This window comes from Oryctolagus cuniculus, chromosome 7 (assembly GCF_051225735.1).
Source record: "Oryctolagus cuniculus isolate XC-2025 breed Fujian yellow rabbit chromosome 7, ASM5122573v1, whole genome shotgun sequence".
NCBI lineage: Eukaryota > Metazoa > Chordata > Mammalia > Lagomorpha > Leporidae > Oryctolagus > Oryctolagus cuniculus.
This window is the reverse complement of record NC_142873.1, coordinates 146,262,652-146,313,148: the sequence shown is the minus strand read 5'-3', so window position 1 is coordinate 146,313,148 and position 50,497 is coordinate 146,262,652. Positions and strand designations below refer to the sequence as shown.

The 50,497-nt window shown below is 53.8% G+C and overlaps 1 protein-coding gene and 1 pseudogene across 5 annotated transcripts; one reads left to right on the top strand and one right to left on the bottom strand.

Moving 5' to 3' along the window:
* Positions 1–17,650: 17,650 nt before the first annotated feature.
* On the top strand, positions 17,651–18,844 carry LOC149125789 (large ribosomal subunit protein uL18 pseudogene; annotated as a pseudogene).
* Positions 18,845–22,874: 4,030 nt separating this feature from the next.
* On the bottom strand, positions 22,875–49,949 carry STMN1 (stathmin 1). Of its 5 annotated transcripts, none has more exons than XM_002716107.6 (5): positions 49,685–49,949; positions 26,604–26,675; positions 25,970–26,142; positions 23,753–23,944; positions 22,875–23,385 (listed from the first exon to the last, which is right to left on the bottom strand). In XM_002716107.6, exons 1-5 carry the CDS (start codon positions 49,887–49,889, stop codon positions 23,314–23,316), a joined length of 714 nt encoding a protein of 237 aa, XP_002716153.4. In that variant the 5' UTR covers positions 49,890–49,949; the 3' UTR covers positions 22,875–23,313. The 5 variants fall into 5 exon arrangements, with proteins under 5 accessions (XP_002716153.4, XP_051712832.1, XP_051712833.1 ...); XM_051856872.3 differs by lacking the exon at positions 49,685–49,949 and adding an exon at positions 28,321–28,351; XM_051856873.3 differs by lacking the exon at positions 49,685–49,949 and adding an exon at positions 27,336–27,406.
* Between the last annotated feature and the right edge of the window lie 548 nt (positions 49,950–50,497).

Here is a 50,497-nt window from a genome sequence, read left to right as displayed (position 1 = left end):
AAGCCTCGTGAGTCTGGCTGCAGACCACAGCCTCAGCCATGTGGCCGGGGCACCATGCAGAGGGCCCTGGGAGAGATTCATGTCCTTATGGCCTCCCGGGATGGTCTCCCAGGAAGAAGAGGAGTCCATGGAGCCACCAGGAGAGGCGAGAACTTGTGCAGGCAGTGGGGACAGCACATGAAAAGTGCACAGATGTGGGGGTGGGGGAACGAGCCTCCACGTTGTGGGGCAGGAGCACAAGGGACCAGGTGGTAGCAATATTAGCAAGGGAGGGGTGGGGCTGTATCCTGGAGGCACCTAGGGACTCGAGTCTGAGATCAGACAGGGGTACCCATTGGAAGGAGGGAGCTGGGTGGGATGGGGTGGCTTCCTGCTTATTCAAGCCCAGTGAGGGGCTTCAGGGAGACCAGGTCTGTCTGGGCCTGGTGTCTGCCTCTCGCTCCAGAATCCCAAGGAGGATGGACAGGCTGCAGCAGCCCAAGAAAGCAGGGGAGGGGCTGTGGGAAGGAGGGAGCAGCATCCCCAGCCTCCCAGGGAGGGGGAAGGGTACACAGAGGGCATGCTGCCTGGAGGCTAGAACTGGGGTACAAAAGAGTCAGAGAGAGTCCTGGGATGGGGGAATCCTCAGCAACTGGTGGTGGAAACACATCCGCCCCTAAGGGGTGTGCGGCAGACTCAAAGAGTGCCCCAGGTCATACCTCCTGGTCCAGCTCAGACGCAGCCCGAGCCTCAGCACCCCGGGCACCCCTCCACCTTCCTACCACGGGGCTATCTCCAGAGCTCAGAGCTTGGGGAGCTGTTGGGCCTGCTGGCTCAGGTACTGGCTACGAGTGCAGGCAGCCAGCAGCCAGCAGCCATCCAATAGTGTGCAGCTGTGGGAGAAGCCCCTGCTTCAGGCCTTGAAGTCGCCAGGTCCTGTCTGCATGTCAGGCTTCCTGAAACCCAGGAGCCATCACCCTAAGTGCACCAGGAAAATACCTCCAGACCTTGCCTGGCCCTGGACTCTGCCCACTCCCTCCTGGGCCAGTCGAGGAGGAGCCGGAGCCACAGTGGGCAGCTCTGGGAGGAGAGAAGAAGCACAGAGGGCAGAAGTGGAGAAGCCGCCAGCCCTGGCCTCCCGTCCCGCTCCAGACCTACCCACCTCCTGACCTTGGCACTTGAAGTTCCTTCTGCCTGGAACGCACTTTGGCCCAGACAGGACCAGCTATCTAATTTGTGGGTCTCTGTACCAAATGAAGAACCAAGCCCTGGTTCAGGATTTCAGAATTTTGAGGGGCTGGCGCTATGGCGTAGTGGGTAAAGCCGCCGCCTGCAATGCCAGCATCCCATATGGGAGCCGGTTCAAGTCTCGCCTGCTCCACTTTCAATCCCGCTCTCTGCTGTGGCCTGGGAAAGCAGTAGAAGATGGCCCAAACCCTTGAGCCCCTGCACCCATGTGGGAGGCCTGGAAGAAGCTCCTGGCTCCTGGCTTCAGATCAGCACAGCTCCAACTGTTGCAGCCAACTGGGGAGTGAACCAGCGGATGAAAGGCCTCTCTCTCTCTTTGCCTCTATCTTTCCTTCTCAACTCCGACTTTCAAATAAATAAATACGTCTTTTTAAAAAAGCATTTTTGAGATAGCAGCAGCAGAGCATTAAACCAAACCTGGGCGCTTCTAAAGCACAGGGCCTGGGCAACCGCCCTGTTCACCCGACCATGACCATGCAGCTGGCCTCCTGCCGGCCTCCTCTCCACCCTCAGACCTCTGCCTAAATGCCCCGAGGGGTTGGCGTTTGGTGCAGCAGATAAGATGCTGCACACCCCACATCCGAGTGTCTGGGTTGAAGTCCCAGCTCCGCTTTCCATTGCAGCTTCCTGGGAGGCAGCAGGTGACGGCTCAAGTATTTGGGTCTCTGTCATCCAGGTGGAGACCTGCATTGAATTCTTGGCTCCTGGCTTTGGCCTGGCTCAGCCCTGGCTGCTGCAGGCATTTTGGGGGAGTGAACCAGCAGAAGGAAGAGGTCTCTCTGTTTTCTTCTCTCTGCCTTTCAAATAAATACACACAAAACTAAAAAAACAAATAAGAAAGGTCACCTTATCAGAGATGCTTTCCCTGACCATCTATATGATAGCTCCAAGCCCCCTCCCCTGACCTGTTACCCACTAGGCACACTTCTCACCCTCCCCTCTGCCAGGGTATTCAGCACCCATGGCAGACCTGCTAATCCTTCCCAGAGACCATCAATTTTGGTGCCCTGTTGCTGCTGGACACTGGGTCTTCAAAACATCCACAGAAAAACTATGTGTGGATTTCAAAGTGGTTTTGCACCAAAATAAACTTGTATTACTTTGTTATACAACATGTCTGAACAGGATCTAGTTTGAAGCACTAACAAAGATAAGGGTTTGACAAGGTCCTTATCAGAGCAACATGAATTCTGCTAAAATTGATGTAAGAACGAACGTTAAATTGATGGTGAAGCTTGGCTGGAAGAATGTTGAAATGACTGATGCTTTATAAAAAGTCAGTGAGGGCGGCTGGTGCTGTGGCATAGCAGGTAAAGCCTGCTATGGGGGCTAGGGGGATCTGCACCACCAGCATCCTATATGGGTGCCGGTTCTTGTCCTGGCTGCTCCTCTTTCAATCCAGCTCCCTGCTAATGTGCCCGGGGAAAGCAGTATAAGATGACCCAAGTCCTTGGGCCCCTGCACCCACATGAGAGACCTGGAAGAAGCTCCTGGCTCCTGGCTTTAGATTGGCCCAGCTCCTGAAGTTGCAGCCATTTGGGGAGTGAGCCAGCAGATGCAAGACCTCTCTCTCTGAAACTCTCTCTCTGTGTCTGTAACTCTGCCTCTCAAATAAATAAATAAATCTTTAAAAAAAAAAGTTTACAAGGACAATGACCCAAAGAAACCAGCAGTTGACAAATGGATAACCCATCTTAAGAAGGGCGCAGATGAAGCCATGGTGGCAGACCATTCACATCAATTTGTGAAGAAAAAACTCATCTTGGGGCTGGCGTTGTGGTGTTACAGGCTAAGCCACCGCTTGTGACTCCCGCATCCTATATGGGCACTGATTTGTGTCTTGGTTACTCCACTTCTGATCCAGCTCCCTGCTAATGTTAGGTAGGAAGTCAGAGATGAGCGTATGTGTGTGTGACAAAGGCCCAAGGAACTGACATCCAGGTCCAGCATCCGCATCTCAAAGTCATCCTGATAACCTTCCAGGTGCAGCCAGTATCTGCACTTCGAACATCCTGCCCCTTCTACCCGATAACCATCCTGCCCCTTCTACCCGATAACCATCCTTGCTCTAAGGCGGGGCGACGCCAGCCAGGCTTCTCCTGTCTGATAACTTCAGGGGAAAATTCAGAAAGGAATTTTTCGTATTACATCCAAAAAGTCCTTTGTTCTGGAGGAGAAGAAGGAGAGGGGGAGGGAAGGCAAGACCCATCCCCTTAAAAGCCCCAGCCTAGATGTGCACTGCGCACTCTCTCTCAGGTCCTGTCTGGAGAGGTGCCCGCCCGTTCTTGCGGATGTCCCTACCCTAATAAACCTTGCTATTCTGCTTTCCACTGCTCTCTGTCTCACGCCTGAATGCTTTCTTGCACGAAGACAAGGACTTTGCTTCTCCTGTAACACTAATACTCCTGAGAAAGCAGTGGAAGATGACCCAAGTGTTTGGGTCCCTGCACCTGCGTGGGAGGCCTGGCGGAAGCTCCTAGCTTCCCGCTTCAGCCCGGCCTGACCCTGGTCATTGGGGCCATTTGAGGAGTGAACCAGTGGATGGAATATTTTCTCTCTATTACTCTGCCTTTCAAATAAATAAAATAAATCTCAAAAAAAAAAGAAAAAGAAAAAATCATCTTGCTTGTGCCCTAACTCAAACAGATTAATGACTAACAGTAAAAACAATAGCCAGCACCATAGGCATCTCATCCAGCTCAGCTTACGCCATCGTGAGTGAAAAATTCCGTCAGAACTGCTGTGCTGAGATCAGCTGCAGGCCCGGGCGGAGCCTCCCATGGAAATGTGAAACAAGTGCCTACAAGATCCGAGGCGCCGCTTTGAAGATCCATAACAGCAGATGAAACTCGGCTGTTCCGAGAGATCCCGAGGGCACAGTAGGATCAGGGCAGTGGCTACCAAGAGGTGGACGTGGGCGAGCCAGACCAGTCCAGAGCGAAGGCCGTGGCAGTGGGTGTGGGGGACGCCCAGGCATTTTGCCTGTAGGCTTTGTGGAGGGCCAAAGAATGATAGCAACAGCTCATTGTGAGAGTGTTCCGAGTGAGACAAGCTTTAGCAGCAAAGCTCCTGGGAAGCTGTGCCATTGCCCTTCTCCACAGCAACGTTTCTGGGCTGGGCCAAGTGGGAGCCGGGAGCCAGAAACTCCACCCATGTCTCCTGCAGGGGTGACAAGGACCCAACTCCCTGAGCCATCGCCAGGGTGTGCGTGAGCAGGAAGCTGGCATGAGAAGCAGAGCCAGGACTCGAACCCAGGCTCTCCATATGCGTGCTGGTGTCCCAGGGAGCATCACTTGCCCCTGGAGATGGTGACGTCATGGGAACTGCTCATGCTTTCAGTCAAGGGCCCGGAAGAACCAGCCCTGCGAAAGGCAGCCGGCGCCAAACACAGAACTGTTTTCTTTGGTTCTACACAAGCCCTGCCTTGTTCAGTGTGCTGGCTCCTGGTGCACACGTACACGCACACACACACCCTCACCAAATAGCGCTGCACCAGTTAAAGTGTGTGCTGCTGTGCCTTGCTGCTCAACGCTCCTGGAGATCAGTTCTCGCGTGTTCGCCGAGGCTTCCTCCTTTGCTCGCCCCACCTCCTGATGGACATTTAGAGGGTTTCCAGTCATTTGCTGATGAGCACCCTTTCACCACCTCGTTTCACTAGTGGGCAAAGACACGGGCCTGGAAGCAGAATGAGTGGGTGAAGGGGATTTAGTAGGCATGGCCAAGCTCCTGGAGCGGTGGACCGAAGTGCCTCCTCCTCTCGCCTGTGGAGCGTGGGCCAAGCCTTGTGTTCTCTGCCCACCTGTGGGTGAAGATGGACTCTCGGTTCCCTTTCAGCTCACGTTTCTCTTGAGAGGCTGAACAGCTGTTAAAGTACATTTGAAGAAGAAATCCAGCCCAGAGCCCTCCTCCAACACACGAGCCCCTTTAAGTGCCTTATTCCCTGAGGTTTCCTGTCCAGATTCCGGGAGTTTCTGCTTTAGACAGAAGACAGAAGGCAGTGCTGTGCTCTTGTGTTTCCTCCACGTTTCGCACACACGTGTACCCCGGTGCTGGTCAGGATGACCTCGGGCAGGGCGCAGTGACTTCAGTCGGCCTGCGTTTGTTGCCCAGGCCGCACGTGTTGGCTGAATCGCTCCTCCAGGTCGTCCCCACGCTGGGCCCGGGCTGACGCTGCAGCCGCCTCTGCAGAGGTTAAGGGAGTATGGCACAGCGGCGAAGGGAAATTTCCCTCCACCCTCCCAAGTCTCCCTGGAATACAGTGACAGAGATGAAGCAGGAGAAAAGGCACACAAACACATTAGTGTGCAAAGGGGGTGGGGGAACCCCAGGAATGTGATTGTGTTGTGCCTGAGCGAGTGCGAACAGAGGAGCACCACACAATCTGACCAAGGTCATTTATTGCCAGAGTGGAGAGCAGGCTCATGCCCTAAAGAACTCTCTACCCCGAAGCTCAAAGCAGCAGAGTTTATAAAAGCAAAAAGCACAAGGAGAGGAGGGGTTGCTAGGCTGAGGGGATCCATGGTTACTAGGGTCAAGCTGACCTAAGGCCTATGAGAAACTAATATCAATTACAGTCTTGACAGTAGACGAATTACAATGTTAACATGAATCCAGGTGCAGCCTATCTGTTTTAAGCTTGAGCAATCGTGATGGGGAGTGTCTGTGCTCTGCCAAGTGGGAAGCAGTGTGCTGTTACCGTAGGAGTACTGTTCATGTCTGAGTTTTAGATCATAGTTTCAGGCCAGAGTCTTGGGGTGGGGGTGCTTTCTCAAGACAGAGTCTCTTGGGGCCGGCACCGTGGCTCATTTGGTTAATCCTCCTCCTGCAGCACTGGCATCCCATGTAGGCACTGGGTTCTAGACCCGGTCGCTCCTCTTCCAGTCCAGCTCTCTGCTGTTGCCCGGGAAGGCAGTGGAGGATGGCCCAAGTGCTTGGGCCCTGCACCCACATGGGAGACTGGGGGTGGAGGGCACCTGACTCCTGGCTTCGGATCGGATCGTCATGGCACGCAGGCCACAGCACACCAGCCTTTTTCTCTCTGTCTCTCAAAAAAAAAAAAAAAAAAAAAAAAAAAAAAGAAAAGAAAAGAAAAGAAAAATAGATGTAGTCTCAGGTGCTCTAAAATGGAGTCCCTACTGTCAAGGTGTCACTTCAAAGGGGGGGGGAGAGAGAGAGAGAGAGAGAGAGAGACCTTCCATTTGCTCGCTCACTCCTCAGTTGCCTGCAACAGCCAGGGCGGGGCCAGGCAAAGCCAGGAGCAGGGGAGCTCCATCCAGTTTCCCATGTGGTGGCAGGGACCTAAGAACTCGGATCATCATCAGTCGCCTTCCCCAGGTGCATCAGCAGGAAGCTGGGTGGAAAGCGGCAGAGCCAGGACAGGAACCGGCACTCCCATACGGAGGGGCTAGCGTTGCATTCCAAGTGGTGGCTTTACCCGTCGAACCATAACACCTACCCCAAGAGGTGGAATTTTATATGTCAATTATGCCTCAATAAAGCTGTTATAACATGCTGATTGATATCTTTTTTGGAATTAGCATCTTTAAACAATGCGTTTTGAAATCTTTATCTCCTCACTGTCACAGGGTATCATTTTTCAGACTCACTCTGTGGCCTTCTGGGACCTACACGTGTGTTTGAGCTCTGGGCTTGGGATACGCTCACTTTGCCTGCTTTCCTGAGAGCCGTTTCCTCTTGAAGCCTGGCTGAGCCTGGCAGGGCCCCTTGGGCACAGGTATTTCCCAGCCAGAGAAAACTGGGGCTGAGAGAAACAAAAGGCCTTGCCAAGCTGCACAGGCCTTAGGCAGCGATTTTGCTGTTGTCCAGTGCAGACCGGCTTCCTGACACAAGCACCGGGAAGCAGTCCCGAGCAAGCTGCACTTGGTACGCCACAGGCAGCCCCTCCCTTCTTTCTTGCCCAAGCCACTCCAACTCCTCTGCACACTGCTTGCAGCCTGGTGCTCTTCCCGTTCACGTGTGCAGACACAATCTCCTCTTTAGAAAGAGATTTAGAAAGTCCAGTACCATTAGCTAACAAAATTCTCATCTCCTGGGGCCAGCACTGTGGCGCAGAGGGTCAGGCTGCTGCTCACGACACCAGCATCCCATTCTGGAGCGCTGGTTCGAGTCCTGGCTGCTCCATTTCTGATGCAGCTCCCTGCTAAGGGCCTGGGAAGGCAGCGGAAGATGGCCCACGTGCTTGGGCCCCTGCCACCCACATGGGGGACCTGGATGAGGCTCCTGGCCCCTGGCTCTGTCTAGACCTGCTCAGAGCCACGGCAGCCATTCGAGTAGCACAGCAGTAGATGACGTCTCTTTCTCTCTGTGTGTGATTGTACCTGTCCAACAGATGAACAAGTAAGCCTTTAAAACACTTCTTTTGTCTCTTGTTTGATCAGAAGCTTCACTGTGTGCTCTGGAAGAACAGAGCCGGGCGGGGGAGAGAGAAGCTTGGAGGGGGCTTCTTCGTCCCTTCTTGCCTGTGGTCATAGCTGGGCTTTGCTGCCTTTGGGAATAGCAGGTACCCTGGGTCCTTCTGTGGATTTCCAGGCAAACCACCATGCCCTCCCCCCCGCCCCGCATTCTCGGGCACGGGCAGCACCCTGGCTCAGCCTGCGGCTTCACCCCTTAGCTTCTGCACTTCCCCTTCTCCCGCCCTGGGAACAAAGCCCCTTGGGCAGGGTCCTTTTCACAAGGCTCCCACACCACCTTTCTTCCTAAGGTTCCATTTACCCCCTACGGAAGCCACCAGCCCCCACCCCCGGGACAGGACAAGAGCTGCCTGCTCCCAGAACTACTGCTTATGGCTGTTGGCCCTTCATGTACATTCCGGAGACTGTCAGAGTCCTGGGGCGGAAGGTGAGCTTGGCTTTCACGTTTCCAGCACTCACATTTCCTTCACAGATGAACAGACTTAGGCCCAAACACAGCGAGCAGAACTGGTGGTATTAGAACCCCAGGTTGCCTGACCCCAAAACCCTTTTTGTTCTTCCACGTCAAAGGAGTCCCTTGGCATGCCTGTTCATCAGTTTCAAGGTCATTGCCATCATCCAGAGCAAATATTTAGTAAGCAGCAAGTGATGATAGACAGGTCAAACAATCTGGGCAGACTGGAGGCCCAGGGCTGGGCAAAGGGCAGCAGTAGAAGGGAGACAGAACTGCTTAGCTAAGGTCTGTCCTGCGGTCCAGGCCCAGGAATCCAGAAAGTAAGGGGGAAAACACCGGGTTATCTGCAGCTCAGGGGTCAAGGAAAAGGAGGTCACCACCGCTGTCCAGGGCTAACAGAGTGGTTTCCAAACCTTGCTGCAAATGGGGTCACAGAGCCTTTAACGATCCTGATGCCTGGCCCAACCCCTGACCCCGGGGTCTGAGCGGGATGGGGACAGCAAGCACTTTGGCGATTCTAAGTGTGTGGCAGAGTTTAGAGCAGGGACAGGGTGTGGGGTCTGTGTCTACCTCTTAGCAACCTCCCTGGAGCTCAGATAGGAGGAGGTGGCAGTGGCATAGCCTCCGCGAGCCCACGGTTCTGGGGCAGAGAGCTCAGGGGGCTGGGCTGGCCCAGGCGGTGGAGTGAGCCTATTCTGTGTCATTGACTGCGTGTGACCTTGAACAAGCTGCTTGCCCACTCTGGCCTCAGGCCATCTGTCCGGAGAAGAAGGAGATTAAACTTGTTGAGCGTTAAAGAACCCTCTGGCTCGTCCCCCTGTTCTGGAACACGCTAGGCCCACACAGGCTGCACCCCTAGTGTGAGATAAGCCTGGATGGAGCCGGATGGAGCCGGATCTCAGGTTTGTAAACAACGCTGTGCTCTCCGTCAGTCTGGGCAGGGGGCAGGCGCAGATGTTCCCCGGGGCAGCCGTGGCCCCTCCCTGGACGGCCCGGCCGCTCCGCTCACACGGCCAGGCCGGGTGTATGGCCGTGGAAATGTCCTCTCTGCCCTCTCGCCCAGCCCAGGAAACGTGGCTGTGCTTCAGCTTCCAAGTGGAAACTTCCACTCTGCCCTGACAGCTGGTGGGAGATGCAGCCCCGGGGAGCTGGAGACAGACAGAGACCATGGCCGTGGGGAGGAGGACAACTCATGGCTACGGGCCTCACGGGGTCAGCCAGGGGTCCAGGGAGCTGCCTCAACCGATGCTCACTGAGCACGTCGCCTCCAGGGACACAGTCACCAATAAGTGGACAGATGCCCCCTCCGGCAGCCAATCACGGAGAGGGGCAGGGAGTCTTCACAAATCCTGTGAATAAAAACGCAGCAGCCGGAGAGGCTGGGCGCAGGGAGCTGCTGTGACCAAGGGGACACTTGTGTGACCACTAGGGGGAACAGGGCATGGCAGGGGCACGAGGAGAAGGTGACCAGAACACCGAGAAGAGAGAGCCTGGGGACTCTGGATTTTGTGTGGTACTAAGCAGAGCCACAGGAGGGTTTTAGCAAGGGGTGCTAACGTCGGACTCACATTTTACTTACGTAATTACTTATTTTACAGCCCAGTGTGAGTAGCGCCTTCTCAGGCTTTTTCTCAAAGGCTAGATCCAGGTTCATGCGGCTGGCATGGGTGTGCATCTCTCACCCGGAACCCCTGCGCAGCTGTGTCACTTGGAGGGACGGGGTGTGTGTGTGTGTGTGTGTGTGTGTGTGCCTGACTCCGCCCCTCCTGCTGCAGAGCCACGTGCACCTGCTGCAAGGGGAGAGCGCAGACTCAGGAGCCGCCAGCCTGGAGGCCTGAGCCCCAGCGAGCAGCCCTCTTGGTTTTCTCTGCACTGTGATTTTTGCTCTGTGCTGTTGGCAACTCCAGATTGCATGCGGGGACCCTCATGCAGCCTCACTTGTCAGGACCATGCTGACGTGGTTTCGTGACATGCCACTGGATTCCAAGCCCAGGAAAGGTGGCTAGAGGAGGTGCCTGAATCATCACCATGAGCCCTTCTTGGACTGGTTCCCTCTCTGCTGTGAGCTCCTCTTGTCTGAATCTTCATGGGTGGTCCCTCAGGTCACAGTCCCAGTGCCGGAGCAGCACCCTGGGGGTCTAAAACAATCCTGGGGATGTGAACAGAGGCCTGTGGGGAGGGCAGCCCCCCTCCCCCCTGCGCCCCCCCCCTTTCAGCACACACAGCAGGTCCTGAGGGTCAGACCTGACCGGGTTCCTCTGTCCTGTCTGCTGGGCTGGGCATGCACAGGGCTTGGGGAAAGGAGACACGTATTGCTGGGGGCAACGGGAAGCCTGGCTAGAGTGGGTGGGTGAGCCTGGGCTTTTCTTCACATCGGCCCAGTTCAGTGGGGGTACTTTAGGGTCATTACAGTGCTCTGGCTCTAAGTTTGTCGCCTTCAGCTCTGTCCCACGTGACACTGACCTCTGGGGGCATCATTTGCCCAAGGCCAGCAGGGCACATGCTGGAGCCCTTGTGGGGGACAAGCAGAGCGACTTCTTCCATCTGCAGGCGGCTGATGCACTGATGCACTGGTTGGAGGCTCTGGCTCTGGCTGCCTGCGGGAGCAGTTGCAGGGGACCAGGACAGAAGCCGCAGGGCCTGGGATGCACAGGGCAGTCCCGGAGGAGGCCATGGGGCTGGCTGGCGTCCATCTGCCTGGCCTGTCCTCCCACTGCTCCTCCGTGCAGGGTGTGCGCATGGACTCCCCGCACCCTGTCCCCCGGGGGAAATGGTTGCTCTTCTCAAATATCCACTGCACCGACAAGCATTCACGGAGCGCTGGGTGAACCTGACCTGGACCCACCCCGCTCTCACCCACCATCGGCTCCCCAGTAACTACCCAATCACGTTCAAACTCCAATCTCCCTGACCTATGCTCTTTCCAGCCCCACGTCCCCTACCACAGTCCAGCCACAGCCCAGCCACGCCCCCCGCCCCCATGCTGCCACCTCACCTCTCAGCCCTCCACCTGCTGCTCCCAGGGTCTGAAACACACACTGCTGCTTTTTACTTTTTTAAACCTCCTTAACTCCTGCTTCTCCTTTTACGCTCAGCTCACGTCAGGTGTCAACTCCTCCAGGAAGCCCTCCCACTGCTCTGACTTGGTTGCCCTTTTCTGTACTTGTCTTCATCTCTCTGACGACCCTGCCAGCCCCTACCGCACTGTGACACCTGACAATCGCCTGTCTCCCTGCTGGGCGATGTGTCTCCCTCTGTGTCCAAAGCAGGGAGAGAAAGGTAGTCAGGACACAGCTTCTCAAGCCCCAACATGAGGGGGCCGGAGCTGGCCGGCGCGTGAGCAGCGCAGAGGAGTCCTGGAGTCAGGCAGCCTCGGTTCTGACCCGGCACAGCCACTTAGCTGTGGGGTGGAGCTTGCTCAGCCTTCCTGCGGGCTGCAGAAGGGAAGAACCCTTCCCTCGCTGGACAGACGCACGCAGCCCGGCGTCGCCCTGGGGAGACACGCTGACCATTTCGATTTGCCAACACGATGGGTGGGTGAGGAGGGCTGGGGGTACAGACATGCCACGTCAGCGCCGCCACCTGCTCATGCTTCAGGGTCAAACCTAGGCGTCAGCTCCGGCTGCCAGATGCCCCCAGAGCGCACGCTCCCAGAGGACGGGCGGTTTTGTCTCTGATTCCCTGCTACTTTTTTAGCACCTAGCACAGCGCCTGCTGCATAGTAGGTCCTCCATAAATATTTCCTGAGTGAAAGACGACTGAATTCCGGCGTGGCTGCCCTGGCGCGGGCGGGCAAGCCCCTTCCCCCTCGTCAGTCTCAAGCTCAACGTGACCCTGTCGGCTGTGGGCTCCGTCAGCAGCGAGCAGCAGAAAGCCACAGAGCAGTGGCTGAACAAGTAAAGGGATGAATTCGCCTCCTACGCCAAGAGGCTGGGGCGTGGGTGGCCAAGCCAGCTTCTGTCAGCTCAGTGACACCATCAGGGGCCCGGGCTGTACCCACCCGCTGCTCCAGCCGTCCTGTGACTTTCAGCCTCACAGTCACAAGGTGGCTGCTGCACTCCTAGGCATCATGTCTCTGTCTCAGGCAGGGAGAAGGGGATGGGGAAAGAGATGAGACAGGTCGGTTTAAAAAAAAAAAAAAAAAAACAAAACTTTCAGGCCCCTAAGGGAGGAGGAGAGAATGGGTACATGGTAGGGAGGGGGCAGCCAGCACGGCCTGCCACACAGGCTAAACGGGGCCATCCCTTCTCTCCACTCTCCCCCACACCCGCTCCTGCCCCAGGCTTCTTCAGGTGAGCAGACAGCACCTCGGGTCACTCAGTTTCCCCGGGAGTCACCCTGGGCAGCCCGAGTCTGAGCAGGACCATTCTTCTCCACCCCGTGGTCCAAGCCGCTCTCACTCCTCCCTCATGCACTCCCACCTCGCCTACTCCCCATTTCCCTTCACACACTGCTCCCCGCTTCCGTCCCCCAGGGGCCCCAGTCCTGCACAGGCTCTAATCCCAGCCCCTCGCCCTGGCCCACAGGCCGCGTGGACCCCGGCTGCCCTCCAAGTTGCACGCTTTCCCCCTTGCTCTCCCTGTCCAGCCAGGCTCCAGGTTCCTTCCTCACACCTGCTGCCCCCTGCCCGCCTCCTCTGTGCAGGACCCTCACCCAGACCCTGTTTGTTACATTCCACCTTTGCACTTTCTCCATGGTGCTCATCATCATCTGTGGTTTTTTTTTTTTTTTTTTTTTTAAGATTTATTTATTTATTTGAAAGAGTTACAGAGAGGCAGAGGCAGAGGGGGAGAGAGAGGTCTTCAGTCTGCTGGTTCACTCCCCAAATGGCTGCAAAGGCCAGAGCTAGGCCAATCCGAAGCCAGGAGCCACGACCTTCCTCCGGGTCTCCCACATGGGTACAGGGGCCCAAGGACTTGGGCCATCTTCCACTGCTTTCCCAGGCCATAGTAGAGAGCTGGATCAGAAGTGGAGCAGCCCAGACTTGAACTGGCGCCCACTGCAAGTGGCGGCTTTACCTACTACATCACAGCACCGGCCACCATCATCCTTTGTTTTCAAAACAAACAAACAAACAATAACAAGGGCCGGCACTGCGGCACAGTGGATTAAGCCTCCACCTGCAGCACTGGCATCCCATATTGGCACTAGTTTGAGTCCTGGCTGCTCCACTTCCAATCCAGCTCCCTGCTGATGGCCTGGAAAAACAGTGGAAGATGGCCCAAGTGGTTAGGACCCTGTACTCATGTGGGAGACTAGATGAAGTTCCTGGCTTCGGGGCTTTGGCCTGGCCCAGCTCTGGCTGTTGTAGCCATTTGGGGAGTGAACCAGTGGATGGAAGATCTGTCTCTCCCTCTCTCTCTGTAAATGCCTTTATTTATTTATTTATTTATTTATTTTTAAGATTTTATGTATTTATTTGAGAGGTAGAATTACAGACAGTGAGAGGGAGAGACAGAGAGAGAGGTCCTCCCTCCATCGGTTCACTCCCCATTGGCCGCAACGGCTGGAGCTACGCCAATCCAAAGCCAGGAGCCAGGTGCCTCTTCCTGGTCTCCCACATGGATGCAGGGGCCCAAGGACTTGGGCCATCTCCTACTGCTTTCTCAAGCCACAGCAGAGAGCTGGATTGGAAGAGGAGCAGCCAGGACCAGAACCGGCCCCCATATGGGATGCTGGCGCCACAGGCAGAGGATTAACCTACTGTGCCACAGCGCCGGCCCCTGTAAATGCCTTTCAAATAAATAAATAAAGCTTAAAAATATTGAGCTCTTTCTTCTTATTTATTCTTATTTTATTCTATTTTAAAGGCAGAGAGACAGAAGGAGAGCTCATCTGTGCTGGTTCACGTCCCCAGATCTACAACAGCCAGGGCTGGGCCAAGCTGAAGCTGGGAACTTGAACCTTCACGAGCCTCTCACGTGGCTGGCAGGGACACAGTTCCTTCCGCCATCAGCTGTTGCCTCCCCGGGTGTGTAATAGCAGGAAGCCCGGAATGGAGAGTGGAGCTGGGACTCCGAGACGGGACGCAGGCGTCCCCGGTGGTAGCTTTGCTGTGCCAAGTGCCCTGCCCGCCTTCAGCTTTCCTGTGGCCTGTCAACCCCCCAAGAATGAACTCAGAGAGCAGCAACCACGTCAGCCCTGCTCCCAGCTGTGTCCCTGCAGCCCAGTGCTGTGCCCGGCACGCAGCGCTCTCCTGCGTTTGCTCAGTGAGCAGAGAGGCTCCCTTGGGGAGTCTTCCAGCGTGTGGCCTTCCAAAGAGAAAGGCAAGGCAGGAGATCGAGATCGGGGGGAGGACAGGGTACGTGAGGTGTGTTCCCCCCAGAGCCTGCCATGCGGAGGCAGAGACAGAGACTGTGTGGGAACAACAGGAAGGAGGCGAGCACAGGCGCCCACCGCACTGGACCTGCAGGATTTGGGGCAGAACGGGCCCTGGGAAATGGGGTTGGGAGAGCACCTGCGGGCTTTGCCCCCCCAAGCTGTGGTCCACCTCCCAGCCTCTCTGAACCTGTTTCCTCATCTGGAAAATGGGATTAGAATAGTGTCTACTTCTCAGGGCTGTCCTAAGGATTTAATAGGATGCAATACGTAGAACATTTTATGATATGTGGCAAATAGCAAGAGCCCAGAAAACCACAGCTGTAGGAGAAAGAAGAGACAGAAGGGAGTGAGAGAGCAGAGCGAGGCAGCCTCAGAGCAGACGGCCTCGCAGCCGGGGCAGGGCACTCAGACGCTGCAGGTGTGCCCCCCGGAGACCAGTGACACTGAAACCTTGAACTCTCCAACTTCAGCATCCCCTCCCCGGAATGAACCTCTGGGTGCGGCTGGCCCACCCGTGCATTTGTTGATGTGTTCTGAGCCCAGGAAGACAGACACCCAGAGAGTTGGTGGAAGGATCAAGTGCAAGGAGAAGGACAGCTGGGGGGGAGGGAGAGGCTCTGGTGGGCGGGGCATAGGGCTGGGGCGGGGCCTGCTTTCCCCTGGGTCGCACACACTCCTGCCTGCGGGGGAACATCCCTGGTTTACAGATGAGGCTAAGGACGCTCAGGCCCCTGGAGAGCTACTAGAGGGAGGAAAACTTGAATCCATTCTGCATGACTGCAAAATCTCTGCTCTGCTTCAGCCGGGGCACTGAAAGGCCCGGATCTGAGACCATCAGCAGTCACCTGAGACCTGAGCAAATCCTTGCTTTTGGGCCTCAGGCGCCTCCTCTCAACCAGCAAGGAGACACCAGAGTTGCTGGGGCCCTTCCAGCTGCTGCTGACATTCTAAACACCCACCTCCAGGCTCCCAGGCCGAGTCAGGAGGAGGCCTGCTGGGCGTGGCACAGCCTGGCTGTCCAGCCCCAGCCCCAGGCCCAGGCTGCGCCGTGCCTGCTGGCCTCCTTCTGCTTAGCCCGGCCTCAGCAGGCTGCAGTCTCTGAGGCCCATTTCCAGGCAATGACGGGGAAGTGAAGCGAAGCTCAGTGTTGCCATCAGCTCCTTCCGTTGCGTGTTTGTCTCCCCCAAACCTTCAAGGCTTTGGGAAGCCCCTGGGGATACATTTAGGCCAGTGCTTCTCAAACTAAATTAAAAAAAAAATCTTTTTAAGGAATCTGATGATATTTTGATAAAATTTTTTAAAAAATTATTAGATAGTGGGGGGCTGGCATTGAGGCGCAGGTTAATCCTCCGCATGTGGCACCGGCATCCCATATGGCACAGGTTCGAATCCTGGCTGCTCCTCTTTCAGTCCAGCTCTCTGCTGTGGCCTGGGAAAGCAGTAGAAGATGGCCCAAGCACTTGGGCCCCTGTACCCACGTGGGAGACCCGGATGGAGTCCTAGGCTCCTGGCTTCAGCCTGGCCCAGCCTCAGCTGTTGCAGCCATTTAGGGAGTGAAGCAGTGGATGGAACGCCTTTCTCTCTGCCTCTCCCTCTCTGTAACTCCACCTCTCAAATGAATAAATAAAATCTTAAGAAAATTAGATAATGGTAATGGTTGCTTAACATTGTAGGTGTAAATAATGCCATTGAACCATACACTAAAGAATGGTCAAATAGATAGTACATTTATATTGTTCGTATTTTAGCACAATAACTTTTTTCAAATATAAAGATGAAAAAAGGATGCAAAATACTAGCCTCACCTTTAATAGTATTCAACAGACCTTGTAGAATTCTGGTAAAAGTTTCCAAATGCTTACACGCAGTTTCCGAGCTTATCCCACTGCAGAACAGGGGCGGCTTGTGGACGGCAGTGGCCCCAGCCTACACTTTCTTTCTGATGCAAAAATAGTTTATTCTGATATAGTTTACATACAGTTAGGGAACATTTAAAAAACACTAATGATCAGCTACATCAATGGGAATCTAGCTTGTCACATGAAGGAAGAAATACGTGGACAAAATCACACTTCACTGAAGAGTGGGCAGTTGACCACATTCTGTAGGAATAAAACAAGCCTCAAACAAAACCATCAAGTCTTGAATTCAGATTACATTTAAAAAATATTTTACTTATTTTTATTTGAAAGGCAGAGAGAAGACAGAATCGTCCATCTGCTGGTTTGCTCTCCAAATGCCACCAACAGCCAAGGCTGGGCCAGGCCAAAACTAGGCACGAGGAGCCAGGAACTCACTGTGAGTCCCACAGGGACCCAAGGACTTGAGCCATCATCTGCTGCCTCCAGGACGCACATCAGCAGGAAGCTGGAATGGGCAGTGGAGCCAGGACTCCCGACGAGGGGGACCTGCTGCCCCCAAGGCCCACGCCCTGCGCTGCTCTGTGACGGTACTGAGCCAGGCTGCTGAGAGGTGGCTCTGGCTTTGCAGAACCTCACAGGCTCTCAGGAAGGCATGAGACTCCCACATCCCCAGCCCCCCAGCAGGTACTTCTGGACACTGAGACAGTCAACCCCAAGCAGCCTGAGGAAGGCACAGCAGTCTGCTTATGGTGGTCCCTCCTTCCAATCCAATCTGGCCCTCGGGGTCTTCTTGATGTAGTTATTAAAGCATCCCTGACAGTGTCTAAGAGCGGCCACAGAATAGCGGGGGGGAGGAGGAGGGCTGATAATCACAGAGAGCCAAGGTGTAGAGATAGAGTAGGGTGGGCTGGGAGAGGGAAGTACGGGCTGGCTTCTAATCTCAGCACCGTTCGTGGCCCAAGCATCGTTTCCTGCAGCTGGACTGAGGAATCCCTGTCTGTGCCCCGCTCACAGCACAGGTCTCCCTGCATTTGTACTGGGTATGACAGACCAGAAAGCAGTGCTGCCCCTGGGAGCCTTGGTCCTCAGTACGGCTGGACTTCAGGCTCACAGCCCCTCTGCTGGGTGGCCCTGTGCAGGATACAACCCGCACACGGGGAGCAGTGGCCTCCATGGTTGGAACTCCAGGGCCTGGAGAGTGGCACCGCGCCCGGGATGTCACACGCAGCATGGAACACTCTGCCGGCTGAGCAGCAGAGTCCTGGAGGAGCTGGGGAAATCTAGACCCCGCTCCGGTTGTAGAAACTCAGCCGCCCAGGTCTGCACGGAGCTGCGGCCGTGGTCTCTTCCACAGCATGGGGTTTGTTAGTCGTCAAGAACAAGGCCTCCTTTAAGGGACACCAAGTGACATTTAGAAGACAATGTGAGGGTTCAGAAACGCTTGGGGATCCAGGGTGAAAACAAGTACAACATGCTCAGATCCAGGACGATGGTTGGTGTAACTCAGAGATGTAACTCGTCAGATCGCTTGTACTCATACAGCAGGGGATATGAGTCGCACAGCTGATGCACATAACCAAGATTCGGAGTGGAGGTTCGGCCGACCCATCTCACTGCCGCCTGTGTGCCAGCCTGCTGCTGGCTCCCAGGATTCCCGGGAGGCTAGGCATGGACAAGATCTATGAAGGCCAAGTGGAGGCGACTGGAGGTGAACACCATGTGGAAAGCACCGATGGCCAACCTGGTGTCTTCACCTGCTGTTTGAATGCAGGCCTCGCAGAACTCCTGGCGATCAGGTTTTTGGAGCCCTGAATGGTGTCCAACCCTCACAGTACAAACAATGCCCTGGTTATGATTCTGAAAACAAGGAGTTGGATACAGCAGTGCACCATGGGTCAGAACGTGGCAGGCTGTATGCGTTATCTGATGAAGGAGGATGAAGATGCTTACAAAAAACAACTCAGTACATAAAGGACGACATTAACTCCAGACACAACGGAGATGTACAAACAAGCTCATGCTGCGAGCCAAGGGAATCCAGAGTGAGAAGAAGCCTAAGAGGCGTTACGGGGCCAGTGCTGAACTAGTGTTTCACTGGTGCCCGTATCAGTTTGAGCTCAGGCTGCTCTGCTTCGGAACCAGTTCCCTGCCAATGTGCCTGGGAGGCAGAGGTCTGCCACCCACTCGGGACACCAGAATGGGGTTCCTGGCTTCAGCCCTGGATGTAGCAGGCATTTAGGGACTGAACCGGCAGAAGGAAGATCTCTCTCCACACCACTCTGCTCTTCAAACACAAATGAAAACCTTTGAGAGATAGAGATGGGGGGGGGGGGTTACAGAGAAGAGTGGAACCGTCCCCAGACATCTCTCGCCCACAAGATTGGGTGCTCAGGAGGAAGCAGGCGTCCTCAGAGCTCAGGAATGGGCTGCTGAGCACTGAACCAGTTTTCTGTGAAGATTTCTCTGATAAAGACAATAAACTTATTCACCAAGCAACAAAAGAAAGAAAGAAAAACAGAAGAAATTCTACCTCCCCACATCTGAGGAGGGTCCCGAGGTCCTGAGTCTCCGTATCTTGGGAGGGTCCACTGTGACCCTGAAGCCCAGCCAATGTGCAGCCTGTAGAAAGCACTAGTGAGGCCGGTGCCGTGGCTCACTTGGCTAATCCTCCGCCTGCAGCGCCGGCACCCCGGGTTCTAGTCCCGGTTGCTCCTTTTCCAGGCCAGCTCTCTGCTGTGGCCCAGGAGTGCAGTGGAGGATGGACAAAGTGCTTGGGCCCTGCACTCGCATGGGAGACCAAGAGGAAGCACCTGGCTCCTGGCTTCAGATTGGCGCAGTGCATCGGCCATGGCAGCCATTTAGGAGGTGAACCAATGGAAAAAGGAAGACCTTTCTCTCTCTCTCTCTAATTCTGCCTGTCCAAAAAAAAAAAAAAAAAAAAGTGCTAGTGAACGTTTGCACCTGCAGAGGTCAGCTACCTCTTGGAGGAGGAATTGCTCTTTTTGTCTTTTTGTACTGATTGGACTTTTGACCTAAAGAAATAAGTCTGACCAATGAAATGGTTGATTCGGGGCCTGCAAACCCTGGGTCTCAGGCAGAGGCAGGCTGGTCCTTAGGACAGAGGCTGGTGGGCCAGACCAAGGGAGAGCTGCAGTGCACAAGCCCAGCCTCTAGGGGGCAGCAGCCACCCAAGTCCGCTGATGTGTCTGGATGAGACTGGGCGCCCACGGTTGCCAGATCTTCTTTTTCAAGATAAGCCTGAAATTAGATTTTCATGTGGAATTGTCAAATAATTCAACGATTCAAGACACAGCATGGGACAATCACAACATGCCTTCGGATTGCTGCTGGCTGCAGGCCACCAGCTTGTGCCTTCAGATTTAGGATGCAATCAAGGATTGGGCACCTCGGAGGCCAATCTGCAAAGCTAGGGCAGAGCCATTCTTCACTTCTAAAAAATCATACTGATTCCCCATGGGGTCCACAGAGGACCAGGACAAAGCAAATGCTCCTGCGGGCTTCCGAGTCACTTGCCCACTCATAATTAATTCAATGCCTACTCATTATGAGCCAGGCGGATCCTGACCCAGTGGCAAACATGACAGTTCACCTCTCAGGGACCCACAGGGACTCCCGATCCCAACACATAACCGCATAACAGACTGTTTGTGATACATGAGGAACTGTGGTATGGCACGGGGGGTTAAAACTGGGGCTTGCAGGGCTGGTGTTGTGGCGCAGCAGGTTAAGCTGCTGCTTGCGGCACCAGCATCTCCTATCAAAGCACCAACCAGGTCAACTCCCAGCTGCTCCACGTCCAATCCAGCTCCCTGCTAATGTGCCTGGGAGAGCTGCAGAAGACGGCACAAGTGCTTAGGCCCTGCCCTGATGGAATTCCAGGCTTCTGGCTTCAGCCATTTGGAAAGTGAACCAGTGGGTGGAAGATCTCTCTCCCTCCCTATCTCCTTCTAACTCTTTTAAACAAATAAATATTAAAAAGAAATTCTTAGCTGCTACTATTAAGCACTAAGAACTGTGACAACACCAAAGAGGGGAAACCAGGGTTAGCACAGGGAGCCCCCCCAATGCCACCCCTACCCCCACCCCAGGAAATACCAGGGATTTTGCAGTGAAGGGAGCAGGAGCCCCGCGGATTGAAGCCCAGGCAGAGGCTCAGTCCTTCTCTCTCCCGTCATTTGGCTGGCTGGCAGCCGTGGAACATCTGGCTCATTCCCCACTTCTTCCTCCCTGGGATCCAGTTTCAGCAGCCCACTTGTCCCGGTAGGATTTGGTGCCCAAGGCCAGGGAAAGGACTGTCCTGGGTCACACTGGGGGAAGCCGGGCCTTTCCGGTCAGGGGCCAGAGCCCCTCCACCGAGGCTGCTGCATGCTGGAGCTTGTCAAGCCCTACATTTTTACAATGTAGGTGCACATACAAAGCAAGCAGAGACCCTCCCTGTGCCCCTGCAGTGCAGAACACCAGCTCCCACTGGCACGGCGCCCAGCCACAGGGTCTGGACTGGCTGCTTCAGCTGAGCAGAGGAGGCGGCAGGTGTCAAGAGACTCCACTAACTCTCTGCAGAAGCTCGGGGAACCCTCCACTCCTCCCTCCCTCCCAAACAAGAAGTCTGGAGTAGAAGCTACTTAACTGACTCAGCCTAGCACCTCATTCCATCCAGGAGAGAACTGGAGCCCAGGACTAAGGACCTTCCGAAGCTCAGAGGTGCAGCAGCAAAGCTGGCGTTTCTATCTCACGGCTGGGATGTGCGCCCTCCTTTCCCGGCAACACTGCTATCTCGAGCTGGGGGCTCGGGTGAGCCTTCGGATAGAAGTCAGGGCAGTGCGGCTGGCTGGAACCAGCTAGGAAATCCTCCTTCAGGCCCATCTCAACTCCTCGGCCTTCCTCTGAGGTCTGCTCTCCTCTCCACAGGCCCTGGGTGAACACAAGCTTACTGCCATCTGCAGGACACCTGGTGTCATTACTCCAAATGTCTACCTTCAGGTCTTAGGATCCCACCCACTCAGAGCTGTTTCCAAGATCCTGTAAGCCCCACCTCACCCCCTGCAAACCTTTAACACCTACTGCGCGGCAGAGACAGGACCTACAGCCAAAGCCGAGCCCTGCACACAAGGCTCCGCTCTCCCTCGTCATTCACGTACTGCTCAGAACTGTGTGTATATTAAACCACCTTCGACCTTGCTCCAGTGGCTCTATGTGCCAGTTCACTCTTCATACTGTTTTTTAGAACTCCTATGATCATCTTAGTCTAAACTTAAGTCAATTCAAGACACATTGAAACTGCATCAGCTCCAACCCAGAGTACAAACCAGATCACTCCTTAGCTGCTGGTCGAAAATGATAGTCAGTAGTTAAGTGCTAATATACCCTAAACACTCCTAAGCGTGCTCTCTCCACACACACTCATTCACTCCTAACACAAGGTACACTGAAGTAGGCTATTATTTTGCTCATAAATAAGTTTAGTAAAACCCAAGGTAAGATAAAGTCAGACTTGGGGCTGGCATTGTGGTACAGTGGGTTAAGCCTCTGCCTGTGTTGCCTGCATCCCATATGAGTGCTGGTGTAACTCCTGGCCGCTCTGCTTCTGATCTAACTACCTGCTAATGCACCTGGGACAACAACAGCAGATGACCCTAGTACTTGGGGCCCTGCTACACACATGGGAGGCCTGGATGAAGTTCTAGGCTCGTGGCTTTGGCCTGGCTCAGCTCTGGCCATTGAGGTAATCTGGGAAAGGAAGCAGTGAATGGAAGATCATCTCTTTCTCTCTGTAACTCTTCTTTTCAAATAAATAAATCCTTTAAAAACACACACTATTAAGAGAGAGCGAGACAAAGCCAGAATGGCAGAAGCACGTGCACCAGCAGCACGTGGGCCCCACTACCAGCAGTCATCCCACACCACTCTCCTGCAAGTGCTCGGCTTCCAGCAGCCTTAGATGTCTGAGAAGCAAATGATCCTGTGCAATTAGGCCGCTTCCCAAGTGGCCTAGGAAAGTCGCCAAAGGCTTTCCCTGAACGGAGGCAATGCTCTGACATGGTGGGTATCACAGCTTCTAGATACAAGCTGAAGCCATCTGCCAACCCTGGCCACCCAAGTCCAATGCTACTCTGGGAAATAAAGTCCCTTTCTATCATTTCACAGAAGTGGGGACACGGCAAAGCATTAGGGGGCACCCCTCCCCCAGCTGCAACAAAGCAAACCAACCAGCTAGTGTCCTAGGAGCTTAAGGTTCCCTCAAGACTGTTCTCCAGAAACACCATTTGTGCCTTTAATCTGCCTCTTTAACAGGGACAGAGGAACAAAAAAATGCTTGTTTGCAAATAAACATCTGAAAGAATATAGTAACAGCTGATCTGGGCCGAGGCACCCACACAAAGTGATGATTGTGGGAGCAGACAATGCCAGCGACTCTGGAGCAGGAAACTCGAGGGCAGGGAACTCGCAGGGATGTGCACACTGGGACTTCACTGGCCCAGAGGCCTCATCTGGAACAAATATGAACTCGGAGGGTCTCTACGGCTTGGTCGTTTATCACCCGAATAAAAACAAGTCCCGGCCACCAACAGCACTGTGCAGCTTTATTAACCATTCAAGTACAGTAGCATCTGGTAAGATGGGGACAGAATTGGGATTGAAGAGTGAACAGATAATCAGCATCTAACGGTTCGGAAGGAGCCACTACATACTCTTTTCACAAACATGTTTTCACAGAGCCAATACAGTACTAGCCATTAACCCAGTACACGAGTGTACTGAAGTAGGAAAGATGCAAGAAAAATAGCTACATTAGAAAGACCAACACTTTAGAAAAAGAGTCAAACACTTTCAGTTTCTCCCCTTAGCCCCTAAAACAACATCTTACGGTCGGGTCTACCTATACAGTCCTACATCAGCTGCTAGGGTATTTGTCAGGAGGGAACAAATGAAACGACACTGGCCAGTACAGTCTTTGGATATTTAGGAAGGGGAAGGGGAGAAAGTCAATTCTCAGAACTTAGTCAGCTTCAGTCTCATCAGCGGGGTCTTTGGATTCTTTGTTCTTCCGCACTTCCTCAATGTGCTTATCCTGAAAAGAAACGGGGTCGTCAATCAAACCACAAAGCCTGTCAGGTCCGGTCACACCCACCGCCCCAGCCCCAGCCCACACTGTACAGGCTGCGGGCATCGCACGGTTGGAGTCCTGACATCATCATCTGTGAACCTCCTGCAGACCTTGTGCAACCTGGAAACTAAGCCTCCGACCGCTCTTCCCGGGGACGTGCAGCTACGCTGGGAGGCACTCAAGACTCCCCCTGAAAATCAGACCCCTCCAGGGGTCAAGCCTTCGACTGATGACAGAGACACCAAGCACCTTTGATCAACGCAGGCAGTCCAGGCGAGCACTGACGCATCGACCTCGGGCTCCTGCGCCCTCTACCAAGCAGGAAACCCACCTTCTCTCGCAAACGCTCCAGCTTGGCAGCCATCTGGGCCTCTCGGTTCTCTTTGTTAGCTTCCATCTTGTGGGTCAGTTTCTCTTCCGCCATTTTGCTGAAGTTGTTGTTCTCTTCTATCGCTTTCTGCAGCACTTCTTTCTCGTGCTCCCGTTTCTCGGCAAGCTGCTTCAAGACCTCGGCTTCATGGGACTGGAAGAAAGTGTAACAGGCTAGGCTCGGCAGTGCATGGAGCAGCACTGGTTAAGTGACAGAGAAACTGCTTATCAGGGAGACTGGAGAGACAGAGCGAGAATACAGTTCCTTTAACTAATGCTGAGGTTAGCACCTGAATTTTCCCTATCATAAATACCGCAAAAATCATTTCTGCTAGTGTTTGTATTTACTTTGGAAAACTGCCCATATTTGTTCAGTGATTTCATGCCCAATTATTAAGACATCCTCCCAAGATCTACTGCTTCATGGAATCCTGATGACTCCAATAACTGTTCCCTTAGGAATGGCAACATCGCTGTGAAGCATTCTGGTTGTTAACTTCAAAGGCTACCCAAAGAAATCACCTCCCTGCAGAAATTTTAGCCAGAACTGATAGATATGTACACATACCCTCCTCCCACTGCCCCACAATGAGTGACAGAAAATTTAAAACTAAGCCCCAAATTACTGTGTAAACCAGGATTTCTACTGTGAGAAGCAAACACCCCAGGCTGGGAAGAGCTTGCTGTCACAGAGTGGGTACGTGGGGCAGCGATGGCTTGAGGGGCAACTACAAAGCACCTGCCCCTGGCTCGGCCAGCCCTGCCCTGCCAAATCCCTGTTCTCAGCCAGTCAGCATGTGACACACCAGCCAGGAACCAGAGGCCATTGTCGGCTTCTGAAGAACCCCCCCCGCGCAGCCTACGATGACATTGCTTCCTCCTACTCCACGAACGCCAGGCACGGAGAAGGGTGGGCAGAGACGACACAGCAGTGCAAACCCTGCCACTCTTCCTGGGGAAAGATTCCCAGTGCTGACAGTGGGTCAGGGCACACACAGGCCAGGTGGCACCGAAAGGGACAGGGCACATGCTACAGCAGCTTAGCAAGGGGACTGCCTGTGTGCGTGCACAGCGCTCTGCAAATCAGACCAGCCGTGCCGATGCGGGGCAGATCGACACTTCACCTTTTTGTGCCTTAGTTTCCAACTTCAAAATTAAACCCACCTATCCCAATAAGGGCTGTTGGGAAGAGGGAGACTGACAATTTATGTAATTTCATTTACTAATATCTCTTTTTCATTTTATTTGAAAGTCAGACACAGCCAGAGATTTTCCATCTGCTGGTTCACTCCTCAGATGGCTCCATCAGCCAGGGCTGGCTGGCCCAGGCAAAGCCAGGAGGTGACTCCATCCTGGTCCCCTCTGTGGGCGGCAGGGCCCAAAGGACTTGAACTTTCACCTGCTGTTTCCAGCGTGTCCATTAGCAGGAAACTGGAATCAGAAGTGCAGCCAGGACTCAAACCCAGGCACTTGGGCATCTTAACCACTGTCCCCAAAGACCACCCCTGTATACAATTCTTAAAGAGAATAATGTTGACAGGCAGAACATGTACCAAAACGCCAACAAGGCTTATTTCTGGGAAATGGGATAATAAAATATTTTTAATTTCCATTTATAAACATTAAGTTTCCCAATTTTTCTACAGTAAGGATATTAATACTTGTTGATTTTTCTGACTAGTTGTTTTTAAAGATGGCTACTTGATAACAGAATGGCTTAGATAAAAGAACTTGCAAACCAGTTGAGCAGCACAACCATATTATCAGCAATTTAAAACGTTTCTATTGTATAGCTTTCACAAAACAAAACCAGAGATAATCACCTGCCAAACATCTGCCGTTTTGCAAAGACAAGCACAGGAGGCATGAGCTTCGGTTCATGCCAAAGTGGCTTGCATCTGGTCCCCACACCACCTGTGTGACCTGAGGAAAACATTCCCAGTCTTCCAGCCTGCCTGCCTGGGACAGCGTCTGCCCCACAGGATCGCTGAGTTAGTGCAGGGGCTGGCACAACACAGCAGCTCAGCAAACAATGGATGCTGCTCTCTGCCAGCCACTGGCACCGTTGATTTCCAGCGATGTCGGTGTACCTACAACTGTTTCCTCCTATTATGGAAATCAAACAAATCTGCCCCATTTCATTATCAACACCTTGTTGTCTGCGAATTGTGATGTTTACCTTGCGTCTTTCTTCAGCAGCTTCTAATTTCTTCTGAATCTCCTCCAGGGAAAGATCCTTCTTCTTCGGAGGGGAAAGGGGGAAATCCGGGACAGATTCTTTTGACCGAGGGCTGAGAATCAGCTCAAAAGCCTGGCCCGAAGCACGCTTCTCCAGTTCTTTCACCTGAATATCTGCAGTTGATCATATATACGACAATTGAGAAAAACGGGTGTCTCCAAATCAACTGTCCTCTAATTTTCTAAAAACCAAGGCAACTAAATGATAGAATTAAGGCTGATGAAGATGATATGCCTGCAGGCAAGAAACTGTTACTTAAACGCCACCTCCCAGGAAACAAAGCTCAACATGCGTGGACTAAGTCACTATTCTGAGACATCAGTGTTTGACATCACTCTCATGAACAAAAGAAAGACTCGTGCTAACACCACGATTTTGCTTTGGACCAAGCCAATCATCTAATAATGAAACAGTCATGAGTCCTTAGTACATTCAAGTGAGAGATCATTTTTTCTTTTATCCTCCTATATATGAATTGGATTTTCGAGAAGACCAAAACACAAGTGCCAAATTCAAGACTTAACCTGAGCCGCCTACTCATCACAATTTCAGCTTATCTAAGCACGTCACCTACCAGAAGACGCCATGGTGAAGGAAGACAAGAGACTGGCAGTGTACGCTACAGAATCCGGTGGTGAGGGAAGCCCTGAAAACGATGTGCAGAAGCATGCCATCAGTTTCTTTGCATTTCCCTAGGTCACCCACACAAAGGAACCTCACACCACCTCCACATAAATCAGTGGCAGAAAAATCACTACGTGCAATTAAATAAGACATCATGAATCAGGGAAGAGAACGAGCAAAATCGATCAAATACTGCAGCACACTGGGAAATCTGAATCGAAGAACAAAACACTGGTTGCAGAAAATCCAGTTAATGGAGATTGCTCTTTCAAAAAACAACACTTGGATTTCTTAAAATTAGAAGAGGTGAAGGTGCAAGGTTGAGGGATCCCCCACCCCCCACCCCGAGCCCCAAGCCGAGAACATTCAAATGCCACTCGCGGGGCGAGCCCCGGAGCCATCTTATCACTGCCGACCGCGCATTGTGCGCACCGACACCCGCCCTGCTTTGTCTGCGTCTGCCAGGGTGGATGACAAAACGCCCAGGCTGGGATCCACCAATAATGTGGAGCGCCTATTGTTCGTGACGTCTCAGCTACCTGCCCAACAGCGGGCAAAATGAAATTTCAGCAACCTCTGGGCTCTAAGTTACCACATTTGCTGCCATATGTCACGAAAAATCCTACACCCTTTGTTGATTTTTTTTTAAAGTCACGATTTTTGCAAGACCCCACGCGATCACCGAAAACACAGGACCACGGGTTCCCAAGTCACGGGCGGCGAAATCGCCTCGGCGCCGCAGAGCCCGGGACCCGGCATGGGCGTGGCCCCGGCCGGGCGGGGACGCAGGGCCGCGCCCGGCCAATCAGAGCACGCCCTGCACTCCGGCCCCGGGCCCCGCCCCCTTCCTCCCCGCGCCTTTTCGAATCTCCGCGAACTCCCAACACCCTAGAGCCCGCGCGCGTGGGAAGGGGAGGGGTGGGCGTGGCTAACGGTCCAATCCGGGTAACTCCGCCCCTCCCGGCCTCGCCGCGCGCGGAGCCCCCCCCAACTCCCGCCAAAAACACCTCGAGGCCGCCGCCACCTCAGCCGCAGCACGGCGGGTGGGGCAGGCGGCGGGAACAGTTGGCCCGACACCTCCGCCGCCGGCTCACCGCCTCCTCCCGTCGCCCCAGTCCCCGGTCTGCCGCCCCGCGCGCTGTCTGCACCCTTGGCCGCGAAGGCTGGAGAGCCTTGGCGGGGCGCCGCCCCTCAGTCCCCCACACGGGTCGCCGCGGGCAGGGGACGCGCCTCTGGCCGCCCGCAGTCCGCAGCTCCCTAGAGGCGCCGCCCCTCCCCTCCCGACAATGGGGACCCCAGAGGGGCAGCGCCCGCAGGGGGAGAGAGGGAGGGGGCAGAAGGAAGGAGGAAAACGAGGGCCCACGCCCCCTATTGTCTCCTGGATGGCACCCCCGAGCTGATGCCGGGAGCTCCCCCGGCTGGCCGCGCCCCCTCCCCACGACAGCCGCGCCCCCAGGGAGCGGGGACAAAGCCGAGGCTCCGCCCGAGCCGCACACAAAGCGCTGCGACCCCCGCCCTCCAGCCCCTCCGAGGCCGCGGCCCCGCCCGCCGCCTTCCAGCAGGGGGCGGCTGCTCCGGCGCGGCCCCTCCCGCCCGCCGCGTCCCTCTCGCCGGGCTCAGCCCGCGGCCGCCGCCGCCGCCGGCGGCTCCGGGAGCCCCACACCCACCTGCTCAGTCCGAGCCGCCTGGCCACACTCTGAGCACCAACAGACCTGGGCGCGCACAAAAGCGCCAAACAGCGGCACGTGACTTCCCCGCAGGGCTCCGCATTGGCTGCGAGGGGCGGCACGTGCCGGCCCCTCCCCCGCCGGCGAGTGGGCACCGCCCCCCGGGACCCTGGAGCACCTCGGGAAGCGTAGTCCGGGCTGGAGGGGCAGGGAGACAATGCGAGGGGTGGGGGGCGCTCAGGGGGCCGCCCCAGGTGTGAACTAGGGGCTGGGGAGGCTGTCTCACCGCGGGGGAGTGCGTTGCGGCGGCCCCCGGGCCGGGGTCCGAACCAAGTGCCCTGTCTCTAGGAGAAGGGCGGGGCAGGGCGGGGCCGGGGGTCCCTCCCTACCTCTGGGACGGTGGCCGTCCGGACTCCGCCTCTGTCGAGCCACGTGCCCCGCATTGCCCCAAGGGCAGCACTCGGACACAGCGGTGTCCCTTCTGGTGAACCCCAGCCCCGCACCGTCGCCCCGGACGCCCGAGCCCCTGTAACAGGACAGTGCGGCTTCGCTCCCTGGCGTGTCCCACTGCCTCCGGCGCCCTGTCCCGGGTAGACACCGGCGTGTCACCTGTAATCCCTAACCCGGACAGCGCTGACGGGTCCCGGGCGCGGCCCCTCCCTCACTGGGCGCGCCCTCGCCCTCATCCCCAGCACCCGGACCGGTGCGGAACGGCGTGCGGGCTCGGGAATTTGATCTGGGGTGGAACAAAGCCCCTCGGCTCGCAGGCACCCTCCATCTGTTGTGCCAAGCCTTTGGCCGGGGACCGGGAAAGAAGAGCCACAGCAGTTCTCGACCCCACAGACTGCGTTTATGTGCTGGCTTTGTTCTTGGAGCACGTGCTTCCCGGAGCTGTATGGGGCTCTTTTTGAGATTCAAAACAAAAGAAGCTCAAGGTCGCCGGTGCTCCGGCCTGCGGGGAACAGAGTCAGAGCAGAGGCACAGGGAAACTGGTCTGACCCCGGCTATCTTAGAATGAACCGAGCCCTCACCCCTCTACAACAAGAGCCGCCTCTATTTTCCTACAGAAAGGCAAAAAAAAAAAAAAAAGGGGGGGGGGCAAAAAATGTACACAGTTATTGGACTCCTTCTCTCCTTGATGATGGTCGTGTCCTTGGGAGCCTAAGCAAGACACCTGTGTTTTATTCATGGGTTGTGTCTCCCCAAACCCAGAGGCAAATGGGACCAACGCCCTAGAAGTCTTAATTTAAAGCGACTTCCACAGCCAGCTAGTCACTAGGGATGTGCCGGAGATAAAGCACCATTAATAGGTGCCAGGGACAATGAAAAACCACCACACGGGGAGCAGACACCACACAAAGCAGACAATTAGCAACTTGGCCATTGCCTGAGCTGTATTTTCAATCGCCCTTGTGTGGGGGTCAGCCCCTCCCCAGCCAATGGGAGGGGGTTTCCGCTTAGTCTGTGAGTGGGAGTGGTTCCGATTCTCAGCCCCTCTTGATCAAACTTGGCCAGGTGTGTCTGTCGGTTTTGTGAGTGGGACCTGAGAAATTACTTAAAAGGCTAGAGAGGGGTGGGATAAGACCTTGCTAAAAGGTGGCAGATCAGCAGGCACCGCGAGTGCGGGAGTCACGGCCATGCGGGCCCATTATGCCTGGACCCCGCCTTCTGTCCTGAAGTCTTCCCGGTCGGTCGGAGGGCTCACCCAGTGGATGCACAGGGATGTTTTTTTAGACACACGAAGTTGCCACACAAAAATCTCACATTTCTGACTATTCATGTTGTGACAGGGGAGCAGAATTAACCTTTCAAAACACTGATTATTTTAAAGCACTGACACCACTCCCCCCACCTTTCCTTTCTCCCCAGAGCAGATGTCTATTTCCATGGAAACCACAGCCAGGAACGGAGATGTTAGAACTCACATAGGTTTTCATCTTTTCTAGCCATGCTGCTTGGCGCTGGTGTTGCTGTTAGATGCCTGGCCCTATGAGTCTGTGATGAGGATTTCACTGGTGCTTGAGGACAGAGGGGCTTGGTGGGGGCAGGAGCCCCTTGGAATGTTCTAGGAGTAAAGAGATGTTTGTGAGGTGGGATGTTCCCTGTTCTTAAGGGTGGGGTGGCCTTTCTGCGAGCCAGACCAGACCCTCGCTATCCACGGGCCACTCTTTTGGGTGTTCACACATGAGGGTACTTCAAAATGTTCATGGAAAATGGAATTTAAAATGTGAACTCATTTTGGTGCAAAACACTTTCTGATGCAAAAAAATTTTTTTCATAAGATGGAGAAAATTCATATTATGAAAAAACTGCACAGATTTCAAAAAATTTCTGGCACCAAAATAAACTCATACTTTAAAAGTTCTTTTTTTTTTTAATTGGAGACATAAAGAAAGAGAGACAGAGAGAGCTCCTACCTGCTGGTTCACTCCCTAAATGCCCACAATGGCCAGTGTGGGCTGTGGCCAAAGCCAGGAGCCAGCAGCTGCGTCCAGGTTTCCCACGTGGGGAGCAGGAACCCAGGGACTTAAGACATCACCGCTGCCTCCCCACCATCTGCGTTAGCAAGGAACTGGAGTCAGGAGCTGGAACTGGGATACTGTGATTGGGGAACGCAGGTGTCTCTACAGCCTGCTAGCCCAAGCACCTGCCCCTAAATTCATACGTTCGTTTTCTCCCATGAACTTTTTGAAGCATCCTCCCCAGAGACCCTGGGCCGGGAAGGGCTGGGGTTGTTGAGGAGGGAAGACCGCGTTGCCACTTCACCTTGGGGGTGCCGTTGCCACTTCACCTTGGGGGTGCAGACTCTCCCTTCTCAAAAGCTTCCTAAAGCCACTTGCAGACCCACTCCCTGCTGAAGCGCCAGCAAGGAGTTAACGCTCACAGCTTGAGACTGTCTCTCTCTGCCCAGGAGAATTATTTTTGCCTCTGCTCAGATGGCTCGGTCGGTCGGGTTGCCGCGGAGCTGGCTGGGACTGTGGATTAGCACGCAGTGCATCGAGCTGTGGCAGTCCTCCAGCTCATTCGATCTGTGTAGACAGCGGAAGAAGAGCGATTCAGGCTTCCAAGTCCAGAAGGGATGTCTACACTGATCAAACGGCTTGGGTTGTTGTCAGATCTCCCTGATTCCAAGGGAGCACCGGGCGGCCTTTGTTCATTGTTGGTTCTCAGGCTGCAGCACTTGTCTCCCACGTAGGCGCCAGCGAGGTCCCCTGCTGCTCACAGGGCCTGTCCTTGCACAAGGGTGTCGTGGGAGAGGCTGTCTCCTTGTCCCCAGCTCCTCTGGTGCTTTGTTCCCTGCGCTCCTCAGGTCCTGAGCTCTAAACCTCCCTTCCCTTGTTCAAAGCTGATCGGAGGATCTGTGATTTCTGTCTCCCTCACTAAACCACTGGGTCCTAGAGCGCAGGGGTGCTGTCCATGTCTTGGTGTCCCTAGCACCCTGCACAGGGGCAGGCCCAGGATGGTGGGTCCTGGACATTTGCAGAAAACGTTAGGCATGAAACAACCTCTCTTGCGCTCAGCTTCCTCTTGGGTGACACTAGACATCTGCACGCAGCCGGGTGGGAAGGATTAAATGAGATAGTGCATATGAAAACACTCGGCACCACGCCGGGCATGTTGTGAGCCCTGAACAGTTGTTAACTCTCATTGCTAGAGAAGTTTCTGGATTACTACAGGGTATTGAGTGAATAAACGAATGAATATTAGACTTTCACCTTTTATTACTTTTTTTAAAGATTTATTTATTTATCTGAGATGCAGAGTTACAGACAGTGGGAGACAGAGAGAGAAAGAGAGAGAGAGGTCTTCCATCCACTGGTTCACTGCCCAGATGGCCGCAATGGCTGGAGCTGGGCCGATCTGAAGCCAGGAGCTTCCTACAGGTCTACCAGGTGAGTGCAGCGGCCCCAATCGCTTGGGCCATCCTCTGATGCCTTCCCAGGCCATTAGTGGAAAGCAGGTTCAGAAGTGGAGCAGCTGGGACTCCAACTGGCGACCAAACGGGATGCCAGTGTTGCAGGCAGGAGCTTAACCTACTATGCCACCGCTCCGACCCCTAGACTTTCACCTTTTATTGAGAGTTGTAGTCACTGGGTTAATTCTTCCCATGTGGTATTTTTAAAAATTTAACAAATTTAACCTTTTGAATAAATAACACACTCACATGGTTTAAAAACAAAGTATGGGGGCTGATGTGGCGGCGAAGCAGGGTAAGCCACCACCTGCGATGCTGGCTTCCCCCTCAGTGCTGGGTTCGAGTCCCAGCCTCTGCACTTCTGGTCCAGCTCCCTGCTCATGCACCTGGGAAAGCAGTGGAAGATGACTCAGATGGAATTCTTGGCTCCTGACTGCAATCTAGCCAAGACCTGGCCATTGCAGCTCTTTAGGGAGTAAATCAGCAGATGGAAGATCTCTCTCTCTCTCTCTGTCTCTCTCTCTCTTTGTAACTCTGCCTTACAAATACTTAAATAAATCGTAGGGGAAAACAATCCTCCTCCATTCTCCATTCTCTATTCCTATCCGCCAAGTTCTCCACCTGCCTCTCCCCCACACATATCTCTCCATAATCATCACAGTCAGTTTCCTGTATCCTAGAGCCATCACCGCCGCTTCCCAGGATCTACGTTAGCAGGAAGCTGGAGACCTGAGCCAGGAGACAAACCCAGGCACTCAGATGTGGGGGGATGGGCATCTTGACTGCTGGGCTAACCAACCACATCTACATACCCATTCCTACCCCTCCTTTTTATTTTTATGTTTTTAATCCAACTGGTACCCTCTGTAACTGTTCTGTGCTTAGCAGTTTCCCCCTAACGCTGCATGCCAGGGATCTTCTCCAGAACTCCCATCCAGCATTTCCTTGCTCTGGTGTCCGTGGAATGAATGTCCTGGCTCGTGGGTTATTCCCGGTGATTTACTATTTCAGAGAATGCTGTCATGAATTACCTTGGACCTATGACATTTCCCGTGTGGTTGAGTACACCTGCAAGGTGCGAGTCTACCCTTGGCATTGCGGGATCCAAGGCAAACGTTAGAAATTTGGATAATGCCAAATTGCATGCCCTGGGAGTTGTACCAACGCGACGCTCACCAGGTGGTGTTTTAATTCATGATTTCAGTTCATTCAAAAACGATTTGAAAGGCTGTGTCTCTAGATATTTCAGGCATTGGGGAAAAGAGGGGGAGGACCAGAAATCCCAGGAAAGACGTGGCTGTCAATCCCATCTGTGTTAATAGCAGCTGCTGACGTCAGAGCAGCTCTGGGGCCCGCACAGTGGCACTTGGCTGAGTCAGTCTAGGGATGGAAGTCTGTGCTGGTGTCACCACGGCATTGGCTCTTTGAAGGCAGGCTCTCTCCCTTCCTCTCCGTGATGCCCGACATTGCCTTGTATTTGATGCAGACCTCCCCCCACCACCACCACGGTTTTGTACTTTTGGAGACACTTGGGCCTGATAGGAAGTGGCATGTCCTATTATTGGTAGCATTTTTCTTGGTGGAACATAACATAATGATATGTCTGAAAATCAGTGGCATTTCCAGGTCAATACCTACAGGAAAACGCATGTCTCATACATGTGAGTGGTATGGGGGTCTAAATGCCCTGCCCCTGACCGGTCTGCTCATTCTACCTTCTGACCCTTACCCTCTTACTGGAGTCTGTAATTTTTTCTAACAATTCCTCTAATGGGGACAACTGATACACACTGAACCAGCCACTGCCCGCCAACCACATCGGGGTTCCCCTTTCAGCCAGTGGCTCTGCTAGACTCTTGCCCTTCTTTTTTTTTTTTTTGATTTTAATTTATTGAATTTATTTGAAAGGCAGAGTGAGAGACAGAGACAGATGAAGAGGTCTCCCATCTCCCCAACTCCCCAAATGCTCACAACAGCCAAGGCTGGGCAAGGCTGAAGCCAGAAGCCTGGAGCCTCCACGCAGGTCTCCCACGTGGGTGACAAGAACCCAAGTCCTTGAGCCACCTGCTGCCTCCCGGGGTGTGCATTAGCAGGAAGCTGGCACTGAAAGCAGAGGAGCCAGGACTGGAACCATGCACTCTAGTATGATGTTTTCACCACTGCGCCAAATAAATGCCTGCCCCATACCCTCCAGGTTTAAATCTTCACTGAGACTCAACTCTCCTTTCTTTCTCACCTAAGTAAAAAATTTAGTATTTTCCAGTAAAATGGAACCTTCCCAGTGATAATAGCTAACACAGGATGCTTATCACGTGACCAACACTAACGTTCCACACACATTTACTCACTCAGCCCTCGTGACACTCTTCAGAGATATTAATAGACTAATTGTAAAGAAGAGGAAGTGCAGGTGACCCACTGTTTTGGTTGCCTGGGGCTGAAAACTTCCTCTAGGAGGCAGGGTCCTGGGCCAGCCTGCGTAAGTTGGTCACCCTGAAGGAAACTGAGGCACAGAGAGACAGTACCTTCCTTGGAGGATGTGCCAAGTGGGGTCCTTGCCCCAACCCTAATCTGGCTGTGTCCCTCACACTGGCAGGGAGTCCCCTGGGGTACAGAGATGAGCCCACCTGGAACCTGGGGCACCCCTTCTAGACCATCCTCTAGTTAAGTGGTCTCCCTAATAACTCAAGTCCCCTTTTTTTAAAAAAAATTAAAATATATTTGAAGGGCAGCATTGCAGAGAGAGTGAGAGAAAGAGAGAAAAAGGGATCTTCCATCCATTGGTTTACTCCCCAAATGATCACAAAAGCTGGTGCTGGGGGAGGTAGAAGCCAGGAGCCAGGAGCTTCTTCCAGGTCTCTCATGTGGGTGCAGGGGCCCAAGCACTTGGGTCATCTTCCACTGCTTTCCCAGGCACATTAGCAGGGCGCTGGATTGGAAGTGGAGCAGCCTGGAATCCAACCAGCACTTATATGATATGCTGGCATTGCAGTTGGCAGCTTAACCTGCTATGCGAAAGCGTTTGCCCCAAAAGATTTTTTTTGCTTATTTGACAGGCAGAGTTACACGCACACACACACGCACACACACACAGATCTTCCATCCACTAGTTCACTCTCCAAATGGCTACAGCAGCTGGGGCTGTACTAAACCAAAACCTGGAGCCTGGAGCTCCATCCAGGTCTCCCACGTGGGTGGTATCATCTGCTGCTTTCCCAGGGACATAAGCAGGGAGCTGGAATGAGAGCCACCTTCAGGAACAGTGACTTAGGAGTCTGGCGTCAGGAGGGAGGGGCACTAAAAGACCTCTCTTCCTGCTTTAAGATTCTTCTCTGATGAGATGGGGGAAAGGCTTGTGAAATTATGCTAAATGAGATGATGAAAGCTAGCCATCTGTGTGTACTATATGGGTTCAACGAGCAACAAGATATAATGGAGAAAATGCACCAAACTATTACCAATTGAATTTGGTTTTCTTCTTTGTACTATTCTAGATTCTCCAAATTTCTTCAAGTAAAAGTGCATTACTTTTATTAATCACAACAAATTATATTTAGGGGCAAGCATTGGGGTGCAGTGGGTTCAGCTGCAGCTTGGGACACCCAGATCCCATATTGTATTCTGCTGTCTGGTCCAGTCGAAATTTGAAAAGTGCTATTCCAATAATCTTTCTTTCTTTTCTTTTTAAAAACATATTCTGTTTCCAAACTTTAATTTTGCACTCACTGTCCATTTGTCCAGACTAAGACATTAACACTGGCACAATACCGAACGGCTAACTGCATCCCTGCCCCCACCCCTATTTTCCACTGGTCCTTTCTGTGTTCCAAGATCTAATCAGGACACCAGCTTTCGAGCTGTGTCTTGTCTCCTTAGCCAGCGACATTTCCTTCAGGGAGGAACTGGATTTGTTCATTTATTCTATCTTTTAAAAAGATCTTTTTATTTGAAAGGCAGAGTTTTAAAAATATTTATTCATTTATTTGTATGTATATTTTCTCTTTTTAAGAAAGATTTATTTTACTTATTTGAAAGACAGAGTTACAGAGAGAGGCAGAGCCAGAGAGAGAGGTTTTCCATCCACTGGTTCACTCCCCAAATGACCACAATGGTTGGAGCTGAGCTGATCTGAAGACAGGAGCCTCTTCCGGGTCTCCCACATGGGTGCAGGGGCCCAAGGATTTGGGCCATCTTCTGCTATCCCAGGCCATAGCAGAGAGCTGGATCAGAAGTAGAGCAGCCAGGACTCAAACCGGTGCCCATATGGGATGCCAGCACTGCAGACCAGGGCTTTAACCTGCTGCACCAAAGCGCCGGCCCCTATTTCATTTCTTTATGTATTTGAAAAGCAGAGTGACAGGGGCCGGCATTGTGGCTCACTTGGTTAATCCTCCGCCTGTGGCACCGGCATCCCATGTGGGTGCCGGTTCTAGTCCCAGTTGCTCCTCTTCCAGTCCAGCTCTCTGCTGTGCCCTGGGAGGGCAGTGGAGGATGGCCCAAGTGCTTGGGCCCTACACCCACATGGGAGACCAGGAGAGGCACCTGACTCCTGGCTTCGGATCGGTGTAGATCCGGCCGCAGCGATCATTTGGGGGGTGAACCAACAGAAGGAAGACCTTTCTCTGTCTCTCTCACTGTCTATAACTCTACCTGTCAAATAAAATAAATAAATAAATAAATAAACAAACATTTTAAACAAAAAAAAAAAAGAAAAGAAAAGAAAAGCAGAGTGACAGAGAGAGGAGAGACAAACAGTGAGAGAGGAGATCTTCTATCTGCCGGTTCACGCCCCAGGATGGCCGCATCAGCTGGGGCTGGATCAGGCCAAAGCTAGGAGCCCAGAATTCCATCCCAATCTCCCACATGGGTGGCAGGCGCCCAAGCACTTGGGCCACCTTTAGCTGCTTTCCCAGGCCCAGGAGCAGGGAGTTGGATTAGAAGCAGAGCGGCCTAGACTCAAATGAGCATTCCGGTACTGGATGCCAGCATTGCAGGTGGTGGCTTGACCTGCTGCGCCACAGCGCAGACCCCGGGTTAATTGCTTCCTACTGTTTCCTCCCACCAATCTTTCCCAATTAAAATGTGAGCCGGGAAAATGGCCAGGGGCTGGTGGCGTTGACTTCCGCCCTCTGCAGGGCTCTGGAGCTTCCCAGGGGTCGGTTCTCGTAAGTAGGGCCGGGAGGATGGTTTTCATTTTATGTCTGGTCTACCATGTGTATGGGCTTCTGTGGGCCCAAGCTTGGGGCAGGAAGGACTGCTTATTTCTTCCAGCCATTACATTTCTGGCCAGTCATCTCTGGAGCTGAACACAGGACCGTGTCAGAGTTGAAAGATGTCCGATCTGAGGAGTTACAGAGAGGGGTAGAGACAGAGAGAGAAGTCTTCCATCTGCTGGTTCACTCCCCAATTGGCCGCAATGGCCAGAGCTGCACCAATCCGAAGCCAGGAGCCAGGAGCTTCTTCTGGGTCTCCCACGTGGGTGCAGGGGCCCAACGACTGGGGCCATCTCTACTGCTTTCCCAGGCCGTAGCAGAGAGCTGGGTCAGAAGAGGAGCAGCCAGGACTAGAACTGGTGCCCATATGGGATGCCTGTGCTTCAGGCCAGGGCTTTAACCTACTGCGCCACAGCGCCGGCCCTGTTCTACTTCCGTTCCAGCTCGCTGCTAGTGCTTCTGGGAAAGCAGCATAAGACGGCCTAAGTGCTGGGGCCCCTGCCACCCTCAAGGGAGACCAGGATGAAGCTTCTGGCTCTGGGTTTCGGCCTGGCCCGGTCCTGGCCACTGCGGCCATTTGGGGAGTGAACCAGAAAACCTCTTTGTGTCCCTCCCTCTCCGCGACTCTGCCTTTTGAATAAATAATTAAATCTTTAAAATAAACAAAAAAATTCAGAGCCGTTCTCTAGCCCATTTTGGCATTCTCTGGAACGGGCACAGTTTCCATCACTCACAAAGCTTCCAAGCACTTGGTATTTATCAGCAATGCCAGCAATTCAGTGAGAACGGAGGTTACAGCTGTCACAGGAAGCCGACACCAAGGCTGCTGAAGTCACACTCATTCCAAGGTGGGGTGAAAGTCTACACTGCGAGGAATTCAAGCCAGGAGCTGGGGTGGCTGCGAGGAGTGGGGGATACTGTGCAAGAGGAAGCACGGGGGTGGGGGAGGGGAGAAGAGCAGGTGCGTCCTTGGAACTCAGGGTTGATTTATAGACCCGAGGGGCTTCGTGCTAATAGAGCTCTTTGAGCGAAGCCCTTGCAGCAGTTAGTAGGCAGCAGGGTGAGTGCTCCAGCCCCTAAGTAGTCTTCAGTCTGCCCTTCCCCCCACTCCATTCCCAACTCCAATCCCTGTAGAGGAGCCCGGGAAGGGGCAGCCCTAGAGGGGACTGTAGCAAACCCGAGACAGCAGGCCCCATCTAAGCAGGAGAATGAGAGTTGCATTAGCCAGAGGAGCTATTTGTGAAGGAGCAGGTTCACCTGAGCTCATGGTTTTGGAGGCTCACAGCACAAGATCAAGCAGCCCCGTTGTCTGATGAGGCTGGCCACAGCAGGTGCACGTGGGAGGAAGAAGAACGGGGCAAGCCAGGAAGCAGAGAGAGACAGGAAGCACACGTGCTTACGTGATCTCTCCTTATAGAGCCACTGTGTCCATCGAGGGGGCTCCAATCCAAGCAGCCTGGTCCAAGCCAACCACTTCCCCAAGGCCACAGCTTTTAAAATTTATTTTTTTTAAGATTTATTTATTTGAAAGTCAGTGTTACAGAGAGAGGGATGCACACACAGACACACACACACACAGAGCGCTTCCATGCACTGATTCACTCCTTAGATGGCTGCAACAGCCTGGTCTGAGCCAGGCTGAAGCCACGAACCAGGAGCTTAATCCCAGTGTCCCACATGGGTGGCCGAAGATCTTTCACTGCTTTGCCTGGGCCATTAGTAGGGAGCTGAGTTGGAAGTGGAGCAGCCAGGACACAAACTGGCACCCATATAGGATGCTGGCATGGCAGGCTGCAGCTACAACACTGGCTCCATTTTCTTTTTTAAAGATTTATTTATTTGTCCGAAAGGCAGAGTGACAGAAGAGGGGAGAGAGGAGGACCATGAGAGAGCAAGAGAGCACTTCCATCTGCTGGTTCATTCCCCAAATGCCTGCAACAGCCAGTGCTGGGCCAGGTTGACGTAAGGAAACTGGAACTCCATCCAGGTCCCTCACACGGGTGGCAGGGACCCAAGCATCTGGGACATCATGTGCGGACTTCCCAATGCATTAGCAGAAAGTTGGATGGCAAGCAGAGCAGCCAAGACTCAACCGGCACTCCCATGTGGGATGCTCACAGCATCAGCCCCTCACCAGGTCGCATTCACAGGGGTGAACACTTGCACATCCTTTAGGGGGTCACAGCTCAATCCTCGACAGAGAACTTCCGCTCAGCCTTGGCTGCTGGCTGTCCTCCGACAGTGTGTGGCTACAGAATGTAGAATTTTCTTGTGAAAGCGCTGGATAGTGTATTCTTTTAAAGATGTATTCATTTAGGGGCTGGCGCTGTGGTGTAGTAGGTTAATCCTCCGCCTGCAGTGCTGGCATCCCATATGGGCGACAGTTCTAGTCTCGGCTGCTCCTCTTCCGATCCAGCTCTCTGCTATGGCCTGGGACAGCAGTAGAAGATGGCCCAAGTCCTTGAGCCCCTGCACCCACGTGGGAGATCAGGAAGAAACTCCTGGCTCCTGGCTTTAGACTAGTTCAGCTCTGGCCATTACGGCCGTTAGGGGCGTGAACTAGTGGATGGAAGAGCTTTCTCTCAGTCTCTCTCTCTCTCTCTCTCACTGTCTGTAACTCTACCTCTCAAATAAATTAAAAAAAAAAACCAAAAACTTAAAAAAAGAACTATTGAAGTTATTAAAAAAAGATTTATTCATTTACCTATTTGAAAGGCAGAGTTGGGGAGAGAGAGAGAGAGGAGAGAGAGAGAGAGAGACAGGGAGAGAGACAGAGATCTTCCATCCACCTGTTCACTTTCCAAATGTCCACAATAACAAGGGCTGAGTTAGGCTGAAACCATGAGCCTGGGACCGTCTTCCCAGATGGATTAGCAGCAACTGGATGGGAAGTGGAGCAGCTAGGACTCGAACCCGTACTCAGATACAGGATGCTGATGTGGCGAGGGGCAGCTGAAGCCTCCTGATAATTTCAAACATTGGCATCCCATTCAATGTAGGCAAGTCAGCCTTTTTGGTCCCCTTGTATCACAAGGTTCTCTCTGAAACTCAGATCCGGTCCTTCACCTTACTCCAGTACCTACGGATGCAAGGGCAATTCCTGGGTGTGCGCAGCAGTTAGGCCCTCCTAGGGACAGTCGAGCGTCCTGCTAATGTGCACCTGGGAGGCAGCAAATAGGTAAAAGCTCAAGTTCATGGGTGCCTCCCACCCACATGGGAGACCTGGATGGATTCCAGGCTTCTGGCTTCATCTTGGCTTAACCACAGCTGTTGTGAACATTTGGGGAGTGAACCAGCGTACGGAAATCTCTCTCTTTCTATCTGTTGCTTTGTCTTTCAGATAAATAAAAATAAAACTTAAAAAAATGAAGTCAACTCCTCGCAGGGCCCCAATGCCTCCACAATCTGACCTTTGCCCGTCTCTCCAGAGATTGTCCCACTGCTCCTGCCACGCCCTGCACGCTGCACCGCCTCGTCCAAGGACCTGCCCTTCCCCCAGTGTGCCACCTTGCTGTGCGCCTCTGTGCTTCTGCAGGCTCGCTCTGTCTGCAATGCTTTCTCCCTTCCAGTCCACCCAGAAACTCCTGTCCATCTTAGCATGCCCTCTCATTGCCACCTGCTCTGTGAAGCCTTCCCTGGTCGCTGCTAAACAGAGTTAACTTTTTCTTTCCTTAAGTGCAGACTTCATTCCCCTAGAATAGCACTTAACTGCCCATTTGCTATGATTTCATTACAGGTCTGCCTCCTGTCTGGACCACGGCTCTTTGAAGGTAGGAACTATCCATCTGGAGTACTTAGCACAGCCCCCGGTGCACAGTGGGTACTCAGTAAATGCTGATTAAAGAAAAGCTCTCTACACATCATCCAATTAAGTGTCATGAGGGACCCAAAGACGCATCATGTGAAGTCCCTGTCCTCAAGGTCCTTACAGTCCAGTTGGGTCACAGCTCCACACCAAAGACAAGGGACAACACGTTGGTGGCAGTGTGACAACAGGCAGGAGAGGTCCCGGGTCCCGTGGGGTTCAATGCATTCTCACTGGTGGCCTGAGACAGCAGTGTTTTTGTGTGAAGGAAGGTCAAGATCATCTGATAAACTCCACCCTAGAAGCAGGATTCGCTGTACTGCATGCTCAGAGGCAAGGCCAGCTGCAGTGCTCACTGCAAGAGGAGAGGGCAGGAGCTGGCACTCTAGGGCAGTGGGTAAAGACACCACCTGCCGCACCGGCATCCCACATGGACATCCCACATGAGTCCCGCCTGCTCCACTTCCCATCCTGCTCCCTGCTAATGGCCTGGGAAAGCAGTGGAAGATGGCCCAAGTGCTTGGGCCCTGAGACGTGGAGGAAGCTCCTGGCTCCTGGCTTCAGACAAGCCCAGCTCCGGCTGTTGCCATCTGGGGAGTGAACCAGTGGATGAGAGATCTCCCCCAATTACTCCCGCTCTGTCTCTCCCTCTCTTTCTCTGTAGCTCTTTCAAATAAATAAATAAATCTTAAAAAAGAACACAAAGAAGAGAAATGGGAGAGGAGAAGAGGCAGTAGCCAACACGTGGAAGCAGAGATGAAGATGGGCAGGGACAGTGGCACAGAAAGCACCTGGGAACGCGTCCTTGTACCGAAGGCCCCGTGCATCAGTGTTTCCCTTGCAACCAGACCTTTGCTGTCCACATAGACACGTGCTGCAATCCACTCCACCTTAAACCCGCAGGCGCCTCTTCCCCCTTCCAGAGCCCCCGTTCCTCTGCTCTCTGTTTAACTACACTCTTTGCTGCTGTCTCCAACTTATCTCTAGCCTTTCTCTTTACACCCTCTTTGTGAGGGCTCTTGTTCCCACCATGGTATGGGCGCTGCCTGGTCAGGATCACCCATGAACTGCTGGTACACACTGTAGAACCCAGCGCCAAATCCAAAGTCCCTCATCCCGGCCACAGCTGACCTGGAACCGCTTGGTTCACCTGGCTTCCAGGATGCTACCTGCTTCCGCTTTTCCTCCTATTTGCTGAACATTCCCTTTAAAAAATAAATGGGATTACAGCACTGCAGGCAGCAGCTTTACCCGCTATACCACAGCACCGGACCCTTACCCTCTTTTTTTTTTTTTTTTCAAGATTTTTATTTATTTATTTGAAAGGTAGAGTTACAGACAGTGAGGGAGACACAGAGAGAAAACCCTTCCATCTGCCGGTTCACTCCCCATATGGCTGCAATGACAGGAGCTGGGCCAATTCAAAGCCAGGATCCCACTCGGGTGCAGGGGCCCAAGCGCCTGGGGCATCTTCCACTGCTTTCCCAGGCCACAACAGAGAGCTGGATCAGAAGAGGAGCAGCTGAGACTAGAACCCGGCACCCATAGGGGATGTGGGTGCGGCAGGTGGAGGATTAACCTACTGTGCCATGGGCCACCCCAATGAATAAATCTTAAAAAGAAAACAAACCCACAATGACATGAAAGCCTTTATTTAAACGCACACACACATACACAAGCCAAAACAATACACACACAGAAAATAACAATTACTCCTAATTTTTTTCCAGGATTTTCTTTATGATTATAGAGCTAAAATGTTCTTAGCTTACAACGAACGCACTGCAGTGTATCACAAAGAAAGCTGACACTCCCTGTCACCTCCGCCTCCCCAGAGACGGCTGCACTTGTGGGCTAGGAGTGGGTCTTCAGTCTTTTAAGGAATGCTTTACATATGCTTGACTACAACCATAGAAAATCCACGGTGCTGTTGGATGCGCTGGCGCAAATTGCATTATGTTGTGCGCATTATCCCCGCATCCTTCTGCTTTTCCTTCAAGCATTTGAGCTTTATCCCGACCCCGCGCCTCCAGACGGAGCTGACTCCCTCCGACTGCGCCCGTCTCCGGCGGGGCTGTGAGGCGAGGGTCCTGCGATGCACAGCACCCCTGAGGACAGGGGCAAGCGCGTCTGGCGGGTGGAAGCCGTGAACACGACAGGCAGGCACTGGTTCTGTGTTCAGTTTTTCTAGACAGGGGCAAATGGAGGGATGCACCTGCTCTGCAGCGCCGGCCACAGCCGGGTTTCAGTCCTTCCCAGCATCGTTGAGGTTTTTTTAAGAGAGTTTTTTTTTTTTTTTAATTATGTATTTGAAAGGCAGAATTAAGAGATGTAAAGACGGGCTTGGGGCTGAGGCTCGCAGCGGGTGAGGTTCGGGACCAGGTCAGCTGCTCCCCGTGGCGCCGTCTCCGCCCGCACAGCACCGTCCGCGTGCGTTCTCGCTGGAACAGCCAGGAAAGAGTGCGCTGCTGGTGGGCGGGGAGGGAACGGCCGAAATCCCCAACATGGTGACCACGCCACGAGTGGAAATGACTGCCGATGCCGCCAGAAAATGGCCGCGTGCGCGGCGCGCCCCCGCCCCACTCTCGCTCGCCCCCGACCTGCACCTCGCACGGCGGCGCGCGGGCCCTGGATCAGGTGGGAGCCGCAATGGCGTCTCCCGCAGCACCTCTTGCACTAGGATAACGGCGGAAGCCAGGGCTCTCCCGAGCTGCGGAGGTGCAGAGCCCCCAGCGCCGTCCTGAATCCCCGCAGAGGAGCCGGCGCGACCCCAACACCCGGCACTCCGCACCCGCCGCGGCCACACCTCCCTGCGGCGCGCGGGTGGAGCCTCCGGCTGCGAGGGCGCGAGCGCCGCAGAGAACGCGCGGGTCCCGCCAGGCAGGTGGCTCGAGCGGCCCGCGCACCCGGGACGTCCTGCGCGCCTCTGCCGCGCCCACTGGGGACCCGTGGCCGTGGGCTTTGCACAACGGAGCCGAATCGGAAACGAGTACGAACGGCAGCACCCCGCACTCGCAGGCGGGGACGGAGCTGCTGGCGCCCCCGACGGGCTCTGTCCTCCAGCTGCGCTGGGTGCCGGCGAGGAGGGGGTCGACCGCAGACCCCCGAGGCCTATCCGGCCGGGACGCTTCCCCGAGGGAGCTGGGGGCCAGTTTTCCGTTGTGCTGTTCCCGCAGGAAAGGGCCGGGGAGAACCGGAGCGCGAGAACAAAGCCGCCGCCCCGCCCAGCCAGCCTTCCCCTTCCCCTTCCTCCGACCCCGGGCAAGCGCGTGCCCGAGGCTGCCACCCTGGGAGCCCTCGCCGAGCGCCAGGGCCCTCCTAAGGGTCTCCCGTGGCTCGTCCTCGCGACAGTGCGGAGACCCTGCAGGCCTGGACAGGGCCAGCCGTGTGCCAAGGCCACTCCGACACACCCGCAAGAGTAGGAGATTCTACCGGACTCTGGGTCTTTAATTTAAAAAAAAATTATTACAAAAAAGGCTTTCAAAAACGAACTGCTCAATTTTGTCCATCTTTCACGGATCCTTTTTTTGGGGGGCGGTGGGGAGACTGTGAACAAGCTCTGGGAACAGGGCTGTGCTGTGTGTGCGCTGTCCTTTGGGCGATCAGTGGGAAGAGTGCAAGTGCAGTGAGGGTGGGGCAGGTGAGCAGGGGAGGCAGCTGCCCAGGACGTTTGTGGCAGGAGTGCAGAAGCCGACTCCAGCCCTCTAATGGGGCTCTAAAACGACTGTCCCTGGGACCCGGCCCTGTCAGGCCACGAGCAGGTGACAAAACAGCACGGCTGGAATACAGCCCCTGCTCATGTGAGATGTGTCCATAGAAGTGACGGGCTCAACCAGGGCACGCCCATTTAAAGGAGCTCCTGGCAACGTGGTAGAACAGGAGGCATCTTACGCATGGGGCAACCATCCAGGGATATGAAGTGAACGAGAGAAAAGGGGCTGCCCCCAACACCAGCGTCCCGTATGAGCCCTGGTTCCAGCCCTGGCTGCTCCGCTTGGGAGCCAGTTCCCTGCTAGTGCACCTAGGGAGGCAGCCGGACATGCCCTAGGTACTCGGGCACCTGCACCCATGTGGGAGACCCAGGGGAGTTTCAGGCTCCTGGTATGGCTGGGGCAGACCCAACCGTTTAGGTCATTTGGGGAGTGAACCAGGGGATGGAAGATTGATCTCTCTCAGTCTCACCCTCTCTGTAACTCTGCTTTTCAAATCAATAATTTTTTAAAAAGTGCAAAAGTATGTATCTGATGGGCTATTTCCAAATGAAAAAATGAAGAGATAAAGATATACACAGTGTGTCTCTGTTTTTCGCCCCATAAGAAACACACACAAGAAGAGAATGGGAGGAGAGCCACTGCTGAAGAAGCAGTGCAGAGAAGGACATGCTTCACGGTGCGCCCTTTCATACCTGGAGCTTGGTCATGTGTACAACTCAGACTTAGGGGCTGGTGTTGTGGCACAGCAGGTTAAGCTGGCAACATAAAAATCCAGCAATAGAGGGGCAGACAAAAACAATTATGTACATATAATATCCATCATGAGGGTCCGGCGCTGTGGTATAGTGGGTAAAGCCACCGCCTGCCGTGCTGGCATCCCATATGGGCGCTGGTTAGAGATCTGGCTGCTCCACTTCCGATCCAGCTCTCTGCTGTGGCCTGGGAAAGCAATAGAAGATGGCCCAAGTCCTTAGACCCCTGCACCCGTGTGGGAAACCTGGAAGAAGCTCCTGGCTCCTGGTTTTGGATCAGCCCAGCTCTGGCTGTTGAAGCCAATTGGGGAGTGAATTAGCAGATGGAAGACCTCTCTTTCTCTCTCTGCCTCTGCCTCTCAGTAACTCTGCCTTTCAAATAAATAAATCTTCAAAAAATTTATCATGAAAGAGTATAAAGGTGTTTATAAAAATATTTTAGGGGCTGGTGCTGTGGCGCAGCGGGTTAATGCCCTGGCCTGAAGTGCCAGCATCCCATATAGGCACTGGTTCGAGTTCCGGCTGTTCCCCTTCCAATCTAGCTCTCTGCTATGGCCTGGGAAAGCAGTGGAAGATGGCCCAAGTCCTTGGGCCCCTGCACCCGCGTGGGAGACCCGGAGGAGGCTCCTGGCTCATGGCTCCTGGCTTTGGATCAGCACAGCTCTGGCCATTGCAGCCAATTGGAGAGTGAACCATCGTATGGAAGACCTCTCTCTCTCTCTCTCTCTCTCTCTCTCTCTCTCTCTCTGCCTCTCCTCTCTCTGTGTAACTCTTTAATAAATAAATAAATAAATCTTTAAAAATAAATAAAGATATTTTAGTGTTGGGGCCGGCACCATGGCATAACGGGTTTAGCCACTGTCTGCAATGCCGGCATCCCATATGGCTGCCTGTTCAAGTGTTGGCAGCTCCATTTCCTATCCAGCTCCCTACTAATGGGAAAGCAGGAAGGTGGTCCAAGTGCTTGGGCCCCTGCACCCACGTGAAGCTCCTGCCTCCTGGCTCCTGGTTCCTGGCTTTAGCCTGACTAAGCCCTAGTCATTGTGGCCATTAGGGGAGTGAACCAGTGGATGGATGGAAGATCTCTCTCTCTCTCTTTCCTCTCTCTATGTAACTGTGTCTTTCAAACAAATAAATAAATCTAAAAAAAAAATTAGTGATGTAGGAAAATGCTCATAGATAAAATTTTTTAAAAGATTTATTTATTTGAAAGACAGAGTTACAGAGCGAGGTAGAGACAGGGAGAGGTCTTTCATACACTGGTTCACTCTCCACATGGCTACAATAGTGGAGCTGAGCTGATCCGAAGCCAGAGCCAGGAGCTTCTTCTGAGTCTCCCATGCAGGTTCAGGGATCCAAGCACTCGGGCCATCTTCCACTGCTTTCCCAGGCACATTAACAGGCAGCTGGATGGGAAGTGGAGCAGCCAGGGCTAGAACTTGCACCCTCATGGGCTGAGGGGGCTTTAACCCACTGTGCCACAGGGCCAGCCTCAATATTTTTTTTATTTGACAGGCAGAGTTAGACAGTGAGAGAGAGACAGAGAGAAAGGTCTTCCTTTCCGTTGGTTCACTCCCCAAATGGCTGCTACGGCTGGCGCTGCGCCGATCTGAAACCAGGAGCCAGGTGCTTCCTCCTGGTCTCCCATGCGGGTGCAGGGCCCAAGCACTTGGGCCATCCTCCACTGCCCTTCCGGGCCAGAGCAGAGAGCTGGACTGGAAGAGGAGCAACCGGGACTAGAACCCGGCACCCATAGGGGATACCGGCACCGCAGGTGGAGGATTAACCAAGTGAGCCACGGCGCCGGCCCCCGCCAGCCTCAATATTAAATCTTCTATGCAGTATGACCTGATTGCTGTAACAATAGCGGCATAAAAATAATTAGAGTAAAATATGCCAGAAAGTAAACAGTCTTGGCTGCTGGGTGGAGAGACTGAGCAATTTTGTTGTTGTTTTACATTGTCATCTACATGACAGGCAGAGTGACAGAGACAGACAGAGAGAAATCTTCCATCAGCTGGTTCACTCCCTGGATGCCTGCAACAGCCAGGGTGGGCGGGGCGGGGCGGAGCTCCGTCTCTCTCTCCCACGTGGGTGTCAGGGAGCCCATGTACTTGCGCCATCACCTGCTGCCTCCGAGGGTGTGCATTAGCAGGCGGTTGGATTGGAAGCTGAGCGATACTCGAGCCCAGGCACTCTGGCAGGGGATGCAGGCACCCCCGCGTGACCCAGGTGAGCGTGACCACTGTGCCACAATGCCTGCCCCTGATTTTTGCCCTTCCTTAGCTTTCTATACGTTCCAGTTCCTTTGCAATGAGCATCTATGTCTTGGATAATTAAAAAAAAAACACTTAAAAATAGATCTTCATGGTATTTAGAGAAACTAAAAATATACAGACACGTTAATGCAAAATTTCTACTTCTAGAAATAAACCTTGCATAAGTAGCTGTATAAGCATTATTATTATTAACAGCAGCATATTGCGAATGACTCGAGTGTCCATTGGAGGAGATCACGTAAGTTATAGGACCCTCACAATACCGAACACTAAGGAGCAATTAGGGAGAGAGGGGTAGGTCTACTCCCAAGGGAAACTATATGCATTATTACTATCGTGGGAAAAGCAACTCGCAAAGAAGTGTGGAGGTTATGATTGCACTGACGCTAAAGAAAGGAAAACTGAAACTGTGTCTGTGTTGCAGGAAACTAACCCACTTGCAGCAGTGGCCTGGGGCAGGGACTAGATCGGGGAGCCCTGTGTTGGCTGCGGCTGTCTGTGGTGTCTCGTTCTGTCATTTGTGTGGTTAAAACGACGATGCTGTAGGAGGGGAAGCGTAAGCATGGAGAGCAGATCTGAAAAGCCTGGCAAGGAAGTTCTCAGTGGTTCCTGCCAGTGAAGAGGGATTGGCTTTTGAGTGCCAGGTCGGTGGCCCCATTTCCTTTATATTCTTTGCCATTGACTTTTCACTTTGATCACACCCACACGTGGACAACAGCAACGCCAGAAGCCCCGGCTGGGTGGCGGCAGCAGCCTCTGTTTTCCTGCACCCCGCCCCCTCGCCTCCACACTGGGTCTCTGTTCTCTTACGTAAGGACCCTGCTCACATCCAAAGCGCAGGAACTCAGGGCCCCAGATAACACCAGCCTCGTTTCTCCTCTTACCAAGGAGCATGAAACCGAGAGGCTGAGACGAAACCTTCTGGTCTCTGTGCTGGGAAAGTGGACTCAGGCGACCTGGATCCCAGGCCCCTTCTCCCACCTTCAGTTTCCAGAGATAAGCAGTGGGAGGAGTCGAGCCAAAGACCGTTTCTACCAGGCCTGGGAGGCCAGGGCTTGGAGGGCGGCCAGCCGGGCAGCACAGCCGTGAAGCCACAAATTAATGGTATCAGTGTAGCATCCAATGAGGGAAGAATAGACACCATAATTTGCGGATGCCCCTCTGGGCTCAGCCTCAAGCTCCCTTCCTAGACAATGGCTGGCCACGGCGGCCTCTGTCAGGTTTTCCAGAGGGACAGCGACAGAACACGGAGCCAAATTGGCCTCTGGTGGCCACCACACCAGGATTCACCTCTCCTGACTCATCCTCTCCGAGGGGGCCGCTGGGGAGCCTGCCCGGGACCCAGGAGCTCAGCGCTGCAGGATCTGATTGCGGCAAGAGCTGGGCAGCAGGCAGCTGCGGTGGGTGTGCTGGGGAGGGCGCTGGCCTGCCAGCAGGAGCCTGGGCTCTCAGGATGCCGCACTGCCACTGTCCCGCTTTCGCAAGATCCCGGGAGCCAGGGCATCGGGGGCCATACGGGGGCCTCTGTATCTGGGGAAGGGCGGTGCCCAGCCCCCCCCCCACCGCCCCGAATCCTAGATGGCGGTGGAGCTGCTGATTCCTCTTCCCCAGCAGCTGCTGCCTGTCTGTCTCCATGGCAACCAGGCCAAAAGACTGATTTGCTAAGGTCTAGGCCCTGGAGCTTACCTTGTAGCTGGGTTTTCAACCTGTCTTTCCGGAAGCCGGGAGCCCGGGATGGCATCCTCAAGCCACTGCACAAAGCAGCAGACAGGGCCAGAGGGAGGAGACAACTCTTCTGTCCCCAGAAAGTGTCATCTCTGGGGAAGAGGACGAACAGCCCCACACACAACGGCCCTGGAATCACCGGTGATGTGTGTTTCGAAGGCCCCATCTCTCTCCTGGGCTGCTCCGGGCTGCAGGAACAGGCCGCTTAGTCACATGCGGGGAGGTCCCCAGTCTCACCCCTCTCCATTCCCGCAGGCATCACCCTGCCCTCTGCTGGCCTGCAGCTGGCTCCGGAGGCCCAGCTGGGGCTGTCTTGTTCTAACAGAAACTCAGAAGACCAGCGAACGCCAGACAGGTGCTCAGAACTTTACCCGGTTCTTCCTGTTTGGGCTTCTGGGGCCACCTTTTCTTTAAGATTTATTTTATTTATTTGAAATGCAGGGTGACAGAGAGAGAGAGAGAGAGAGAGAGAGAGAGAGAGAGAGAGAGAATGAGCGCGCGAGCTCAATCCACTGGTTCTCTCCCCAAATGGCTGCAACAGCCAGGACTGAGCCAGGCCAAAGTCAGGAGCCTGGAACTCCTTCTGGATCTCCCACGTGGGTGGAAGGGGTCCAAGTTCTTGGACCGTCATCTGCTGCTTCCCCAGGTGCATGAGTAGGGAGATGGACTGGAAGTGGAGCAGCCAGGATTTGAACCAGCGCTCCAATATAGGATGCTGACATCACAGAGGGCAGCTTAACTTGCTGTGCCACAAGGCCAGCTTTGGGGAACATT

Coding starts and splice junctions, on each gene's coding strand:
- STMN1 (XM_002716107.6), bottom strand. CDS start 49,889: ATGGGGCCTTCGAAACACACATCACCGGTGATTCCAGGGCCGTTGTGT. Junction 26,676..49,684: donor GTTGAAAACCCAGCTACAAG/GTAAGCTCCAGG, acceptor CATCGTTTTCAG/GGCTTCCCTCACCACCGGAT. Junction 23,945..25,969: donor CTGCTGAAGAAAGACGCAAG/GTAAACATCACA, acceptor ACTTTCTTCCAG/TCCCATGAAGCCGAGGTCTT.